Genomic DNA, 71,524 nt, shown 5'->3' on the forward strand with positions numbered 1-71,524 from the left:
ATTACGACATATGGAGGAAACAACGGGTAAATAGTCAGCAAATCTCATCAACAAACTACACTATCCAGAATCCTTTCTCGGAGGAAACGCCGTCTGAGCTAGAAATGGCAAGACAAGAATTCGAACGAGAAAAGGCTAAGATGTCTCGGGACCTTAGTGCCCTTCAAGAAGAAAACTATCAACTGAAGATTGAAGTTCAGGTTGAAAGGTCCAGGACTGAAAAAGTACAAAGAGAAGCCGAGATTGTGAGAAACGACTTAAGGGACCTTCATTTGGAAAACAAGAAATTAAGAAACACTATAAAGAATAGCGGGTTGGGCAAGTCGACAGCAGAATGGAAGGAAGAAATTAGCAATATCAAGGGAGGAATGGAGTTTTGGAAGGGAAAAGCAAAGAAAGAGGAGGAAAAGGCTGCGCGTGCTGTGATAGAGTTAAGAAGGAAGAACGCCAAGTATGAAATAGTGACTGCAAAATTGGCGAATAGTCAGTCTGAACATCAAGAATTAAAAAGGAAAACACGAGATCTAGAAAATATGCTGCAATCTCGTCAACAACAATTAGATAACCTCTTGAAGGCTCTAGAAGAAAAGAGTGAGCAGTACGATAGGGACATTCACGCGTATGAAGGAACTCTCAAAGAAAAAGAAATGCAACATGACTTCTTGATCAATGAAATTCGTAAAGCGGCTATGCAAGTTGTTCAATTATCAGATGAAGCCGAAGTTCTCAGTTGCCAATTCTCTCCGAGCCAAAGATCGAGCATATCAGAGTTTTTAGAGCAAGTGAAGAAACAAGGCAATGTGGCTAGGAAATTTGTGTAACTGTTGGAAAAATGAGAACTTTGTGTAATAAACTATGTTGATAAATGAAATGCCTAAATATGGGGCTATCTTGAAATCAACACCTATTTCTTGCATTTCATTCATAACTTACATTCATTTGACATTCATGCATTCATTCATGCATCAATTCATTCATTGCATATCCCATACTCGTTCGCTGAGATTAAAGCGTACAATTCGCAGTTGCCAGACTTCAAGACTGGAACCACGTCATCCGTATAAAACGCGCCGACAAGCTAGAGTAATGGAGAATGAATTCAATGAGAGAATTGAAAGGATGGAAAGGGCTCAAAAGGAATTACAAGAGCAACTGGCCAAATCGCAACAAGAGACGAGAGACCTAATGGTGAGATCTCGAGAGGAATTACTCGAGCAAAGAGATCAGATGGCTAAAATGATGGAGATCATGACAACTTTGGTCAAAGGAAAGGGACCCATGCAGAACTCCGATGTTATGGAACCTCGGTCAAGAATTCACCATGATCATGATCCATTCTATCCCCCGGGATTCACTCCACCGCCTGCATATACAATACAAAGAGGGTATACTCAAGAGGAACCCACTGGCTTGGAACATCGACCTATGCCACCTGCTCCACCCACTAATTTGGGGCAAGGAATGTTAGCGTTGAACCCAGGGGCTAGTCCTGCTAATCCACTAGTTCCAGATCTGGATGACCCAGCAGAGGTAGCCAAGTTGAAATTGGATAACCATGACGCAAAATATAGGAGTCTAGAAGAAAGACTCAAAGCAATAGAAGGCACTGAAGTCTTCTCCGCACTAGGTGCCAAGGAACTCAGTTTGGTACCTGATCTAATTTTGCCTCCGAAGTTCAAAGTGCCTGACTTTGAGAAGTATGATGGGACAAGGTGCCCAAAAGCACATCTCATTATGTTCTGTCGAAAGATGACCGGTTATGTGAACGAGGATAAACTACTCATACATTGCTTTCAAGATAGTCTAACAGGGTCAGTTCTTCGGTGGTACAATCAATTTAGTAGAGAAAAGATTCGATCTTGGAAGGACTTGGCGTCAGCATTTTGCGAGCAGTACAAGCATGTATCGGATATAGTGCCAGACCGTATGACCTTGAAAATGATGGAGAAAAAGCCATCAGAGACCTTTAGACAGTATGCGCAGAGATGGAGAGACGTCTCAACTCAAGTGGAACCCCCACTAACAAAAACGGAGATAACCGTTCTCTTTATCAATACTTTAAAGGCACCGTTTTATGACAAATTAGTGGGAAGTGCCACGAAAGATTTCGCGGATATTGTAATATCCGGTGAACTCATAGAGAATGCCGTCAAGAGCGGTAGAATGGAAGGATTAGAAGGCTCAAGAAAAGCAGCACCCTTAAGGAAGAAAGAGCCAGAAGCCCTCATGGTGGGAACTGGGAGTCATTACATTCCCAATTCGTATCCTAATCAACCCCGACCTCAAGATTATCCACCCTCGAATTTCCATTATCCCCCTCAAACCCCTTACTACCAAGCACCACATCCGTCCTGCCCCGTATACGCAACGAACAACCAAAGACCCGTCACCACTTTCCCACAAAACACGGTACCCGCCCAAAGCCAACCCAGAAACGAACCAAGACCATCAAGTCCTAATCCCGAGAGACCACAATTTACCCCTATCCCTGTGTCGTATGGGGAATTGTACCCAAAACTTTTAGAAAAATAGCTAATTTCTCCCCATTACATGGCACCCCTTAAACCTCCATACCCAAAGTGGTACGATCCAAATGCTAGTTGTGCATACCATGCAGGGAACCAAGGGCACTCTACTAAGAACTGTCTCGCTTTCAAAAGGAGAGTTCAAGGACTCATTGACGCGGGTATCCTACGATTCAATAGTGCTAGAAACGCCACGGGGAACCCGTTCCCTAACCATACCGAAGGGAATGTGAGCACAGTGGGGAAAGAGGATGAATGGAAGGTCAGAAGATGTGTGGCAGAAATAAGGACGCATCTGCAGAAAATCTGGGAGGTATTAGTTAAGAAAGGATTGCTCTGTCACTCTGATAGAGTTTTTGGAGAAGAAGGTCAAAGTTTTTGCAATTTTCATGGGATTGTTGGGCACGACATTCAGTCGTGCGAGGACTTTAAAAGGTTACTTCAAGACTGGATGAATAATAAGGAGATCAAGGTCCTTAACAAGAGTGAAGATGCCAACGAAAGAGAAGTATGCGTCTCTGATAGCCAATCATCAGGGCCCCCTTATAGTGCTGATCGACCGTTGGTAATTTATTACGACGCGATGAGAGAGCCATTGAAACCACAGATGGTAATTGAAGTACCATCTCCTTTCCCGTATAAGGACAACAAAACAGTACCGTGGAGATATGATGTTAATATCGTTACACCGGAAGTTGAAAAGTCCAAAGCCATAATTGAAGATGTTGGGGAGGTAGGTCATTTTACTCGAAGTGGACGATGCTATTCTAAAGAAGTTGAACCGGTAAAGAAAAGTAGCGACTCGAAGCAAAAAGGGAAAGCAGTGATGCACGAGGTCGAAGTCGAGCAAGAAATTCCACCCGTGCAAGAAACTAAAAAGCCTGTGAATGAGGAAGAAGCTCAAGAATTCTTGAAATTTATTAAGCACGGCGAATATAGTGTGGTGGAACAACTGAGCAAGCAGCCAGCACGAATCTCAGTTCTATCTCTACTGTTAAATTCAGAGCCACACCGGAACGCTTTATTGAATGTGTTAAATCAAGCTTACGTGGCCAACAACATATCTGTCGAAAAGCTTGATAGGTGGGTAAACAATCTGAATGCGGACAACTTCATCTCTTTTAGTGATGATGAGATACCGTTAAATGGTAGAGGTTCGGTGAAAGCGCTGCATATCACGACCCGCTGCAAGGGCTACATAATACCGAACGTACTCATCGATAATGGGTCAGCATTAAATGTTATGCCATTGGCTATACTTTCCAGAATACCGATAGATTTGTCCTACTTAAAGCCCTGTCATTCCACGGTAAGGGCCTTCGACGGGACGAGGCGTGAAGTCATGGGAAAGGTCGAAATCCCTTTGGAAGTGGGCCCCTACATATATGAGGTCGAATTCCAAGTCATGGACATTACACCCTCTTATAACTGCCTTTTGGGAAGACCTTGGATTCATTCTGCTGGAGCAGTCCCATCATCCCTCCATCAAAAAGTGAAATTCATCATGGATGGCTGTTTGATCACAGTCGAGAGTGAAGAAGACATCATCGCATCTATCTCTGCTGATGCGCCATACCTGGAAGTAAGCAAGGATGCAGTGGAATGTTCTTTTCGATCCCTTGAATTCATCAATGCCACTTTCGTCGCTGAGGGAAATAGAATTCTGATGCCAAAACTGTCGAGAAATACCAGAATGGGTGTCAAGTTGACCATAGGAAGGGGAGCTCGTGCGAGAAGAGGTTTAGGGAGACATCTGCAAGGAATAGTGATGGCTTTAAAGCCAGTGCACCACAAGGCCCGATACGGTTTGGGGTTCCGGATTGACATGCGCCAAAGAAGAAGACAGTGGAAAAAGGATCAAGAGAGAAGAATTACAAGAATTTTGGGCCGAGAACCAGAATGGGAACCAATAGAGTACCCTCCTTTGACAAAAACATTTACATCTGCGGGAATGATGTACCCTGGACAAGAGGATCCACGAAACATGCTGGGATTAATTGAAAAGGATTTTCAGAATGCTAGTATAAATGTCATTGACAAAGAAGCTGGTGCAAGTAAAGATGTCTCGAGGATACGCCCTTGCCCTCCTGGTTTCATGTTGAACAATTGGATTGCTGAGGAGCTTCTTGTAGTTTATAAGCCTTCAGAGTAATGCCAAACATCAACCTTCTATTGTGTCCTTAGATATAATAGAGTTCTTTTGTAAGAGTTTGCATTCACTCTTTATCATTTAAATGAATTTCAATGAAGATGTATTTTGTCATGATTTTTCGCATTATCACTAATTTCATAATCATTTTCTCATTTCATAGCCTATCCTTACATTTGCCTCATTGCCATGACATAACATTTTGTTTGTTGTTTCCAATACTTGGATGTCCCTCGATAGCTTCCTTTTCCATTCAACTTTCAGGTGCTCAGATATTGACGACATGAATAAGCCCGTTACGAATCTTGAAATTGATGTTGAGAAGGCTGTTTGCTTAGGAGAATTTGAAGCCGAAGAAAATGCCGAAGATTATGTCTCGTCTCCTGAATTGTTAAGAATGGTGGAACAAGAGGATAAACAGGTTCTGCCTCATGAAGAATCTGTAGAAACAATAAATTTGAGCACTGAAGAAAGGAAACAAGAAGTGAAGATTGGGACTTCTATTTCAGAAAGTACCAGGCGTAGTTTGATCACTTTACTCCGCGAATACAAAGATGTTTTCGCGTGGTCATACCAGGACATGCCAGGGCTAGATGAAGATTTAGTGGTCCATAAGCTCTCATTAAAGCCAGAATGCAAGCTCATCCAGCAAAAATTAAGACGGATGAGGCCCGAAATACTGTTGAAAATAAAAGAGGAAATCAAGAAGCAATTTGACGCTGGCTTCCTACAAGCCTCCAAATATCCAGAATGGGTGGCTAACATAGTTCCGGTACCAAAGAAAGATGGAAATGTACGAATGTGCATGGATTATCGTGACCTGAATCGAGCAAGCCCAAAAGATAATTTTCCCTTGCCACATATTGACACGTTGGTGGACAACACAGCAAAACATTCATTGTTTTCTTTCATGGATGGATTCTCGGGGTATAATCAGATCAAGATGGCTTCTGAGGATATGGAGAAAACTACCTTCATAATAATGTGGGGAACGTTCTGCTACAAGGTGATGCCATTCGGGTTAAAGAATGCTGGGGCAACATATCAGAGGGCTATGGTGATGTTATTCCATGACATGATGCATAAAGAAATAGAGGTCTACGTCGACGATATGATTGCTAAATCTCGAGGAGAAGAAGAGCATGTAATGAACCTCAAGAAGTTGTTCGAAAGGCTGAGAAAGTTTCAGCTAAAGCTTAATCCAGCCAAATGTACATTCGGGGCTACATCGGGAAAGTTGCTAGGCTTCATTGTCAGTGAAAGAGGTATCGAAGTTGATCCAGATAAAATAAAAGCCATCCAAGAATTACCACCTCCGCGCACGCGAAAGGAAGTTAGAGGATTTTTAGGGAGATTAAATTACATCACCCGATTTATCGCTCAACTTACCAACCAATGCGACCCAATCTTTCGGCTTCTTCGAAAACATAACTCGGGAGAATGGAACGAGGAATGCCAAGTGACCTTTGATAAGATAAAACAATATTTGTCCAGTCCTCCAGTGCTAGTACCGCCAACTCTGGGAAGACCATTAATTTTGTATCTGACAGTGTTCGAAAGTTCAATGGGTTGCGTACTGGGACAACATGACGAGTCAGGAAAGAAAGAAAAGGCGATCTACTACCTCAGCAAAAAGTTCACTGAATATGAGGCAAAATATTCGTCCGTTGAGAAATATTGTTGCGCTCTGGTTTGGGTAGCTCGGAGACTCAGACAATATATGTTGTATCACACGACATGGCTAATTTCAAAGCTGGACCCAATAAAATACATGATGGAATCGCCGGCACTATCAGGAAGAATGGCACGATGGCAGCTCCTCCTTTCGGAATATGACATTGCCTATGTAAGTCAGAAGTCAATAAAAGGGAGCGCAATAGCTGACTTCTTAGCAACTCGAACGACAGAGGAATATGAGCCTTTAAGATTCGATTTTCCAGACGAAGACTTAATGTGAATCACAGAAATAGAATCCGAGTCATCAAAAGAGAAGTCATGGAAGATGTGCTTTGATGGTGCGTCAAATGCTTTAGGGCATGGAATTGGAGCAATCCTGGTATCACCAGACGGGAATCATTATCCGTTCACTGCAAGACTGAACTTCTTCTGTACCAATAATATCGCAGAATATGAGGCCTGTATCATGGGGCTTCGTGCAGCTATCGAACGAAACATCGAGATCTTGGAGGTGTACGGGGACTCAGCCCTAGTGATTTACCAAATCCGTGGAGAATGAGAAGTGAGAGACTCAAAATTGATTAAGTACAGCGATTTAGTGGCTGGATTGATCAAGGAATTCAAAGAAATAACTTTTCATTACTTCCCACGAGAAGAGAACCAACTGGCTGATGCCTTAGCCACTTTGGCTTCAATGTTCAAAGCAAGTAGAGAAGCAGAAATAATGCCCCTCAAAATGAGCATATACGAGGTCCCTGCACACTGTTGTAGCATTAAAAAAGAAGTAGACGGACGGCCTTGGTTCCATGATATCTTAGAATATATCAAGAATCAAAGGTATCCCGAACAAGTGAATGAGAACGATAAAAGAACAATTAGAAGAATGGCAGCGGGATTTGTTCTTGGTGGGGATATCCTGTATAAAAGAGGAAAGGATCAGATGCTTTTGAGATGTGTGGATGATGTTGAAACCAGAAAAATACTTGAAGAGGTCCATGAGGGAATTTGCGGAACGCATGCCAATGGTTTCAATATGGCCAGAAAGATCATGAGACTCGGTTATTATTGGCTGACAATGGAAAGTGACTGCATCAATTTTGCCAGAAAATGCCACAAATGTCAAATCTACGGCGATAAAATTCATGTAGCCCCTTCACCCCTTCATGTCATGACTTCTCCGTGGCCTTTTTCTATGTGGGGCATGGATGTCATAGGGCCAATTTCTCTAAAAGCTTCAAATGGATATCGATTCATTTTTGTGGTTATCGATTACTTCACAAAATGGATTGAAGCCGATTCATTTGCCAATGTGACGAAGACTGCAGTGTGCAAGTTTTTGAAAAAGGAAATCATTTGCCGATATGGTTTGCCTGAAAGAATCATCTCAGATAATGCCACGAATCTGAACAATAAGATGATGAAAGAAGTGTGCGAGCATTTCCAAATAAAGCATCATAATTCCTCGCCCTATCGCCCAAAGATGAACGGGGCTGTTGAAGCAGCTAACAAGAACATTAAGAGGATCATTGGGAAAATGACTGAGACATATAAAGATTGGCACGAGAAACTTCCATTTGCTTTGTTTGCATATCGCACATCTGTGCGAACATCTACGGGAGCAACTCCTTTCTCTCTAGTCTATGGAATGGAAGCTATGCTACCTATCGAGGTTGAGATCCCCTCTCTGCGAGTATTGATGGAATCAAAGTTAGAAGAAGCAGAATGGGTTCGAGCTCGATATGATCAGTTGAACCTCATTGAAAAAAAACGTCTAAGGGCAATTTGTCATGGGCAAATGTACCAAAAGAGAATGATCGCAGCCCATGACAAGAAGGTACGACCAAGAGAGTTCCATGAAGGAGAATTCGTTCTGAGAAAGATTCTCCCAATACAAAAAGACCTGCGAGGAAAATGGGCACCAAATTAGGAAGGACCATACGTTGTAAAAAATGCATTCTCAGGAGGAGCTTTAATCCTTACCGAGATGGATGGGAAGGAGTTACCGAATCCGATGAATTCGGATGCGGTGAAGAAATATTATGCTTAAGATGAAAACCCGAAAAGGGCATCTAAAAAAAGGGCGAAAACTCGAAAAGGGCGTCTTGATTAGTACAAAAAGATTAGGATGAAAACCCGAGAGGGCGTCCTAATGAAACAAACCTGACGGTCGAACGATAGGTCAAGTAGTGAGACTATAGTATTTGAAGCATTTCTGAAAGCTCGAAATCTTCTACGCAAGAAGCCGCGCTCGAAAAGATTTTTGATTGTGGAACGAGGAAGAGTTCATGTGTTGAATATCTAGAGCATTTGTATCCGTTGAATACGATCCTTTCTTTCTTTTTGACATTTTTTACTCTCATTGTTTAACTTGCTTTGTTTGCCACATTTGGAATAGATGAATATGAAATATCATTTTTGTCCCTATCTGACCTTTTTCATGCATCTCATTATGTGTTTATTTACATGATAAATGGTGAAATGACATACTCTAAACAAAAGAAATGTTAAGCATTACCTGGATGAAAATTTGATAAGCACAAGAGTCTCAAAGTAAGAACAAAGTTCAATCGGGGGCAGAAGAGTGATATCTGAGAAACGTCGATTACTCGTGAAGCTTGAAGACAGGTATAAGGACTAAAGAGAAAGTCGAGAATCAAAGCAATGAATACAGATCCTCAACAATCGTGGCTAAATAGACATACGACAAACATGCTTAAGGAGCACTGCATAATCGTGTAGGCATAAAAGCATTTAAGACAAACATGTGCATATCATGATAACATCATACATGGCATATACAGGTACTCCAGTAGAGCAAGAAATCTTGAATAAGAGTCGCACTGAATCAAAGGAAAAGACATCTGAGTTCCACCAGTTGACATCTTTTGGTATTTTGATGTTTTTATTTCTGTTTCAAAAAAAAATCAACTCATACTGCGAGAGGTGAGTTGAGCCTCAGAACACGCTGAGGTAATTTCAATTTCTGTTGTCAAAAAAATCAACTCATATTGCGAGAGGTGAGTTGAGCCTCGGGAGACGCTGAGGTAATTTCAATTTCTGTTTTAAAAAATCAACTCATATTGTGAGAGGTGAGTTGAGCCTCGGGACACGCTGAGGTAATTTCAATTTCTGTTTTCAAAATTCAACTCCTATTGCGAGAAATGAGTTGAGCCTCAAGACACGTTGAGGTATTTTTAATTTTTGTCTTTCAAAAAAATCAACTCATACTGCGAGAGGTGAGTTGAGCCTCAGGACACGCTGAGGTAATTTCAATTTCTGTTGTTAAAAAAATCAACTCATATTGCGAGAAATGAGTTGAGCCTCAGGACACGCTGAGGTAATTTCAATTTCTGTTTTCAAAATTCAACTCATATTGCGAGAAATGAGTTGAGCCTCAAGACATGCTGAGGTATTTTCAATTTTTTGTTTTTCAAAAAAATCAACTCATATTGCGAGAGGTGAGTTGAGCCTCGGGACACGCTGAGGTAATTTCAATTTCTGTTTTCAAAAATCAACTCATATTGCGAGAGGTGAGTTGAGCTTCAAATCACACATGTAGTATTTTTTCAATTTATATTGCGAAAGGTGAGTTAAGCCTCGAGTCACATGTCGAGGTATTTTCAAAATCTGCTTTTCAAGATAAGTTTCAAAAATCAACTCATATTGCGAGAGGTGAGTTGAGCCTTGGCTCACACGCTGAGCTATTTTCAATTTCTGTTTTTAATGTCTGTTTTTAGAGAGTCAATTCATATTGCGAAAAATGAGTTGAGCTCAGGATCACATACCGAGTAAAGAATAAAGACTGGAATTAATCGAAGACATAGATTTTATATCCCTGAAGTTACAGTGAAGCTAATTGAAGTTACAGTGGAGCTGATCGAGGATATCAGATCTTGCCTTTCTAAAGTGGCAGAAGAGAAGACCAAAACCTTATTCATTGAAGCGATAGAAGAGCTTATTGAAGTTGTAGATCTTATCTTTCTGAAGTTACAGTGAAGTGGATCGAAGCCACAAATCTCATATCCTTGAAGTTACATTGGAACAGATTGAAGCTACAAGGCATATCTCCGAATTTGCAGTGGATTGAACCAAAGCTACAAGATGCGGTGGACTGAAAAGGGACTAACTAAACAAGAAGAGTTCCAAAGCAAGTCAAGACCTAGCAAGACCGGGCAAGTTTGGTCTTCCTTGAAAGTCTTTGCTCTATTATCGTTGCACGACAATGAGCAAAGAGGGGCAGCTGTAGAAGCCCAAATTGCCCGGGCCCGATTATATCAAAACCCAACCAAACCTCTAAACTCACTAAAACCCTTAACCCATGACCCATTTACATCTATCCAAACCCATTACAAAGCCCAAATATTAAACCCAATTCAAAAGCCCATTAAGCCCTCCAAAAAAAACCTAACCCCCAAAAAAAAAGAAAAAACCTAACCCCCCCAAAAAAAAGAAAAACCTAACCCCAAAAAAAAACCAAGAAACTTTAGCCACCTAGCCACTTTCCCACTTGCCCCATTTTTCCTCCCATTTTTGATATCCATTGTCTACCACCACCACCTACAAAATAGAAAAAGAAATAATAGAAAATCATGTAAAAGATGGCTATAAAAAGCCATTCAAAAATCATGTAAGAAGGGGGAATTTTGATCAATACAAAGAATTTATCTTCAAAAAATACCTAAAGGTGATTTTATCTTCTTTATTTTACTCTTTTTTATTTTTATTTTTTATTTTTTTCCTTTTTTTGAATCTATTAATCTATATATATACATCATAATAAAAGATATAATAAAAATATATATACAAAACAAATATTAAAAAAATTACCTTTTCCGGCCACCACGTGCGGTGGCTGGCGCTGGTGACGGACGGCGGCCGACGGTCGGCCGGTGACCGGCCCCTGGCCGGATTTACCTTCCCCCTCCCTTCTCTCTTCCCTCTCTCTTCTTTTTCATTTATTTTTCGTATTTACCTTGGATTTCATATTATTTTGCTATTTAATTTAGCTTTAAATATTAATCATGTTATATATGTAATATTGTTATCACTATTATTTTTATATATTGTTATTATTATATTATATTTAGCTATATATATTTTCTTTATGTTCCGTTTCTTACTATTATATGCATATATATCTATTATTATATTTATTATTAATATTGTTAGCACTAGTACTTTTACTTAATGTGTATGTAGATATACATGTACATATTAATAGTTTTTTTATCATATGTATATATTGTATATATTATATTTATATTATATATATTCTTAATGTTATTAGTTGTATACTTCTTGTATATTTCTATGTATATACTTTATATTGTCTCATGTACATACTCCGAAATACTATTATACATATACGTATTTTTAATACCATATTGAGTATATATTATTGTATTTATTTTTATTCCGATTATACTTATTATTAATGTTAGTACATATATTTCACCATAAGTGTATATATACCTTTTTGTGTATATAATATTATTTTCGTATATTTAATTATTATTCTAAAAAAGGGTTATAATATGTACATATTTATGAAGTATTATTAATAGTATTATTTTTAAACATCATTGTTATTTCTAATATATATATTATGTACATTTTTTATTTCTATTTTGTTTTTTTATTTGTCAATATTAATTATTATTATTCTAATATTTTGATATTTTAATATTTTATATTATTCACATCACTATTCGCATTTTTTACAATAATATTCTTACATTTTTTACTATCATTTTAGAAACTTTTTACATTTTAATTTTAAGAATAAGGCAATGTACCGATTTTAACATTAAGTCATCGATTTCATCGCTATGTTGGGTGAAATTCGTCGGCTTGTGTTAAAAAACGGGACACCCTTTCTAAAAAAATCGAAAACTAAAAATTCTCATTTTTCAATCGGATCACGATTAAATATTATATTGAACTCGTATTTTTGAAAATCAAGTCAACACATGTTTATGAGATACCAATTTTGGACGTCGCGAGGGTGCTAATACCTTCCTCGCGCGTAACTGACTCCCGAACCCCAATTTTTCTCTGGACTTTCACGTAGACCTAAATTCGGCCTTCTTTTTGTTTTAAAATAATTTTATTAGGTATCCGATCACACCTATAAAAAAGGATCGGTGGCGACTCCCTTTGTTAATAAAATCGAAAGTTGGTTTTCAAATGTTTAATAAATCGCCACAATTAGCGACCAAGCGAAACTAAATTTTTTTTACGTCGCTACAATTCTATATTTAGAAAATTCGAGAAATCGTGCCCTAACTTACTGGGCTTCGATTTTTCTCGTGATCCTAAATAACCGAATATCCTTTTAAAATTGAAATAAATGAGGTTTAAATAAAAAAATAAAAGGCAAGCTTAATTCAAAATACGAGATGTCGGGTCCTAACTTACTGCATGTGACATCTTGTTACTTCGAGATAAGGAAGCATTTTCCATATTTATTTATTCGAGTAATTTTAAAATAACACAATAAAGAGGGATCGTATTTTTAAATTCTTTTCGAGTTTTTAATCTTCGACGCTGAGACATTAATTAATCAACTAGGTACCAATTTTAGGCGTATCGAGGGTGCTAATCCTTTCTCGCGCGTAATCGACTCTCGAACCCGTTTTTCTGAATTTCGTAGATCGAAATTATTGTTTTAATAAATCAAATAATTTATTAAAATAATAACTTTTCGAGGTGATCCGATCACACCTCATCAAAAAGGATTGGTGGCGACTCCCGTTTTCGTTTTCGTTTTCAACAACCAAGTCGACCCCGTTTTATATCAAAAAAATGGTGTCAACAAATTAAATTTCTAACCTTATGTAATTTTCAACTTAAATGTTATCAGTCCAATCAGCAAAAAATTAATGACGTCAAGGAGAAATTATTTTATGAACCATTGTCACCACATCATCCATGGTCCCTTTCCAATTATATAATGACATTTCAACAATTTTTTTACATCTCATTGACACATAATTTTGGTAATTTTTTTACCTTAAACCTCAAATCTCGAACCCTGAAACTTGAACCCCAAAGCTCGAACTCAAACCCTAAACTCCAAGCCAAACTTGAACCTTAAACCATGAACCTTAAACCCAAATATTAAATCTCAAACCTTAAACATCAAACTCGAACCTTGAACCCCAAACTCGAACCTTAAACTTTGAACATGGGTTCAGGGTTTAGGATTTGAGGCTCAAAGTTTAGGGTTCTAGATTTAAGGTTAGGATTCAAGGTTCATGGTTTAGCGTTCAGGGTAAAAAAATTGCCAAAATTATGTGTAAATAATATAGAAAAAAACTAAAATATCATTAAATAATTAAAAAATGACCATAAATAATGTGAGTGAAAAAATCTATAAAATAAATTTTAAACTTCAAAATTTTGAGTGAAAAACATAAATTGGAAGGTTAAAAAAAAGTGTTAATGTTGAATTAATTACTTGGTTGGGTAATATCTTTTTATTAAAGACTGAATTGATTAGAATTTTTTCTTTCCATCCAAGCCTTTATTTAGATCCATCATAACTAGTCTAATTTTGAGTCATTAAATTAGATGCTTTTCCCACACGGCTAAAGCCCCACTCTTGCATTTATAACATATGGAAAACTTTTACTACACTCACGAAATCGATACCACCATATTCAATTCCTCACGAACTTCATAATTTTCTACCTACAAAAAGCTTAGAACTCATAGAGGCTGCCTATCATATATGCACTGTTAAGGTAAATAATGACACAATAATTTATATCAACCGAAGAAGCAATAATGTGAGAGAGAGAGAGAATCACCTCCCAACTCAAAACATTTTGTTGAGGTGTTTATCCCCAACACCTCAACATTGTTCCTATGATAGATTAAATTGTTTGCATATCATCTAACTCCAGCAGCTATGGAAGTATACAAATCAATTTTTCTATAGTAGGAGTTAGATTACATTTGGTCTTTTTTATTGAAAGATGAACAAATTATTTTTTGTACTTTAGATCAAAAAGCAAATTGATCCTTTTTATTAAAAATTTCAACAATTTCTATTATTAAAAACTGACATGGCTGGTAAAATAATCAAAAAATTGCACGTGGCATATAAGGATCAGTTTTTAACAGTAGAAATGGATGAATTTTTTAACAGGATGACCAATTTACTCTTTAATGTAACGTATAGGGATTAATTTACCTTTTTTAATATAAAAAATAAATGTAATCTAACCCTTAATACAAAAATCTCTATAATCCTTTCACCGCTTTTCCTAAAAAAAAATATGTAAAATTTACTTCATTAATTCTTTAGGCTAGTGTACATCGGGCCATCTATAAACTTATAAATTAAGACTCTAAAACTCATTTTACTATTTAAAATATATTAAAATTATTATTGTATGATTCAATTTTAATAAATATTTTTATTTATTAAATAATACCTCAAATCAAGATAATAAAAATATTTTTATAATTAAATTTAAATAATTTTATTTATTTGAGTTTCAAACAAAATTTTATAATATATTACCGGATTAATATAACATTTGTTGCTTGAACTTGACATGTTTTCCTATTTTGATACCTAAATTTTTTGGCCCAATTTGTTACTTGAACTTGAATTTTTTTTCCTAATTTAGTACTTAAACTAGCAGTGTTAAATAAGTCATGTTATGCTACAAAAATATATTAGTATTAGAGGAAATTCATGTTAAAAAAAATTATGCATTGAGTTTAAAAACCCAAAATAAAAAAAAAATCATTATTTTAAATTAATAAAATAAAATTAATTAATTAAACTAAAAGTAATTGAACATTTAAAATAAATAAAAATACTATGTCATCTATCACATGCCGATCATACATTGATTATTTTCTATACCTCATAAAAGATAATATTGTTAACATATTGAAGTAATTTTTATAATGTTTGACAACCAAATCTCGCAAAAAAAATAATACCAAATTAGAAAAAGAGTCAAGTTCAGGTATCAAATTAGAATAAAAAAATATAAAGTATCAAATTAAGAAATTGTGTTAAGTTCATGTACCAAATTAAGAAAACATGTCAAGTCTAAGTATCAAATTGAACAAAAAAATTCAAATACCAAATTAAGAAAAAAATATTAAGTTCAAGTACCAAATATTATTTAAGTCTATATTATACTAGATACAATAATACTCAAGACTTTTCTCCATCCCTATAACATACCTAAAATATATACTTATGTTTTTTCCTTTTGATAAGAAAATATATCAAGTTGATGTACTAAATTAAAAAAAACGTGTCAAATTTAAATATTAAATTAAGAAAAAAATATTAAATTTAAGTATGAAATATTATTTAAGCATATATTATATGAGATCTAACAAAAATACTCGAGCCTTTTCCCATCCCTATAACACACCTAACGAAAATTCATATATAAATTTGAAATAAAAACCTTAATAAATAGTATTGGTACACTTATTAACAAACACCTATAATAAAAAGAAAAGTCTTGCAAAATACAATAAATGTTTAAGAGTATTTGAGTTTGATAATTTTTTTAATGTGGTATCTGATTTGATAAAAGTTATATCTTTTAATATTTGAAGGTAACAGTGTCAACATTTTATCATTCAATTTAAATTTTAATGTTGATTTGATAAAAATTCATAATTAATTAATAATATTATCTATTAACTTTTTCGAACCGACCCAAAGTTGAAAAAGAAAATTACAACCATGAGATTGTGTGTAATAAATTGAATATAAAATTAAACAAATATGCAACTACCGCTAAATTTATTTTACTAATAAAATCATGAAAATTTGAATTAACCCTTAAATACTAATTAAAACCTTTTTTATGTCACTATCCGACCTAACCCACAAGATTTACGAGCCTTTTAAGGTGTTGTCACGTTTAAAAACATTTCTAAATATTTGAATCCACATCACAATACACATATAAATATGCTCTTATTAACTGTGAGAAAATGCATTTATATATGTGTTGGGAGATCATTTACAAGACTCAACGAGAATATATTTAATTTGATAATTTTATAAGAGGATTCATAGCGAGATAAAGTCAGGGAAGCTGGTTAATATATTATTTAGAATAAGTTTATTAATGATTTAGAATGTGTTGGTGGAAGTGATTAATATATATAATCTCAGGGCATTGACTAGGAAAATTCATAAAAGAAAACAAAATCATCTCACCTTTCCAATGTTTGGGAATTTATACTTATGTGGTAGATTTATATTTCACTATTTATTCATCATTTGAATGCCCACCTTCCCACTTTTACTAGGAAACCAACCCCCATAATTCCCTCCCACTTTCACTTTCTCATCTTAAATTCAAAATCTACCGCTTTACAACTTTTTTTCCCACCTTCCAAGCACTTCCTGCTACTGTCAAATTTATTTTCAAATCACCCACCAAAAAGAATCTGCCATCAAAGTCTATTTTATGTTAACCATTAACCCTACTTTTTATTTGAAAAGATTAAATGGTTAAGGGATTATTTGATGATCAAAATAGATGTTGTTAATAGGTAGAAAATCTGAATGAACAATATACATTCTTTTTTCTACTCAAGGAGTAGGGTTTAGCTTTTAGAATAAGGAAAAGAGGGTTTCAAGAATTACACATTGTTGTTGTTGTTGGAAATGAAAGGCATTTAGCTAAATCATAAATCATAATGATTTATTAGGCTCCTCTTACTAGCTATTACTTGGATGGTTATACATACCTTCCACTAGTAGTCTTCTCGACCCACACACACATCAAAAGCTCCTCTTTCGAACATTTCTTGTTGAGTATTAAAATTTTAGCTTTCTTCTTCACCCAAATAGAAGAGTGTTAGGATCGACCCAATTAAGTAACAAGTACAAAAAAATAATAGAATAAATTGAGAAATTGAACACACAAATTTAACATGAAAAAACTCCTCCAAAGAGGATAAAAAATCACGGGCAAAGATAATTTTACTATAATGGCAAAAGAACGAAGAGTACAAAAGATGGAGATAAAAACTAAATCCCAAAAACAAAGAACCCTCAAAACGTAAACACAAAATTCTCTAAATGTGTTATGAGTTCTAATCTCTAATGGGTGTCTTTTTTAAGGTTGTAAAAGAACCTATTTATAGGCTAAATTAGTAAGTCAAATAAACTATGCTAATAAATGATAAATATATTATACTAATAAATACTAAATCTTCTAGAAAGAAAATATATTTTGTTTAACTTGACTTGCAAACAATCTCTTAGAATTTGGGTCACACAACTCTAACAAAGAGCTTGTTGAATTCTAAAGATACATTGTAAATAGGTAATTATTCAATCAGATAACTAAGAAGTTGTGAAAGCCATTCAAAGAAGCTTTGCTATTCCTTCAAATTATGCTATGATAAGAAGATATATCACATTTTATCCCAAGAAGATTAATGGATTCTACATTACATTCCCAGAGAGCAAAATCAGGTCACAGATTGCTTAGCAAAGTTGGCTTTAGTCAATAAAGAGGAGTTGCGAATTTTTTACTCTCCCCCAATGGAGAGTTCAGAATTTTTTTTATTCGGACAGGTTAAGGGGATTGATCCATTCTCAGAATACTCTCGTCTAATTTAAGCTAGCCTTTTTTTTTAAACATTGTAAACAAATTATCTATGGTGTATACATCTAAAATTGATTTTAAAATTTTTACTTTCAATTTGTGATACAACATTCAATATCTAAAAAAGTTTTAGTGAAATCACAATATGAACATAGATTAAAAGGATCGAACTACATTAACTAATGTTTATTGTCACTTTAATTAAAATTTTGTCGATCTCGAATTCACTCACAAATTCATACTCAACACAATATATGTGTTATACTATTGATGGAAATTTAAAAAAAAAACATAAAGCTAAAAAATATTTCCTAAAAAAGTAAAAAGAGGAAAAAGAACTTAAAAAGCATATATGATTATTTGTGTATTCAATATTATTTTTAAATTAAATTGTCACTTTATGTGAATCTCTCCGACAAATAGTCATGAAGAGAAAGATAGGAGAGGCTCAGGCTGAATTAAGAGTGGACAATTTTCATTACGGTGTCAACCACTGTTAAACCCCACCTTGTTTAGACTCCACAAGGTTACCAAAGTAAAACAAAATATGAGGTTGTGTTTTATAATAAAAATAAAAATGAGTTATAATAAAACAAATTGTAAATGATGATGTATTTAGAACATATCTTAGTGCTAACTATGATTTGATTAATTAATCTTAATAATGTACTGCCATCTTACTTGTTCTTCTACTTTTCCTGCCAATTTGTTAACTAGATTAGAATCAATGAGCACAAATCATTGTTATTCAAGAAATGCTTTTAAAATTTTGGGTAAATATCAATTTTGATTTATTGTAATTATACACATGAAATTTGAATTTATATGTTTATATGAAACATCGATTTTAATTCACTTATATACATTTAAAGAAAGGTCATATTGGATTAATATAATTGTTTGTGAATGCAATATATCAATGTAAGTCTGTGTTAATTTAATAATGTTGTTCGTGATTTGTGAAAATTAAATCAAAATCATGTATAGTTTTTAAACTTAACGGCCGGAATGACAATCCATGTTTTTTTTTTGAATTTTTGTGGGATTTTTTCATTTATTTTTAATTTTTAATTATTTTTAAAATTTTTAAAATATTATTAAAGTGACATAAAATAAATAATGTCATATCAATATGAAATACGTATAACTGTGACATAAGTTGCACAGCTAACATTACTAAAAATTAATTTTTTTATTTAATATATAATATATTAATGTAAAATACCAGTAATTAGATAATATTATTAGTAATTTATGAAAATGAAACTTTATATAAATCAACATAAAATCAATACCCCAGTTAATTGGTTTTGTTAAAATGGAAAAGTGAAAATAAACAAATAAACAACTATAAATAACCAACAATTCAATACTACATAGAAATAAAATAAAGAAAACAGAGTTTCAGTGAGAGAGCTAAAGAAAAGGAAAATCACACACAACACTTTGTCTGCTATTAAGACACAAACAAGATAGAAGAGAGAGAAACTGTAAAGAAAGAAAACCCAAGAAGAAGAAGAAGAGGGTTTCAAGATCTGGTCAGATCAAGTCAAGCTACATAAACATGTAAGATACATACATACATATATATATTGTTTGTATCAAAGTTTCTTTGTCTTTTTGTTTTTGTTTTGGGTTTTTGGTTTTAAAATGAGCAATGTGGTTCATATGTTTAACTGGTTTTTCTTGTTGCTGTCTTTTGTGAGGTTTTATGTGAGTGTTTTGCTAAAGAAATGAAGAGTTTTTGGTGAATTTCTGCTTTTCTATTTATCCATCTGGGATACTTATATTCTGGGTTTTCTCAGTTTTGTCTTAATGTGTTGGATTTGTTGGAAATCATTTTTTTTTACTCTCTTAAGTTAAATCTGAAGTTTTTTTTTTCTTTATTGTGTTAATTTTGCTAATAAATGAGAAGCCTTTCTAAAGCTTTTTTTTTTTCTAATACAAGTTTATAAATATTTGGGTCATGCAAGATTCTTCTTTAAATTTTTGGGTTATTTGATTTATTGTTTCTAAATTAAATGAACGTTTTTTTTTCTTTTTTAGTCCTCTGCTTATCCAATCATTTATTGTGTTCTATTTACTTAATACTATTTTTTATTTATAAGCTAACTAAACATCTTCATTTTCTGATTTCTTTCAAAAGGAGAGTTTTTGTTTCTTTTTCTTAGATATGTTTTACTTTTTTTTTACTTGTTACAATTAGATTCTTAAATTGCCTAACATTTATATTTGAAGGTACCATTTCATTGGAAATTCCATAAATCCTTTTCTAGATTCTTCTTTGGGGTCATACCCTAGTCACCTTTTTGTCTTCCAAGGTTGAAATAAAGTGAAAGCATTGCTTGGAAATAGATTTTAATCACTTGATGTGCACGGTGTACTCCACCTATTAAGAGGAGACTTAGTTGGATAACACTGAATGTAATGCAATTCTTATTTAATCTTAGCTAGGATTGCATGTTTTTGCTTAGATTTGGAATTCAGAGTGCAGATCATTCACGGATCTGCTTGAAAAAATCAGTTTTATTTGAAAAAAGCCATGAATTATATATGAAACTTGTTTCAGATCTTTTATTATCGTATAGTACTTGTCATTCTCAGTGTACTTGTTAAGCCTAATATGTTCAGCAATGGTTTCTTTGTTTAAGATCTTATGCATATATCGACATAGATTTTTTCTCTTTATGCAGCGGAATGGGGAGGGAACTCACGGATGTGGACATGGACGGTAAGCCAAATGGTGTGGTGAATTCAAATGGCAACCTAACAGTTTCAGAAGGCTCCGAGTCTAATAATTATGAGGTCAAGGAATGCACTGCAAAAAACTCGGTCGTGGACAATGGTCATGAGAAGCAAGAAGCGCTGGGTGTTAAAAGCATAAATTTTGGTACTGACATCCCTGAAGATCAGAAGTGCATGGACAATGACGAGCTTAGCGCGACTGCATCGAAACCCATTGGTGCTGGACAAGCTCACCATGCTACCTCTAAAACTGGTGCAAATGGCACCGCAAATGTCAACTCTGCACTCTCCCCTGCTACCACAAAGGGATCAGAGGTAACTCCAACTCTAAATTAGTAAAATTGTTTGGTTTTAATATCAGTGATGTTGCTTATTTGCTCATACATGCAAGGTGCTAATCTTTTAGATTTTACCATTATTTTCAGCCAAACTCTCCAATAACTCCTTTGATCTTGAGGAAGCCATTGCAACCTTATGACCGGAAGCATCCTGATGACGAAGATAACTGGTCCCTCACTTCCTCATATCCTTCTCTTTGGTGTTAAGAAGTTAATATGTAATGCTATGAGCTTGTCGGTTTTTTTTCTCTTCTTTTAATTATATTGTGGAACTTCCCTACCCGAACTCTATACCATATTTCTTCCTTAGCGGTATCTTGTACAGCTGCGTCTGTTCGAACTGCTAGATCGAGGGTAACTATTGGAAGTGCTCCTACTTTTAGAAGTGCTGAACGTGCTGAGAAACGGAGGGAGGTACATTCTTAGTCCAAACAGTTTTGATGCTTTTTTCAGTCATTGATGTTTTCTTCATTTCATTTTCAAACTACCCAAATTATAATGTTGTTTTTTTCAATCCAGTTTTACCAAAAGTTGGAGGAAAAACACCGAGCTTTGGAGGCGGAGAGAAGCCAGTTTGAGGCCCGGACCAAGGTCCATGGCACTTAAAATTTCTCATCCTTATATTTATGCTAGACTTGGTTAGTTTTAACAAAATCAGGCCTCCTTGCTTTTTTGCAGGAAGAGCAAGAAGCAGCACTTAAGCAGCTTAGAAAGAACATGGTTGTCAAAGCAAATCCAGTACCAGATTTCTACTATGAAGGACCTCCACGAAAGGTTGAACTGAAGAAGGTATTCTTTCTAATCTTTTCTCGTTTGTTTCGAGTCCTCGAAGTCGTTATCCGGGAAAATATTTACCTATTTTATCTCCTTCATAGTACAGATCAAATATACCCTTTTGGCTATATATGTTTCATGCAGCTTTGGTGGATAATTGAACATTTCATTCTTGCTTTTATTTCATTTCAGCTGCCATTGACTCGGCCAAAGTCACCAAATTTTACCCGGAGAAAGAGCTGCAGTGATGCAGTCCGCTCATCTCAAGACGAAAAGGCAAAAGCTTGCTGTCAGACTCACCGCCGCAGCCTAGGTAACCATACCGAACGATCCACTACTGCAAATGAGTTCAAAAGTAAAGGTCGGGTCAGTGGACAGACCAGTAATGGAGCTGGCAAGGCAAAAGAGCGAGCAAAACAGGTAAAAGAGGCAACGAAAGCTGCACCTACTAAAATCATTGAGCCGAGTAACGCTAACATCACTGTTCAATCATGAACATCTAGTTTTTTTTTTTTACTAACTATTAAGCTGGGAAATAGTCTTGAATTCCCGCACTGCCATGCCATATGGATGTCCTGAAACTGAGTATAACTAGGTGGTTTCATTTTTAGTAGGGACTTGTTTGTTAAGTGGTTTGCATTAATGTGAAATGTATATGTTTTGTAAGTTTACGTTGTTACGTATCTTTATATGTAGTATGAGTTGTTGATGCTAATGCATCCAATAACTTGTTTTCATCTGATATTCTCTTCTTTATATCATGAAACATAATTCGAATCATGGCATGAATTTTGATTAAGATTAAAAAGAAGGGGACGATTATGATAAGAAAATAATCTAATACTAAACAATGCCCGCCGTGGAGCAGCTTGGTCCCTTCAAATAATTACACACAAAATGATAGCTGAAAATATACAGAAAGATATAAGATAAATCCCTCAAAAATCTCTTTTAGGCCCCTAGAAGTTGGCAGTGGTGTCAACAACCAAAATAAGCGACCAAATGGAGTATGATGCAGTGGTTTGGTTTGGTAAGTAAATCAACCACTTGATCTGTTGAATAGACCTTGTTTTGCACCTAAAAATATCAACCAAATGGAGCAATATGTTTCATCCTACTATGGAACACCGGATTCTCACACAGGTATGTAGTGCCAACATTATCAGAAAGAATCCAAGAACAAAAACAAAGCGGAAAGTGATGTTCTCTTAGTAGATAAGTGACCAATTGGTTTCAGCAAGGGAATAGCAACCGTTCTATATTTCGTTTCAGTAGAGGAGTGAGAGACAGCGCTGTTTCTTGGAAAACCATGAGATGGGCGTGTTGCTAAGCTAAACATTGTAGCTAATGGTGGAGGCATAGTCAAGAGGATCACCACCCCAACCTGAGTTAGAATAAACAAGAAGTCGTGGATCATCTTCTGATGTGATATGAAGGCCATGGGTGGAAATTCCATTGAAATAGCGCAACAAAAGTTTGATAGCTTTCCAATGACTGCCACGCAGGCTGTGCATAAATTGAGAGAGCTTGTTAATTGTAAAGGCGATGTCAAGAAGAGTAAATGATGGACACTACAATTATCCAATAACTTGCCAGTAGTAAAAGGCATCAATTATAGGACTAGTAGGTTAGAGTCTGAGAAGTGCAGCGGAGGATATGAATGGGAACACATTCACTATCTTGCATATTGACAGTATGAAGAAGACCTTCAATACATTTTTGTTGGGACAGTAGAAGGCCACCTGAATAAGGGAAAACCTCAACACCTAGAAAATCATGGAGGGAACCGAATTCCTTCAAAGAAAACCGATTAGTTATTCTTGAATGATATGACCAACATAAGGTTCAAAATTGCTATTGGCAATAATATCATCTACATATATTAGATACACACAAATTTGCCAAAACTACCTAGAATGAACAACGACGCATCAGAGTAAGAGTGTCTAAAACCTTTAGTAACCAATTAGTTTTATAGCTTGATTTACCAAACACAGAGTGCTTGTTTGATACCGTAAATGGCTTTTTGGAGTTTGCATACATGTGTGGGCAGGGAATGATGCTCAAAACTTGGCATGTAACCATTATACACCCGGTTCGAAAGACGATCGAATGTAAAGTGTCGCATTCATTACTGAAACAATGTAAATAAACGATCGTACCAACATTTCTCACAATATTTTAAGGTAAAAATATGCTAATCATTGTAGACGAAAAACAAATTCAGATGTGCTCACATGCGATGTTCCGAGGTCAAATAGTAAAAAACGTGACCAAGTTATGAATCTTGGGTTAAACTAACAAAATGCAATGCTATGTCTCGAGATACGTATCTTCTATTTTCAAATTTCAGCTTTCAAATTCTGTCTCAAGACATCACAACCTATGTTTTTAATTTTAGCTACGAAATTTTAAGTTTCTAGATAATAGAACCATGTCTCGAGACAATACACCTCATGTCTTGTGACAACTATGAAATGTCTTAAGACATACACCTGAGAATGCTTTTAGATATCAAACGGTCCCTAAACAAAATGGACATGCTACCAAAAGTAAAAGAACAAGTTTGACATGAACCTTCACAATAAGCACACTAAATCAAATTTTGATCATGAAAGTAAATCATAAGCATGAAAATCAAGGTACAAATTCATAATAAAAATCTAATAAACACCAAAATATCAAAGTAAAAGTGTCATCATACCAATATGTCTCAGAACTAATATAAGTAATGAACCAAAAATATTATGGTAATCTAATAATGTACGCTATAAGGAATTTCTAGTGTGTATATAATATGACCTATCTAATCTTTTTTCTAAAAATGTACAAAGAACTACAAAACGAATCGAGTTAACCCGTAATGTACGCTATGGCATGCTACAAAACCAAAGGATCGTGGTGTTGATATCCAGCAAAGGTGGAACGCGTCTAAAAGTGGATCTGAGATTGAGATTTGCAGACTGGCTTTTTGATCAGGATGGTCACAGATTTTGATTTCTTCTTCAACGATATTAATTGTTATCAATAACTCTCACAATAAATCCAATTGTTGCTACTTCGTCTACAACATGACCACCACTTCAATCTTTTTTATATACACATGTCAGTCTAAGCAACATAATATTTAGATTTCTGTCAAAACGCTTTCGTTGGAAACAGATAAATAATATGTGATACGATCAAAACGATTAATCTATATTGAGATTTATTCCGTCATTTATTTTGATTTACTCAATCAAAGGGTAACATTCTAAATCTTACATTTATAAAAATATTAAACTTTTATTAAATAAAACATATAAATAAATATCCAACCACGATTGAAACCTGAATACTGAGTTTTTCATAAAACAGAGTAACATAGGATAAATTAATAAAACCGTAACCTGCTTTATATAATCAATACATACTACATATATCGATCTAAATTCCACGACTACCCCTAGCTCGCCATCAAATTTACACCATCTGCAAAGGGAAGGAAAAAAAAAAAAGAACAACCTCCTACAAACAAATACTGCTTTCTCTTCACTTCTTTGCCTTCTTTGGCGCCGCTTTCTTAGCCGGAGATTTAACACTCTTCGGCTTCTTGACAGCGACTGTCTTCTTTGCTGGATCCTTTACTTTCTTCCCTGGCGAACTCTTCTTCGCCGTCTTCGCTACCTTAGTTGGCTTAGCCGCTGGTTTAGCTTTGGCCTTAGTTGTAGTAGCCTTCGGTTTCGCCGCAACTTTAGCCTTTGCCTTCACAGGCGTTCCAACTTTGGCTTTGGCTTTCGGTTTCGACGCGGTTTTAGTCGCCTTCGGCTTGGACTTTGAGGCGGCAGTGGTAGCTGCAGATTTAGGCTTCGCGGCGGCAGGCTTCTTAGCTACGGCGGCCGGTTTCTTAGCTGCGGCAGAAGCCGAAGGCAGCTTAAAAGAGGCTTTTACTTTGACAAGCTTTCCAGAAGCAACAAACTTCTTCGTCTGAACAAGTAAGACTTTGCGGAAATTCGCCGGTAATTGCTTATACTTCTCTTCGATGAATTTCGCGATCGCATATTGGCTCGACCCTGTCCTCTCTTTCAACGAAACGATTGCATCTGAAATCATCTGCAAAAAGCATTTAAAAATGATTTAAAATCAAATAAAATATCTTAAGAGAAAGAAACTAAAGGTTTTTAGAGAGAGAGAGAGAGAGAGAGAGAGAGATTTACCTCAAGAAATGGAGGATGTGAAGGAGCTGATTTAGACTTCTTAGAGCCAGCAGTTTTCTTCTTCGCAACGGAAGCAACGGCGGAAGCCATGAGTCAATTCAACTATTTTACGAGTCGTAAAAGATTCGGAAACTGCTTTTCTTTCTTTCTTTCTTTTGGTAAATGGACAGTTAAGAGGGAGATTTTATAAGGGAGGTGATGAAAGCTTATTGGTTGAGAGGGAAATGACGCGGATCAATAGGGTTTTCGAAATTTTAAATTTTCGTAGTTCGATTGGAACTTCATTGACGGCTGAGATTTAGAGTTTGGATAAGTTGCGGATCGCGGAGAGTCGAAAAGGGATGCATGAGGTTGAAGTTTGAGGTTGTAATTGGAGATTGGGGCTTGTGTTTTTGAGTCTATTTGAAATACAGATAAATTGTGCTTTACTCAATGAAATTTTAAGGGGATTGATTCTATTGCTAGGTTAGGATGTGAGGTTTATAATGATAGTTAAATTGGGAAATTTAATTAACAAATTTGAGAGGATTTTAAGTTTAAATACGAAGTAGTCAGAATTGGTGTGTTTTTAGAGTTTGATGAGATTTTGATAAAATTTAAGAAAATTTTGTTCAATTATTCAGGAATGACTAATCGTGTGTGATTGTAAGATGGTAATGAAGTTATTTGGTTTAAGAATTTTTGAAAAACAATAAAGAAATGAAGTTTTAAATCATGATTGAAACACGAGTTAAGTTGAACAAACATACTTGTGTCACAATAATAGTTGGTAACATAAAGTATTAAACTGGTATTATCATTTAAACTAAGTTAAAATGTCTAATGACTCAAATTAAATGTAAAACAAGATTTTAATGCTTCAAATTGTTATGGGGAAGTACCACATTTTGAGATTGAATTGAAACAAAAACAACATAATGTGAATGGAACTCAAATGTATCCCCCTTACCAACAAAACACACACTTGTTTGGAAGTTTCCACCTTCTGTTCATTGGGCTACTTATAAACATTTGATTCTATGGTGAAAACCATTAAAGTTTCAAAATGTACATCAAGGAGTAAGTAAGAAAATAGGTTTACTATGAACCAAAGAATGACAATAATTAGCCTAGCTAGAACTTAACAAAACAAACTATTTCTTGTCTTTTTGTCACTTGTTCATATCAAAACTTGGTTGACAACTCAAACTCATATATTTGATATTGAAATTTATGATATTTGTTGAGGATTTTTAACTCTTTTAGAAAAAATTTGTGAAATATCATTCGTTCCAAATTGGCATACTTCTCTATCTATGGGGAGTTTGTCTCTCAATTCTATTAAAAGTTTGGATTCTTGAAGAGATGATTCGAAGATACGATGAGTTCACTGAATTAGAGCACCTCGTTGGGTGCTTGAGAAGGCAAACCATATACAATTAGAAGTTATAAGGCATGGGTTTTAGTCCAACCATGTACATCATGTATGGTTCACCTTTTTAGACACCCATCAAGATGCTCCCGTCCTATGAACTCATCATCTTTTCAAACACTTGGGTTCTCAGTAGAGTTGCGAGATAAAACACTTCACCGGAGAATGTTGAACTTGTTGAGGAAATTACACAAATTCCAAACAACGCTTCATAAACTTCTTCTAAAAGAATCGAAAATCCCTCAATAGTACTATTTAGAAGTTCTTATTTATTGCTTTAGCATCTATATTTTGAGAGTAATATTCGCGAAATTACTTATCTTCGGATTGAATGTTTATTATAGTGAACTTAACTTTTTTTTTTCAAGTTTTTCATTTAAAAGATTATAGTCTATGCTCATTTTCAAACATGCACATTGATTCTTTATAAAAAAAATGAGAAATTCAAACAAACAAATAAATAAAACCCTTATTACTGATTAAGATAATTAAATAGACATGTTGAGAAGTTTGAGCATATATGGTTGGCTGTTATTTAGTTGAAATATGTGAAGCTGCCTTAAGGCTCCAAAGGGAATGTTCAAAACCATAGAATACATTAGCAGTGTTTAATCCAAGGAGTGTGGCACAAGTAAAGAGAATTTGGTTTGCAATTATTAATGATTGCTTGCTTGAAATCCTAGCTCATAGCAGCAAAGATGGGTTGTCACCAAGCTCCTCCTTGGAATACAGAAAGTGCATGGTGTGTTTTTGATCAACTTTTCTTCATGATTGTCATGTAAATGTAAACTATCAATCTTCCTTTTAATTATTTGTACAAATCAATTTTTGAGATGTAAATATACCACAGAAGAGGTAAATATTTTTATACAAATAATACAAAAAAAATTAGAGGGTTTAAAAACGTTTTCCTTTTCCCTCATTTTATTTATTTTTGAAGTTTTAATCTATTTTTTTAAATAATTTCAAATTATTATTATTTTATATTTAATCAGGGTTAAATTGAAAAACAATTACAAAAATTGATAATTAAAATTGTAATCATGCCAAATAAAAAATGCCACTTTACAGTCGAGTGACAAAAAAATATTTAAACATAAAATTGTCAAATTGTAACTTTTTTTATTTAAGTGACAAAAACAAAAACATACCTATAATTTAGTGACTAATGATTAGAGGTGATAATAGGTCGGGCCAGGTCAAGTTCGGGCCGGGCCCAGAAAAATTTCGACCCTCGTCTTAGGCCCGGGCCCGGCCTGGCCCGGCCTATTTTTTTAATAAACACCAAAATTTTATTTTAAAAATAAAAAAATTAAAAAAATATATTTTAAAAATATTTTAAAATTAAAAAATAAATAATAAATAATTATTATATATTCGGGCCGGCCCAGGCCCGGGCCAAAAAAGTGGTGCCCGAGGCCCGGCCCGTTTTCTAAACGGGCCTCGTTTTTTGCCCAAACCCATATTTCAGGCCTATATTTTTACCCGAACCCTCCCATATTTCGAGCGGGCCGTCGGGGCGGGCCGGGCATGATCACCTCTACTAATGATGCAATTTATCCTATTTAAACTTATCCAAAAGCGATTCCAGCATCACTTCAATTAAAATTAGGGCAAACTACCCATTCCTAATTTTTCGGGTACTTTCATTTTAGTCAACCAAAAAGAAATCCTAGCAATTTCATTACTGTCATTAGAGAAGCTTTCATTTTAGTCACCCAAGTGTTAAATCTCTAACAACAGTTGACTGTGTACACCAAATCATGTCTACATCATGTTTACACTTCCATTTTGGTCACCCAAAAAATATCATTTTCTTAAAGTATTGATTTGGGTAAAAAAACATTAAGGATTAAAATGAAAAAGGGGTGAAAAATAAAATAATGCATTAAAATTGTTAAATTGTACTTATTTATCCCGTTGCCAAAAATTCTAAATTTCTTTTTTTTCCCAAACTTGGGATTTAAATTTTAAAAAATAAGATAATTTGTTCCAAATTTTTTATCTCTTGATAGTGTGAACTAATTTGTTACTATAATATTGAAATTAATCAATTTAATATCCTTCTAAAATTTAAATTTAGAATTTATGTTTCTAAATTATCATTAATAAAATCAACTCAAACAACTATCTTTAATAATTGTCTAGAAACTCAATTATTATTATTATTATATGATATTCAATCTTTCATGCTAAGCTAAAAGTAAATAAAAAGAAATCATTGCAATTAATTTAGAATTCTAGAAATGGGATAAACATGTACGATTTAACATTTTTAATGCATTATTTTAGTTTTTTATTATTTTCCACTTTAATTCTTAATTTTTTTTACTCAAATCAATATTTTTTAGGGTAAGCAAAATGAAAACGACCTAGAAGTTGGGTAACCGAAATGAAAGTATAAATATGATGTGGATATGATCTGGTGTGTATAGTTAATTGTCATTAGAAATTTAATACCAAATCTTTGTTTTCCAAGATCTCTCTTTCCAAATGCTAGGTGTAGTAGCCCGTATTCAGTGGTTTTGAGACCACAATACTAATGAGTGAGTATATAAACATTATTTATTTAATATTGAAGAGGTCATTAGAGTGTCGTATTAAAGTTTGGTTCAGTAATTTTGATGTTTGAATAGTTAATTGAGGTACAACAACTAAATTGTAAAAATTACAAAAGTTAATCGCTATTAGTTTATATGGGCTAAATAAGTATAAAAGTATGAATGAATGGTTTTAAATGGCAATTTTTCCATAGTTTTTATAGTGGACGATTTATAGTCATTTTTATAATGAATTTTTTGTTTAGTTTAATAAAAGTTAAAATAAAGTAAATAAAAACTTAAAACATAAAATAAAACCTCATCTTCTTCATTCTTGTTTCTCTCCCACTGAAAACACCATTTTTGGTAGCCAAGGAAGTTCAACCAAGCTTAGTCCTTGCATTTAAGTGAATTAGAAGCATGATTTTCATAAATTTTATGTTTTGAGACCGTTGTAGCTTAATCTAGCTACCCCAATGACTATTTTGTAATAATGTCAAAGTTTTGAAAAGCTACCATTGTTATTTTTAAAGCTTTTTGGATGTTAATGGTTGGGATTGAAGCTTTGTTATGAAGTGGGACTATTTTTTAATTGAAATTGGTTAGTTTTTATTTTAGGGATAAAAATGATAATATGTTGAAATTGGCATGAAATTTTTATAAATTTAGATGCTTGAGATCTGTAAAGGGATGATTATGAATTATGTTTTAAAATTTTGGGCTTAACTGTGAAACATATGCTTATTTTGATTTTAAGGACTAAATTGAATAAAAAACAAAACTTTAGAAAATTGTAAAAAATGAATAAAAGATGCCATATACATTAAATGAGATGGTTTAAAGTATTTTGATAACTAGAATTAAATTACTGTATAGATCAAGAACCAGTATATAATCATGGAAAAAGAAAAATTACATATTAGTCCTTAACACTCCTGTTGTTGTTGTTTTCCCTTGGTAAGTTCATATGGTATAGTTCTATGTATTCTTGTAATATTTATGTTTGGATTGTATAATTGGAATGTTTGAATGTAAGCTTAAATGTTGTAATTGATACAAATGTGAGAAAAAGGACATAATTGAAAATTGACATACTATTACATGTGTTGAGCCCGGATGAACATGAGATATACAATTGACATGCTAATAGGATTATTTGTGCGTTGTACAATTTTATATGAGATGAGATGATGATAAATGATATGTATATATATCCACTGAATGTATCGGAATCCAGCATTTGTTGTGGATTACCGAGTTATTTTCACAGTGATTTAGGCATGTTTCTAGGGAGGATGTGTAGCCTACGGGCTTGACACTTGGTGCTCAGGCGTGTTTTTGGAGGGATGTTTAGCCTAGAGGCTTGGCACTCAGTGCCTAAGCATGTTCATGGATGGTTTAGCTTGTTTGAGCAATCAGACGTGTTTTGGGTGGATAACTGTGTATCTGTATCTATTCAAAATGGTTCAATGGGCTAAATCAATAAGGTTAATAGTGAATGGTAAATGTGTTATCATATGATAAGGTATACTTTAATGATATATGTATGTTTATATACAATGGCTTGATAATATACCTTCACTTGAGATTGAATTACATCAAATGGAATGTTTATTCATTATATATACAATGAACTCACCTGATGATTTAAATTATGGTAACAGGAAAAATCATTTAGTTAAATATGTTATGTTGTAATTGTGGGATTTAAGGTAAGTTTTATTATTTTTAACCTATGAACTTACTAAGCTCAATTGAAGCTTACTTTGTTTCATTTTCTGTTTCTTGTAGTTATCATTTTGCGAAACTTGGCGATCAGATTAATTTGAAGATCACACCAACCACTTTTTGGTATATCTTGAAAACGCTTTATTTCGGTTATGTGGCATGTAATAGGAGTTGAATTGTATATAAATGTTTTGTAAAAGTAAAGTGTGTTTTGTGTTGTACATGATATGTGGGCTTGTTGGCAAATTAATGTGTTTGATCATGACATGAATTAGTAGCCTTGAATGTGATTATTGAATTTGGTATGTGATGGCATCATATAGGTACTTGGTAAGTTAGATTAAGTTTCATATAGAAATTATTGGAAATATGTGATTTTGTTGATGGCTATTGTATAACATTTTGATGATTGCTTTGGATGTTATAAATATAATATAAGTTTATGCTTGTTGTCAAATGATAGGTTAATAGGTTGGCATTATGGCCAACCTTGATATGATAGAAATTGGTACTTGGATTGCATATTAGGCACATGTATGGCTAAGTTCTAGTTTGGTAGTAAATGGGGTTGAATTTTGGTATTGACTTATTGTAATGACCCAAAATTCACGGGCATCGAAAAAGTATATTATCGGACCTCCGTCTTAGTAAACTGAGTCCGTAAATAATTATTATGAGTAATTGTGAGTTTAGTAGTATGTTTAAATAGGCTTTAATTAAGTGAAGTTAGCTCAACTTAGAGAAAATAGTAAAAATGACTAAATTGAATTAGGGGTAAAAGTTTAATTATAGGTTAAAATAAAATAAAGGGGATTAAATAGGAAATTATGCCTAATTCATTAGGTGAGGCGGCAAATGGGAAGATTATTTATTTATTTATTATGTATTATATATATATAAATATTATTATGGTTTTATATTAAAATAGTGACAAATGTATGGTAGTGATAATAAACATGTGTAAAATACATGAAAAATATACTTGTAATATATTTGTATATTTTCTTAAATAATAAGCAAAAGATATTTATTAGTTATTATTATATTATAAAATAAAATAAATAAAGACAAGTGTAAGGTGATGATAAAATACAAGTGTGTTAATTAAAATATCTACATTTGTAATATATGTATTAAATTTACTTATTATTTAAGTAATAGATATTTGTTATAATTATATATTATATTATTGTTAAATTAATAAACAAATATAATACAAAGAAAGTAAAAAGGACTAAAAGGACAATTAAACCAAAAGCATAAGTTGAGATTTTTAAGTTTAATAAATATATTATATTATTAAATAATAAAGATATTTATTATGTTTTATTATATATTATATTATTATATTATATATAAAGTAAAGTAAAGAAAGAAAACAGAGGAAATAGAAACAGAATAGGGGACGAAACAGAAACCAAAGAAAAAGAGAAAAGAAAGGAAGTTTAGGTTTTCAAGGTTCAATTCCAAATTGGTAAGTTAAATTAAGTTTTTTTCTTGTAATTTTTAAGTTTTTATGAATCTAGAACAAAATATTATTAAGTATATGCTGAAAATTTTGGAAGTTATTAGGTTTTTAGACATTAATTTTGCTAGGTAAAAGTGTGAATTAGAAATTGAATTAATAAAATTTCTAATTAGAATTGGGAGATGTATTAAATTGTAAAATAAGTTATAAATTTTATATAATAAGGACCAAAATTGCAAGAATTTTGAAATTAGGAATTTATGATAAAAATTAGATCGTTAAGTTTAAGTTTAGTTGAAATTGAGTAGAAATGACGTATGAATTGAGATAGAAAAATAAATGAACCTATTTAGGGATTAAATTGAAATTGGGATGAAAGTAAAATAGAAATTCAGTTATTAGATGAAAAATTTATATTGTATTAATGATTATGGAAATTATCTTAATTTTTCGTAGCTAATATCGCACCCAAGGCATCTACGAAGAAAGGAAACGAAAAAGTGGACGAGGAGTAGACACGAAAAGTACGATTTGTATTACTATAATTCAAATTATTTATTATTAAATGCTATATTTAAATTTATATGTATGGTAAGTGAAATATAAGGTAAGTATTATTATTAAGTTGAAAGAAATTCAATTGAATGAAGAATATGTGTGTGGAATTGAAATGAATATTGACTTGAAAATGAAAAAGTGAATTTTGAATTGAATTGTGGTTGAAAGTGAAAAAGTGAAATTGGAGACCCTATTAACTAATCGGGCTGAGTCAAATATAGTTGGCATGCCATAGGATTGGAAGAGTTCAGGGATACTTCAACCTCGAGTCGATGAGACATTGGGTGTCACTATATTTCTTCGGATAGATTCGATGAGGTACTGGGTACCAACTTTCTTCGGCTTTGCCGATGAGACACTGAGTGTCAACTATAGCTTCGAACTATCCGATGAGGCACTGGTGCCATACTGGAGTGTTTGGTTAGATCCTTGTATCCGTCAAAGTCTGAGCTTTGTAAATAGGGTAAATAATGAAATGATAAACCGAATGAGTTGATCAATAAAGCTACTGAAATGAGAAGAAAAAGTTAAATTGTGAATTGAAATGTGATATGAGATTGAAGAATGAACCTAAGGTTCATGATGTGTCCAAGTTCAAATTGTGGATATATGATATTAATTGATGAATTGTTATTGTTGAAATATGAAATATGAAATATGAAATTTGAATTTGAATTTATATGTATGACTTTTGCATTACATACTTATTATTGTTATAATTTGAATTATGGTAATACCACTGAGTATAAAATACTTAGCGTACGGTTGTTTCCGTGCGCAGGTTGGTAGAAGTCAAGAGTCCCGGTCCAGCATCCGAACGATCCCGACTCCAGCATAAAGATTTTGGTGGTGTTTTCTTCCTTTAAATGAAAGTGGCATGTACATAGGGATTATAATGGTTATTTTGGTATGTTATATAATTTTGTTGTAAAGAAAGATATTTGGTGTTTTGATGATTAAATTAGTAAAATGGTAGAAATTGTTTATGGCATTGGTATTGAATTGGAATGGCTTGAATAGTTTATGAACTAATTAGAAATGATAATGGGGTTTTCATTAATTAAGTTGTTAAGTCAATATGTCAAGTATGATTTAAGTATATTTGAGTATATAAATGCATTGGTTGAAATACTGGAATTGGTTTGGTTGCGATTTGAAATTTGCAAGGAAGGTTCAATATTTATAAAAAGGTTATATTGAATTTAAAAAAAATGAATGAAGCCAGTTAATATAAATTTATATAAATTTATGATTCTTTTATATATGTTTGTTATTTATCTAAGAATTATTTGTAAATTGTCCGAGATGTCCGATAATGCCTCGTAACCTTGTTCCGGTGACAGTTTGGGGTTTGGGGGCGTTACACTTATGTTTGTGATGGTGCCTTATGACATATTTTGGCATGCTTTGGTGCATTTTCAACAAATTCAAGGATTGGTTAAGTGCATATTTATTGTGTATGTGAGAATTTGGTTTTGTAACTTGAATTATAAGGTACCTTTTGGCACATACAGGCTAATGCATGACTGTGTGTCACTCATGGGCATGTGACACAACCGTGTGCTCTGTTTTGATTCAGAAGTTTTAGGCCAACACAATTATAGAAAGATACACGGGCTAGCCACATGCTCGTGTGGTACTGTTCATTTGGTCATTAAATTTTTGTACATGGTTCAGAAACACAGCTGTGTGACTTTAAGTTGAAAATTTTGCATCTAGGTCCACATTGCTTCAGTTTGTTACACAGCTTGGTGACACGACTGTGTGACTCTAGGTTTACACTATTACAATTAGTTACAAGGCTTGGTGACGTGGTTGTGTGACTCAGGCACACACGGTTACAGTCTATCATATGACTTGGACACACGACTGTGTGATCCTTAATTTCTGATAAAGTCCTACTATTTGTTAAGTTTTCAATTAAGATCCTATTTGATTCCAGATTAATTTGAGAGCTTTCGTAAGCTTGATTAAAGCTCGAAATTGTATGAAAAGCATGTTTTTTTTGAATGGTTGAGATATGATGAATGAATTGTTGAATTTTTTAATTAAGTTCACATGTTCTTGTTCTGTTTATTCTATAGCATTCTGTAATCCGATTTCGGCAACGAAGATGGGTGAAGGGTGTTACATTAGAGTTTCATCTAGCTTCTTATTGATAGAGTTGAACTTCTTAACAAGGATTGAGTTGATGCAAGAACTTTTAAGGTAGGCTCCAATCTTGTAGTCTTATCCCCTAAGAGAGAATATTCAAGCGTTATCTATCTTTCAGTTTTTTATTCTAAAATTTGAGGAATGACTTTTCATCAGTTAGACTAGCATTAATCTTGTATATATGCTTCCATTTATCCAACATAGTCTTATAGGTCTCCATAAAATTCTATTGAAATCAATGTCTAAACCATTGACATCTTTTGAGTCAGTTACATATGAAGAACTAACTTGAATGGTAAATGCCACATATTTTCTAAGATGCTCATCTTCCTCTTTCTCCATCACTACAAGTAACACATAAAGGCTTCTTATTCTTTTTCAAGGTATTAACCCACTTAACTTGAATGTGATCAAAACATCAAACTTAAAAATGATACCGATACAAAAATAATGTATCGATACTTTGACAAAGGTATCGATACTTTTATGCCTAGTATCAATACATTCATTTTAATTTAAATTATTTTGAAACACCGAAGGCCTAAATAGTATTGTTACCTTTATGGGGTATCGATACCTATTCTGAAATTTTTGAAAACATTGCAATTTGGTCTTTTTTAATGCTCGGGTTTATAAAAGAGCTTTCATAAGCTTAATTAAGGCTCGAGTTTAATTGTGTAAAGCTCGAGTTTAATTATGTATCATAATATCTAGGTGCTTATGACATGATTGAATATTGGAATGATTTATTTATGACATACTTGATTTGAAATTTTAAGAATGTTGCAAGAAGGTCCCTATTCGATCTTGGGTTGACTTCAAAGCATTCGTATGCTCGTATAAGACCTGAGAAAGAATGTTCATGATATTCAATATTGTATTGTTGTTGATTGCAAGAATGTTGATGTGAAATGATGATTTTATTGTGAATTTGTTAGTAGTTGCTCTAGCAACGACTGTAGCATCTCGTAACTCGGACCTGACGATTGGATTGGGCGAGGGGTGTTACATTATCCAATTTCCAACTACGCCTCAAGTTACAAAAGGAAGGAAATTTTTTTTTCTTCCTTCCATGATATTCACCAATAGATATTTATTACAATGAATAACATCAACAGTTGATTTAGCAAAGAATCTTATCACAAGAATGTAGGTAAGCTATCCCCACAAAATTAGTATGGACAGTTACAAATGGATGGTTGAATAACAAAGCTAAATCCCTTTAATGGATGTCAACCCTTTTCTTTCTCCATTAAATTAGCACATCGCATTATCCTTTTTGTGTTGTTTTCTATAAGATATAAAGTTAATCCCAAGGTTACCTCATTAGCCATTCTTCACTTTTTTACAATTGTTTGGCCGTGTCAGCTTTGCATGCTGTCGCGGCCAATTTGGTGTAATAAACCTCTCTCTTTGTTTCATTTTTGTTTCAGGCAAAAGAAAAGAGAGAAGTTTATTATTTTGTTTTTTGTTTTGCTTTTAAGGTATTCTTTTTCCATCTTTTAGGATTTAGATAAGAAATTTTTTGGTGTTTTTTTATAGTAATTATCCAAAAAAAAATGATGAAATACAACGGATTAGAGGCAACAACAAAGGTCGTCACACGTTCACTGTCCTCACCGTTATGTGACTCGAAAACAGAACAGTTGCAACGAATGCGATTAAAGCCACCGCCATTGATGATTGACAAGAAATTTCTATACAAGCAATTGTCCATGTTCGAGACCTCTAGGTTCGTGTTTCGTATCATGTTTTAGCTTTCTTCTTTATTTTTGTACCGTGTAATCGTGTCATGTCTGAGACTTTACATTTAGGGACATTGCTTGGGAAAGAAGGCGACGACAGATTCTTCGTCAAGAGAGAAAAAAAGAAGGGATTATCGTGAGTGAAAATGGGTTGACAGATGAAGATTTGTATGAACTTAAAGGGTGCATAGAACTAGGGTTCGGATTCAATGAAGAAGCAGCTCAAAAGCTATGCAACACATTGCCAGCTCTAGACCTTTATTTTGCTGTAAACCGACAGCTTCCACCACTTCCATCCCCTCAAAGCCAAAGTTGTTCACCATCACCTCCCTCAGTTGGTTACATATCACCATGTGTTGAAAGCCCTAGAAGTGAGCTAGATTGGAAAATTTACATCTCAGGTAATGTTCATTTCAATGCCAAAAACAATGATGTAAATCCATATTTGCAATATTGGTTATAAGGGATTATATATTTTGGTTTAGCAGGAGATAATCCTCAGCAAGTGAAGACTAAGCTAAGGCATTGGGCACAAGCTGTGGCATGTTCTTTGATGCAGTCATGTTGAAGTGTACATGCATGGTTTGGTATAGAGGCAAAGGATCAAAGGGAAAAGAAATTTTAGAGTAAGGAGAAAAAAGATAGTAAGAGAGGGTCTAAGGTTCCCATTTTCTTATTATTATACATCCAATTTTGGCTGAGATCCAATTTTGTTTTGTTTGAGATCACTTAGAGGGATTCAATTTAAATAAACAAATTCCATAAAACTTACCTTAAAAATATTAATGTTTGAAATTTTTATTAATATAATATATATTTCACATATTATTAATAAAATTATTCTTATAATTCCATACTTTTGACATTATTTGTTATTAATTATTATTTTTTAAATCTAGGCTTCCAATCATAGCTTTTTATTCTCAAAAGTCAAAATGAGACTAATTATCAAATGTTAAAAGAATTTAAATTGTAAATACAACATTTAACCTCGTACACTTATAAATATATAGGTTTAAATTTTAGATTTAATCTCTATCATTTCAATTTTGAGAGCTTTCCTATAAGGTAAATATATTTTTTTTTCTAAGGCGACAAATTTGAAGGGGGTAGGCAGGGCCTTGACCCCCTCAAATAGAAATTTATTTATTTTTGTGAAAAGACAAAAAAAAAATTGAAAAGATTACAATAAAATGGAACTAGATCCTTGTCCGGAAAACTTCAAACACTTGAAGACCTTCTATCCTCTCTTGAACTCATTTTGTGATTCCATCAACTTCTCCATTATCCTCTCCAGGGATATGTCGAATGCCCCAATGTCTTGTTTTGGATAAATTTTGGTAAACTCTCCTGATCGAGTTGAGTCTATATCATTACAAGCCTGATTTTGATTTGTTAGAACTGTCTCAATGCTATCAGTTTGAATCATCATGCTGTTGTAGAAAAATTGCTATTTAAGTCTTCTATAAAATGATAAAGTAAAAATTAATTTATGGTAAAATTACACTTTGACCTCAAAAATGAAGAAACTTATATTTAATCGCTTAAAAAATGATGAATAATAAATTAATACATTATGTTTAATCCCTTTAAAAATTTATTATTCAATTTTGGCCCCTCCTAATTTTCTTTTTGGGTTTGCCCCTACTTTTTCTCTCTTTTTTGACATTATAAGAAATGGTTAAATTTCAAATTTGGTCCCTTTACATTTTCTCGAGTTATATAAAAATGGTCAAATTTTATTTTTGGTCCTTCTATATTTTATATTTTAAAAATAAATTTTAAATTCTAATTTTTCTAAATTTTAATAATTATTAGTTTTTTCATTTTAAAATATATTTTTATAGTTTTAAATATTTTTAATATTTTTTGACTCGTCAACGTTGATTCAACGTGCCACATCATCAAACAACTTGCCATGTCATCAATGACACAACACGTTTTGATTGGCTGACTTCTTTTTAAACTCGTTAGCTATTAGGTACCAAAACGGGTAACAACGTAAAGTTCATGTACCAAAATAACGTAAAGTTCATGTACCAAAATGAGACAAAAAAAGTTTAAGTACCAAAGTGAGAAAATAGATATAGTTTAAGGGCTAAATCATGAATAAAACTAAACTTAAAGTATAAATATAATATATTTTGATAAATAGACACTATTAACCTGATACATCTATAAATTCTATATAATAACGGTCAAATTTTAATTTTAGTCCCTATATTATGTTTAAATTTAAAATTTAATCTCTTTATATAATATTTTGACGCTTAGCTATAAGACACATGTCCCTTTCTCTCTCTTTTTTCTTTGACATTATAAAAAGGGGTTAAATTTTAAATTTAATCTCTCTATTTTTTTTTGAATTATATAATAATGGTCAAATTTCAATTATAATTCTTATATTATGTTTAAATTTGAGTTTTGATCTCTATATTTTAATTATCGAAGGCCTTCCTATAAGACACATCGGTTTCTTTTTATTTGACATTATAAGAAGTGGTCAATTTTCAAATTTGATCCTTCTACTTTTTTAAATAATATAAAAATGATTAAATTTTAATTTTGTTCCTTATACTACGTTCAAATTTGAGATTTAATCTTTATATTTTAATTTTTAAGGCCCTTCAATAAGACTTCTGTCCTTTCCTTTTTTTTTGACATTATAAAAGGTTGAATTTCAATTTTGATCCCTCTATTTTTTTCAAGTTATATAACAATGATCAAAATTCAATTTTGATCTCTATACTACATTTAAATTTAAGATTTAAACTTATATTTTAATTTTTGACAAACTCTTTATAAAAGAAAGTTCCTATGACCTTCCTATAAGATAAACGTCCCTTTTTCTTTTTTCCTTTTTACATTATAAGAAATAGTTAAATTTAAAATTTCATCCCTCTATTTTTTGAGTTATATAATGATGGTTAAATTTCAATTTTGATCCCTATATTATGTTTAAATTTGAGATTTAATTTCTATATTTTAATTTTTCAGGGCCTAGACACATGTCCTTTTCCTTTTTTTTTTGACATTATAAATAGTTGAAATTCAAATGTGATCCCTCTATTTTTTTCGAGTTATACAATAATAGTCAAATGTTAAGTTTAATCCTATACTACGTTCAAATTTGAGATTTAATTTTTATATTTTAATTTTTGAAGACCTTATGGCATTCCTATAAGGCACGTGCCCCCCTTTTTTTCTTTTACATGATAAGAAATCATTAAATTTCAACTTTCATCCTCTATGTTTTTGAGTTATAATGGTCAAATTTTAATTTTGGTTCTTAAACTATGTTTAAATATGCAATTTAATCTTTATATTTCAAATTGACATAATTCGAACCTCAACTTTTATAATGTCATTAGTTTAAATACTTTATTTTGATTATACTAACGTGAATTTTAAAAATTGTTAACATCGTTAAATTTTTTGTTAAATTTAAGTTTGTTACAATACCTTTTTTTTAGGACAATTCTACCTAGCGAGTTTTTTCTTTTTAAAGTTCTTGAAAATAAAAATGGACTAAATTTCAAATATACAAAATTTTAACTTTCAAAATTTTAATTAATAATTTAGACAAAAATAATTAACCCACTACTTAGAGGGTGGGAATGGAGATTAGTATATAATTAAACGCGGGTAATACCTATATTAAGAAATTCTTAAATAGGTCCAAAAAAAAAACGAAAAAGAAAATAAAGCTGTTTAGGGTTTTACGAAGGCAATAGTAAGTAACCATGGCTCCAGATGCTTCAGCTGCCCTTGCAGGTTCATACTTTCTTCAACTACGTATATTTTTAATACTGTTTTTCATTGTTGTTTATTTGGCTTTCTCATCTTCTATGTTTAAGTTGGAAAATTGACTTAAAAAATTGTATACTTTAATGGGGATTCTATATTTCTGTCTGTGTAATATTGATGCAAGTTTTCTAATTCTTCGGTTATATGTAGTTTAGCTGAACAAACATTTTATTTTTATTTTTTAAAATTGTACTCTGACTATCAAAATTCAATGCTTGAAGATTTAAATTTTGGGAACTTGTTGATATCTTGATTGCAGTGAGGCAGAAAGTTCAAACCTTTTTGAACGCTGCTTGTACAGGGAACCTTGATCTTCTCAAGAGTAAGACAGCTCATGTTATGTTTTAATTTTACTATTCCGAGAGCTAAATATTATTTTGAAATGCTTTTGTTTTGTTTTGTTTTTTTTTTCTTTTTTCGAACTTTTTGATGTTTCAAGTAGAGATTGCCTCTCAACTTGATGAGGGGAAGGGACTGGCTAAAACGGTGGCAGATATTAAGGATGCGAACAAACGAGGGGCAATTCATTTTGCAGCAAGAGAGGGCAAGACTGAGGTGTGTAAATACTTGTTGGAAGAATTGAAGCTTGATGTGAACACAAAAGATGAAGATGGTATGCATTTGAGTTTTTCGTCTTACATAGTCGAAATTTTCTTAATACTCTGTTCTTTTTATGTGCTAAAAGATTCTTTATGTTATATTCTTGAATTAATTGAAAATGCAGGTGACACTCCTCTCCTTCATGCTGCCCGGCAAGGTCATACTCTCACTGCAAAATACCTTCTAGAGCATGGTGCCGATCCTGCTATACCCAGCAACTTAGATGCCACTGCTTTACATCATGCAGCCGGAATTGGTGCGTGCTCTTTAGCTTGTTTGTTCCTTTTCTAAGGATGGGGCTATTATTCCGATGTGATAGTGCAGTAATCAGAGTTCAGTATGATATTACTATGATCCATTGCTCATTGTTACGTAGTTTACTATAAAACAATTGATCTAGTTGCTACTGTACATGGTCGTTTGAACTCCCTTCATTATATTCTTTTCTTAAAAAATTATTCTTACCTCCAATTTACTACTTCTTGCCTGCAGGGGATGTTGAATTGCTGAAGTATATACTGGACAAAGGCGTCAAGGTTGATTCACAAAGTGATGCTGGTACCCCTTTAGTTTGGGCTGCTGGTCATGGTCAACGTGAAGCTGTGAAAGTATTATTAGATTATCATGCTAATGTATGTTCTCTTTTCATATTGTATATGAAAATAAAATAATTCTAGAGACTAGAAATTTTTTGTGTTTTCTTTAGGGACTCCTTTTTAAAAGTTTCATTGATGTATATTCGTCTTTTACTGCTTATGATGATTACTTTTGCAGCCAAATGCTGAAAACGAGGATAATATCACTCCATTGTTGTCATCAGTGGCAGCAGGTTCACTTGCATGCACGGATTTGTTGATTCAGGTTTGTCCTCTTTAATCTTCTTAGTGCTCCACTATGTCTGACTTTTTGCCGCTTGCTATAAAATGCTCGCTAATGAAAATTTTAGAAGAGAAATTACTAAATCTTTCGTTTTGTTTTTAGTAGCTTTGCTTGACAGGTGACTTCTAGTTAGGAAGCTTGTTAACTCTATAAAAAATTCCAAAAATTCCTCATTTTTCATTTATTATCTTTGTTTCTTGTCCCTGCTAGTTGGATGGATTGCTACTCATTTTAATTTGATTTTAGAACATTTATTATATATATATTTTTCAATTATACCATTTCATTGTTGTCACTGAGTCTTGCATTTTATCATATGCAGGCAGGTGCTAAAGTGAATATTACAGCTGGTGGAGCAACTCCGTTGCATATTGCAGCTGATCATGGAAGCCCTGAACTAATAAACAGCTTACTGAAAGCTGGAGCTGATCCTAATGCCACTGATGAGGTGAGTTTAGTAATACATTCATTTTTCCAAAATAATAAACTTTTGAGCTTTAAAGGTTTTTCTAGTGATCTGTATGCTGTTACCTATTAGATGGTGAAATACCAAAACTGTTACCTAAAGGGATGATTCTTTTGTCTTCTTCAATGCCCTTGTGCTAATTTAAGTGTGCATCCGGGACTTTGAAGTTACGAAGCCTGGCAGCCTTGGAAGGCGGTGCCAGTTGCTTCTATTGATACATTTTGTGCCATATGATGGGTTTCACTTGTGTCGGAGATATATCTGCCTTCTGCATGGTCTTACATTACTCTTGAGCTGTGATCTAATCCATAAAGAAGTATAGTTGATAATTGATGTTTGCTATTTTTAACGGGACCTTGAGCAGGAGTTCGATAGAGAAAAGAAAAGGATTAGTCAAAGAAACTAAAGTATAACTCCTCAAAATGGCCAAAAAGAAAGTATAACTCAAAATTATTTATTTGTTGAGTTAATCCGGCATTTGTTTCTTTGTTCTTCACATCACAGGATGGCCTGAAGCCCGTCCTGGTTGCAGCTGCCAGAGGTCATCGTGGAGCAGTTGAGATACTATTTCCTTTGACGTCAAGAATTGATACCATTCCAGAGTGGACTGTTGAAGGAATTCTCAAATATATGCAGTCTGAAACTGACAAACAATTGGTACTAGTTTTTACTGTGAATCAAATTTGAGCATAATGCTTGATGTCTTATTTTGCTATGAATGCAAATGTTAACAAATATTGTTATCTTTATTTATTTTGAGGTGAATTTTGCAGGAGCAAATGAAAAAACTGACGGAAGCCAAGTCAACAAGGGACACTGCATTGCCGGCAAATGATCTCCCTGAGGTGTCTCCTTTAATCTATTTTGTGATTTTTGCTTGTTGATTCTGTCCCCTTTAATCTAAAGAAATGTGATTCACATGGTTTTTTCTTTGAGGTTAACTGCTGCTTGTAATTTTCATAGAGTTTGAATTAAAGAAAGAGAACATATATTCTCCTCGTTATATGTCTTGAGTTATTTATCTAGGTGACACCCGAAACGAAGAAGAAAGCTGCAGAAGCCAAATCAAGAGGAGACGAGGCTTTCAAAAGAAAAGATTTTCATATGGCTGTAGATGCATATACACAAGTAAGATATTAATCTCATTCGTGAAATTGCGTTAAAGTAGTCATCCTTTTCTAATACAAGGTCGAAATCACCTGTTCCTAGACCCAAATTTCATTTTTGGAACATTTAACCATATCTTTTCCATCAAATCGTGGCAAATCCTGGAAACCGTACTTCTTGGCACTTGATTTCTTAACCTTGCACATCACATGAAGGCAAATGTGTTTGTGGCATTTGGTGAATTGAGTTTCTTTCTGCATTTAAATTCGTTAACTAGTTTTAAGAACACGATCTTGAGAATTTAATCTCATCTGCTGATTAACTTAACAGGCAATTGATTTAGATCCAACGGATGCTGCACTGCATTCAAATAGAAGCCTTTGCTGGATTCGTCTCGGACAAGCTGAGCATGCTTTAGCAGATGCAAGGGCTTGCAGAGCATTAAGACCAGACTGGCCAAAAGCTTGCTATAGAGAAGGTGCTGCATTGCGTTTGTTGCAGGCACGTTACAATCTTTTTACCACAGTTGTCGAAGTTTCATACTGGTTTTATTATTTTTGATATCAGACCATTTTTAGCCGCTCCTTTTATTGCAGAAATATGATGAAGCAGCTAATGCCTTTTACGAGGGTGTGCAGCTTGACCCCGAAAATAAAGAGCTCGTAAATGCTTTTAGGTCAGTAATTTCAGTCTTCATCTTCTCTGCTTAGGTCGTCGTTTTATGGTGCCTGCAAACTCAATATGCCTATTGTTAACTGAAAAATTAGTATTCTTTCCAAGCAACATCTTGATATTTGATTCCGTGGTTTTAATTTGCAAATTTTGCAGGGAAGCTGTTGAAGCGGGGAGGAAGTTTCATGGTAACGATCAAGAAAAATCTAGTTAGTTTTCTGAGCTGATACACCAAAGGTTTGAGAAGATATGATGGGTAACAAACCGTGCGGATTTTGAAGTTGGGAAGGGAATGTTTATTTGTAGCATGCTTTATCTGCGAAACAACACAACTGAAAGTTAATGAGCATGAGAATGTAAGATTAGCAGAACAAATTGGTGTTGGTATTCACCATGAGAATTGCATGCTTAACATCAAGAAGACACTTCAAATTATCAAAGTAAAAAAATTGAAACCTACCCTCAGCAGTAATTATGTTTTCCACCTCTTTTGTGGAGGGTTGTAAAAAATGGGTTTTAATGTTAGAATCAGATTAATCGACTCTCTAACTAGTAAATTTTTATCATTTAGCCATTTACCACTCAATTTAGTTGAAGCCTACAAATAAAATCTATCAAAACTCCAAATCTGCAAAGATCCCAGTGCTTGTCTTCACTGGAATCTTAACTTTTTATTGATTGAATCAAGAACTAGTAATCTAACTGTTTAATGAAGTAATATTTTTATGTCAAAGAGTTGGAATAATCATGATTTAGATCTCTAATTAAGGCACTTTCACCAATTATCATGTATTACATTTATTAGAAATTTAAATTGCGATTGCAGATACCTTGTAGATTGCATCATATTTAGTAAATTTAGCAACTTGCAAGCAACAAGTGCTGCTAAGTTTTATTCGAGAATGGATTTATTTAGTAGTGATACAAAGCATTTATTTGGTTGAAACTCATTTTAATTACTAGAAAGTGGGTTTAGTCACCACAGTTTACAAATTCATAGTTGACAGTGAGGTGACCTTGAGCATTCCCAATCCCATTTGTGTCAAGTTGGTTAAATACATTAACATCCAAATCCAGCCCTCCATTGCTACATTGATCCACGATTCTCACCGTTGCCTGAGTTCCAGTGGCGGTGTTGGTCACCCTTAAGCATCGGCCACAAGCAGCTTGACCTTGAGGACCAGCAGGACCACAAAAAGCAGTCCATCCATATTTTTGACGCCATGCTAAGGGCTTACTGGCATCCCATGTGGCGCAGAAAGCACTTGCAGCAGTCAAGTCCCAGTTTATGTTCTGCGGATTGTAAAGATGATAAGTAGCTCTCACATTGGAAGCACTTTGGGCTGCCGCCGATACCACCACGCAAGCTAACACCACTATGCAAACTCTCAATTTCTCCATTTTTTTTTGGTTGCCTCTACATGTTTCCCAAGGCTCCTCAATTTATAGGGAATTTATTCCCTCAATTGTTCATGAGATTTCCCAGTGTCGTGTGATGACCGAAAGCTTATAAAATTCCAAGTCCGTAGTGAAAATGAAAATCTCCACTTAATTTTCTTCGGTACACTAATACAGATTCTAGATGATGACTCAACTATTGTGTCTTTCTTTGATTTAATTCATCGTGCTGTTCCGCATTTAACGGATGTCTTCTTTGAAATTTCAATGGCTGCAAATACTATATTTGTAATGAAATTCATTGTATTTATATAATCACCTATGTAGGTGAACATATCATACACAAAATTTGAAATTATATATTTTTAAATGGTATACCATCAGACTTTAAAAATCATTGGATGTAATGGTAAGACATTGCATTTGTAAAGAAAAATACATGTACGAATTTTAGAGACGATACTGTTAAAAAAATAGTCATGAGCTTTAAACATGAATCATAAAATAGACATATAAAACATCAAATAAAATTCAGATTCTAAGATTTTTTTTCTTTTATTATATTTGCAAAGGCTAATGAACATTAAAAAGAAAAAAGGAAAAGAAAAATCAATTTAAATAAAATAAACTATTTGGTCAATACGTTTTATTCATTTATTGATCAAAAAATTAGTCATTGCTTTTTAATCCATATTATATAAGTATTTTATATTTTATTTATATTTTTTAAAGAGAAAAAGTTAATTATATATATGATTTATTTTATATTAAATGGTTCATTTGATGTTTTCAAAAAATAAATTAATTTGATTAATTACTATTATTAACGATAAATAAATTACTTACCCCACTATTGATAGCAAAGTAGGATGCTTTTGGTGATGCGAAGAATCGTAGTGATCTTCCACGCAAACTACTACTTTCAGTAATCTTAAGACTTGTCTTCGGATGAATTTTCTATCAATACGACGTTTCAAATTAGATTTAGGTGATTTACGATAACTTATAAAATATTCCTCAATTATTAGTATTTTTTTATTTAATTATAAAAAGTTATAAAATGATCACTTAATTATTCAATTCTGTCTTTTTTAGTCACTATCTAACTAACAGTAGAAGATTTTAAAATTGGCATAATAACAATTTTATCCCTCAACATTTATACATTGGTAATATTTACACATCATGTAATTTGATTATTTATACATTGATATTATTTACCAAGATAATAATTTTCATATTTTCTCATTAATTTAAAATTAACTCTCAATGTTACAAAGAAAAGTAAATGTGCAAAAAAAAGAGACCAAATTACACAATGTATAAATCTTCATGGTTAATTTTTTTAGAATTAAGACTGAATCGACATAATTTATAAATGTTGAAGGTTAAAAAGGATATTATGTCAATTTTAGAAGCTGTCACCGTTAACCAACCGATGAAAAAAATTATAATTAAATAGTTGGATAACTATTTTATAATTTTCCATAATTAGGTGACTATAATATAGTTTACCCATTAAATTATGACTTGAGCACAATACGATGAATATATGTATATAAAAAGTTTACATTATTATGCAAATCATAAGAAATTATGGAACAACATAAAAATCGTAGGAGCATTTTGATTATTACGATATATATTATATAGATCATAAGAAATTATATAATTCACTTTGCACAATTTATATAATAAAATTTATAATAGAGTGGTGTTTTTTTTCTTTGTAATGACTTGTAATCTGCCAAGTAGGTAAAATCCTATCCTAAGTTTAAGATTAGAACCTTAGCTTAGAATTTTTCGTAAACCATTGTTAGCTGATGCCAAAGAATTCAAAATGACGCTATAATTACTAGATATCAAAGATAGATTATGAAAATTTAAAATATGTTATGAGTCTTAATTTTATTGGTATGGGTATTGTTGTTAATGTAGGAACACGTAGGTTTAAATGCGTTGAAGCGCATTATCCTCTTAATTATGGGTTGGGAGGGGTTATGAATAGTTTTAAACATTGTGTTAGAAAAGAACAAATATGATCTAAAGCTATAATGAGATTGTAAAAAAAGAAGGAAGTTATATTCAGGGATTGAATAAGGCACGAGACTGCTCTTTTGGTCTGCCAATGGTGACTTTAGGCTCAGGCCCTCCACCGAAGTTAACGACTTCCGAAACTATCGAGCCAATGTAAGTTGCCAATTTGTCTACGCAATACATTTTCTCTGAGATACCATCAGCTTCCTTCACCAGCTGGGTGTAGGCTGGCCGTTACCAGAACATCCTAAGCATGAGTTCTCCCTCGCAACCGTTTCAATCATCGTTAACTACAGCATGATTCCGCACATGAGTTCCCCAGTCAATTACATCTAGTTTACTGATACCTAAAACCAGGCCCCTGCTAGTAATGTGTAGACTGCTAGATGTGAATAGATTTTCATGGACTTAGAAACTCACAAGCTAGTAATGTCGCACCTTCCATGTCTCAAAAACTAGAACGACATTCTTAACACACTTTCAACTCCTTTCAAGCACCTTTGCAACATAACAAAAGATCTTGACAAAACCCAAAAACAATTGGAACAAGTCCTTCAAAATCAAAGAGATCAACAGAAGAACACAACCAAGCATACGACACCAGATGAAAGTTTCACTTCATCCACTAGAAAAAAATGTGAAGCAACCACACTACCAGCCAAATTCCACCTATCTTGCTGAGCAGGTGGTCACACTTAAACAGGAATTAAAGAGTTTAAAACAATCCTATAGAGATAAGTTTTGAATGGCTTGGTATTGAACATGATCCTTTTTCATTAGTGATGCATCATGTGCTAGTGCTTGCAAAGATGAGGTTATCTCTAGAAATTTATAATAGATCTAAACCATTTCAGATATTTTTACAATCTCTGCAACGTACCCGATCCAATTCAGTGTTGTTTTCCTATATTATCTACGTCAATAGCACCGTCACCAAGATGTGTTATTCTTTAGCTAAACAACATAGTAGTAGCAAGTATCAATTGTTGCTGTTCAACAGCAGCTCCCCATGGCTGGTTGTTATAATCATTATCAGCAGTTTCAAGTTTCAACCAAATTATCAAGAGAGCAATTGTAAACAACGTATAGAAATGTTTGCTCTATTGAGTCTGGACTGTTAACACTCACCCACCTCAACCATTAGTAACAATCGGTGCACAAGTTGGATCCGTCACGGACAGCCTGAGCATGCTTTAACTGATGCAAAGGCTTGCAGAGCATTAAGACCAGACTGTCCGAAAGCTTGCTATAGAGAAGGTGCTGCGTTGCGTTCGTTGCAGGCATGTTACAATCTTTTAACCGTAGTTGTCGAAGTTTCATACTGGTTTGGTTATTTTCGTCACTCTTCATCTTCTCTAAAGCAAAGTGTTGGTATCAAATATGGCGGAATACTTGGGAAATTTAGCAGCTTGGATGCAGGATTTATTTAGTAGTGATATTTTTTTTCTTTCTAGCAAAGCATTTTAATAATGAGCCAAATGCTGAAACTCATTTAAGTGGTTTAGTGACCACATTTTACAAAGTCATATCTGACAGTGAGGTGACCTCGAGCATTGCCATTCCTATTTTTGTCAAGTTTATTAAACACATTGACATCTAAATCTAGGCCTCCATTGCTGCATTTATCCACGATTCTCACGGTTGCCTGAGTTCCCGAGCCACTGTTGGTCACCTACACAACAAAACAAGAAACCAACTACTGAAATCAAAATTTCTTATTAAATAACTAGAGTTGAACCACAAAATGGCTTACCCTTGAGCACCTGCTGCAAGCAGCTTGATCTTGAGGACTGACTGCACCACAAAAGGCAGTCCAACCATATCTGCGACGCCATGCCAAGGGCCTATTGGCATCCCATGTGGCGCAATAAGCACTTGCAGCATTCAAGTCCCAGCTTATTTTCTGTGGATTATAATAATGATAAGTAGCTGTCACGTTGGAAGCACTTTGGGCTGCGGCCGATACCACCACACAAGCTATCACAACTATGCATACCCTCAATTTCTCCCTTTTTTTTTCGTTGCCTCGAAATGTTTGGACGGGTTCCTCATATTTATAGGGAATTTATTCCCTCAATTGGTCATGAGATTTCCCATTGTCGTGACATGACCGATGTTGAGAATTAATTCAAAGTAGTGGGTTATTTAGTTAACCAAGTATCTCGGTAGAATCTTTGTTAGTTCTAGATTTTCAGTTTAATTAATGAATAAGTTGTTAGCTATTTTTGTGTTAAGGTAGTTTCTTTGTAAGCATATAAATATAGGCATTTATGCTTTGTTTTATTAATTCAGTGTTCATCAATAATAGAATAACTTTTATGCATATTGTAATTGTCTCTTTCACATTTCATTCTTTAACAAATTTGGCATCGGAGCAAGGTTTGATCTTTTAGGCAATTGAGTGAAAGTTAGGTTTGGGTCCACTAGGTATTTGAGAGAAACACCTTTTTGAGTTTTTGGGAAACACGAGAGAAGAGAGTGTGTGTTCTTGGAATGGCATCAACTAGTTTTTCTTCCTCTCAACCATTCATACCCATTATCAATGGTGAGAAATATGAGTGGTGGAGCATCAATGTGAAGGTGTTGCTCAGATCACAAGAGATATGGGACTTGGTCGAGTACAGGTTTGCTGACATACTTGGACTTGATGAAGAAGAAGAAAAGAGATTGAAAGAAACCAAGAAAAATGATGCTAAGGCATTATTCATTATCTAGCAAGCGGTTCATGACTCTATTTTCTCACGAATTACTGCAGCAACCACATCGAATGAAGCATGATCAATTTTGTAGAAAGAGTATCAAGGTGATTCAAAGGTTATAGTGGTGAAATTGCAATCACTATGACGTGATTTTGAAACCTTGATAATGAAGAATGGTGAATCAATTGCTGATTTTTTATCACTAATAATGACAATAGTAGGTCAATTGCGCTCTTACGGCGAACAAATTTCAGATGAGATAATTGTAGCAAAAGTTTTGCGAAGCTTGACGACAAAATTTGATCATGTTGTGGCTGCTATAGAAGAATTCAAAGATCTGTCAGTTCTCTTTGTTGATGAACTGATGGGGTCTCTTCAATCTCATGAGGCGAGGATCAATAGATCAGCAGAAAAGAGCGAAGAACAGGCATTTTAAGTGAAGGAGGCATTCACAAATTAAGGCGACAATAACCGTTCAACAAACAATGCTCGAGGAAGAGGAGGATTTCGTGGTGGTCGTGGCCATGGTTATGGTAGAGGCAGAGGTAGAGGAAGGAATGATGGACAGAGGCAATACAATGAGCAAAGTAACATAAAATATGGCATACAATGTTATCATTGCAACATATAATTAACTTTGCAGTAGAAAGCGATGAGGAAAACAAGCTTCTTATGGCTTGTATTGATGCTAACCATAAGCCAAGTGATTTGTGGTTTGTGGACAATGACTGTTTGAATCATATGACAGGCACCAAATCCTTGTTCAAGGTGCTTGATGAGTCACAAAAGATAAAGGCACAGCTTAGGAACAAAAGGAAGATACAAGTTAAAGGAAAATGCATGATGAAATTTTTTACTAGCCATTAAGAAGGAAAAGTTTTGGACGATGTTCAATTTGTTCCTAATTTAGGATACAATTTATTGAGTGTTGGACAACTAATAGCTGGTGGATATTCTGTCATATTTGTTGATGATGCATGTATCCTAAAAAAAAAAGTCAAGCAAACAAGTCCATGTCCACATGACTCTAAACAAGATGTTTTCGTTGGATGTTTCAAACAGGAGAACTTTGTTCTTGCTGCAAGTGCAAAGGATGACTCGAAGCTATTGCATTTGAGCTATGGACATCTCAATATTAAAGGCCTGAAATTGTTAAGTGATAAAGGTATGGTTCTTGGACTACCAAAAATTGGCTCTCTTGATTTATGTGAGGGGTGCATTTATGGAAAGCAAACTAGGAAGCCATTTCTTGTTGGAAAAGCATGGAGAGCTACTGAATGTTTAGAATTAATTCATGGTAATCTATGTGGTCCTATGTAAACCGAGTCTTTGGGTGAGAGCCGTTACTTCTTGTTGTTCCTTGATGATTATAGCCGCATGAGTTCTTTGCACAGATCGAGGAGGAGAGTTCGTGTCCAAAGAGTTCAATTTGTTTTGTGAAGACAATGGCTTCTGGAGGGGGTTAACAATTCCTTACACTCCAGAGCAGAACGATGTCGCTGAGCGGAAGAACCGAACTGTTGTGGAGATGGCGAGAAACATGTTACAAGCAAGGGGACTCTCAAATCAGTTTTGGGCAGAAGCTGTGGCAACATCAGTTTATCTACTGAATCTCTCGCGAATAAGGGCTGTCATGAATAAAACTCCATATGAAGCTTGGTGTAGTAGGAAACCCAATATAAGTCATTTAAGAATTTTTGGGTGTGTTGCTTATGCTTTGATAAATTCTCATGCTCATAAAAAACTTGATGAAAAATCTGAAAAATGTATTTTTATTAGTTATTATACTCAAATCCAAAGCATATAGATTGTATAACCCTCATAGTGGAAAATTTTCAAGTAGAAGAGATGTAGTGTTAGATGAAAATGCAAGCTAGGAAATGACTGTAGAGCAGGTACAACAGGAGATTTCTTTTCCCATTGAAGATTTTCTAGATGAAAAACAAGAGTCGGCATCAACAACATCTACAACACTTAAAGAGTCTTCTGAATAACCAATTCTACTAAGGAGATCAACAAGCCGAATCTGAAATATACTGATGACACTTATGCATCCTGTCAATTTGCTCTAGTTGTTTCAGATCCTCTGTATTATGAAGAAGCTGCTGATAAGGAAGAATGACAAAAGGCGAAGATGGAGGAGATGAAATCTATCGAAAAGAATGGAACTTAAGAGATTGTTGACTTACCGGAAGACAAAAATGCAATTGGTTTGAAGTGGGTGTTCAAGATAAAATTTGGTGCAGATGGAAACATCCAAAAGCACAAAGCTCGTCTTGTGGCGAAAGGTTATGCACAATAATATGGTGTTGATTTCGAAGAAACCTTCTCTCCGATAGCTCAGTTCGAAACGGTAAGGCTTGTTCTAGTATTGGCTGCACAATTGCAATGGCCTGTTTATCAATTTGATGTCAAATCAACATTCCTCAATAGAGATCTACAAGAGGAGGTTTATGTAGCACAACCAGAAGGTTTCATAGAGGAGGACAACGAAACAAAGGTGTACAGATTGAAAAAGGCATTGTACGAATTAAAGTAGGCCCCTCGAGCATGGTACAGCAAGATCGATGGGTATCTTTAGAAGAAAGGGCACATGAGAAGTAAGAATGAGCCCATCTTGTATGTGAAAAAGGAAGGTAAAAATGATTTCATCATTGTTTGTCTTTACGATGATGATATCATTTATACTAGTTCCTCTAACTTTCTTATTGATGAGTTTAAGTCTCAAATGATGAATGAATTTGAGATGTCGAATATGAGTTTATTGCATTATTTCCTTGGTCTTAAAGTTCATCAAGTTGAAGATGGAATTTTTATCTCACAAAGAAAATATGCCAAGGATCTTCTCAGTAATTCTGGCATGCTTAATTGCAAGCCTGCAGCTACAACCATGAATATCAATGAGAAATTGTAGCTAGAAGATGGAGAAGAAATGGCAGATGCAAGGAGGTTTAGAAGCTTGGTTGGATGTTTAATTTATTTGACTCACGCTAGACTCTTTATTGCATTTCCTATTGGTGTTATTTATAGGTTTATGCAGCAACTTTCAAAGGTTCATTATGGAGTAGCAAAATGGGTCTTGCGGTACATTGCTGTAACTTTGAAGTATGGCATTTGGTACTCAGAAACTTTAAATTTCAGATTGTGTGGGTTCACAGACAGTGATTGGGCAAGTTTTTTAGATGATAAAAGTGTATCAGCAAATGTTTTCACTCTAGGTTTAGGGGTGATCACTTGGAGTTCTAAGAAGCAAGCTATAATAACATTGTCAACCTCAGCGGCTGAGCATGTAGTAGCAACTGCAATAGCTTGTCAAGCTATTTGGCTAAAGAGAGTGTTAGCCGATCTTCAACAAGAGCAGAAATGTGCAACAGAGATATTTTGTGACAACAAATCAACTATCTCCATGATAAAGAATCTAACATTTCATAGTAGAACAAAACACATCGATATTCGTTATCATTTTATTCGTGATTTGGTAGCAAAATAGGAGATATCTTTGGAGTATTGCAGCACCTAAGAGCAGCTAGTAGATGTGTTAACAAAGGCTGTATCAAAGGAGAAGTTCAGCTATTTTAGAAGTGGGTTGTTTAGTTGACCAAGTATATCGGTAGAATCTTTGTTAGTTCCAGATTTTCAGTTTAATTGAATAAGTTGTTAGCTATTTTTGTGTTAATGTAGTTTCTTTGAAAGCCTATAAATATAGGCATTTATGCTTTGTTTTATTAATTCAGTGTTGATCAATAATAGAATAACTTTGATGCATATTGTAATTTTCTCTTTCAAGTTTCCTTCTTCAACAACCGAAAGCTTCAAAATTCCAAGTCCGTACTGTCTCCCCCTATCTTCTTTAGTTGGCTAGTAAGATTTTGGACGAACATGATGTGACTGAACTTTTTTTTTAAGTTTATCAAGTATAATACAACCAACCAAAGAATAGGTTCGAGTAATCACAAATCTTAAATTATTATAAATGGATTATTTGAATAATTACAATGATAAATCAAACTCTTAATAATTACAATGATAAATCAAACTCTTACATCACAAATAGATTAAAAATTGATATGATACAGACTAAAATCAAAAAAAATTGATTGGACTAAAATCCACTCATGACAACCGCATATATGAGATTTGGAGACCTACATATATAATTGCATGTGATAGGGCTTGAACTTAAATACTCAAGACTCAAGACTCAAGACTCAAGACCTTCACTTGTTTCTTTGATTTATTTATTCATAACGTCCTACATTTATCAAATGTTCAAAGAAGTTAATATGAGAAAAAGTTGTATATATGTGATAATTTTCCTAATTTACTCTTAACCCGTTGAACCTCTAACACACTTAAAATACCATGTTTAAATCTACTTAAATTCATTAATTTAATAGACAAATTTATACATTTGTTATTTTAAAACTTTTTAATAAAGTTTTAGGGTTTTTAATTAGGATAATTATTTGATAGTGGAATTTTTATACGTCATAAGTGGGTTAAGAGTGTGACAAGTGTTTCATTGGCTTATGTAATTAAATTTTTTGTAAAATTGTTTGAAATGATGATTTAACGTACCACGTCAGCTTACCGTTTCATTGTTAATGGCAATTAATAGCTTAGTGACTAAAATGACACAACATGATAATGCAAGTGGCTAAAATGTAACATTTCAAACATAAGTGACTAAAATGTAATTTGAGGTAAACAATAGTGACTATTTTAATAGTTTACCCTTAATTTTTGCCTCTTTTAGCCATTCATTTTGGGTGGCAAAGTTAACTCTTATTGCTAACTTTGTTGGCGTGACATCCATGTGACACATGCCTTGTTAGTAATTAATTAATTATTTAAAAAATTAAAATTACCATTATCTTATAATTTTTATAAGTATTTTAGATTTAAAAAAAATAATTAATTACTTACTCAGCATCTACATGAATGTCATGTCAGCAAAGTTAACAAATATTACTTTTCCATTCATTTTAGGGTGATTTGACAGATAGTGCAGTTTAAGAGTTAAAAGAGGTGAAAATTAAATAAAAGGCTAAAATAAATTTTTTTCTTCCTAAAATTGTGGACTAAATAAATTATTGTGCAACAAGTATATAATTTTATTAAATTATGAGGGCACACTTAGAAACTTAAAATTAAAAGAGATTTGAAACAATCACAATTGGTAGGCTGTGATTCTCAACCAATGCCAAGTAATTTAAATTTTACTTTGACTACTCCGAAATTTTCAACCCACTTCAATCAATACAGATTTATACTTATACATATTGATTAATACAAAATTTTAAACCCAATCTAAATTATAATTTTAAAACTTTTAGTTGCATATAAACACTACGGTACTACAACCTTAATTGAAAAACTTTTGTATAAATTAGATTATTTTTTATACAAGTGCAAGGAATCAAAACTCGTGTCTTTTGCATATGAAGTCTGAATTATTGTTTGGTTGGTGGGAAACGTACTAAAGATTCCACATGTTTTGTCTTTTTCCCTCTTTTCTCGACATTAAATTTCAAAGTTACTCTTTTTTCTTTTGACTTTTACAAGGAAAATATCAAACTTTAACTTTTTATCTTTGAGTTAATATTTATATGGTTAGGGTGTTAATTGTCTTAGATATAATTTGGGTTTGCATCACTCTAATTGTATTGTTATTAAGATTTTATTTTTCTCTTATAATTCACCAAAAACACAAAAAAGAAAAATAAAAAAACTAATTTCACTGAATGAAAAAAAAAACTCATGCAGTGAGCCTTCCTTCTGTATTATTAAAGAAAGAAAATGGAATGAAAAGAAAAATGGAAAACAAAAAGAAAGGGAAAAAACAATGAAAAGTGGATAGTAGTCTAAGGGGATTTTCAGTGAATGTATCATCGGCCTAAAATTTTAGTCTAACAAATCACACTCCATATGAGAAATGTGCTTATACAAATTATGAAAGTAAAAAGTAAACATAATGTTTATTTGAATGTAACATTATTCGACAGCTATGTTTTTATTTTTTCTTATTATTTTATTTGGTTCATTTAATTATAATATAAGATTTTATTGTTCAAATGTAAAATTATTGAAAAAAAATTAAAAACAAAACTAGACAAAATGTTGAAATTTTCAACTAATAAATATTAGCGTGGAGGGGATTTCCGACCAAAATTTGCTGAGACAATGGCCACCTGGTTGATTATGGTTTGGAGCTCATTCTTCTAATTTCTGATGTGGAGATGTGAGTCGAAGCAACCCTTGATCAGCTTTTGAATATTTTTGAGTAATCCTCCATCAACATCAATTTCTCCTCATCTAAAGCAGCTCATATCATTGCATCTAAAAGCTTTCAAGATCACGAATTTTCAATGTGAAATAAAAGTGAAGGTTTAATATTTTCTATATAACATTAAATGCTGGTGTTGTAAATTACTTGAATAAGCTCCATTATCTTTAAATTCAAGACTCCAAAGTAAACTGGACCTTAATACATAATTTCATAAAATTTACAGTTCAAATTGAATATTAATTGGAATTGAATTGGTGATAAAAACAACAAGGCTGCCAATTTTCGTTCTATTCAAACAATTTATTAAAAAAACATATTAAAAATTATAAAATCCAAAGTTCTACTATACTTAGCCCGGGTTACGAGTCAATTGATTTTTTACCTTTTTCTGGATCGATATCTCGATTGATTTATCAAATCAACCGACTAGTCAAATTCGATTTAAACAACATTGCATAATAAAATTTTTCATAGCTACTTTTTTTAAAAAATTCCAACCATTGAACAATATATACAATTTACTTTCAATTTCAAGAACTAAATATAAAAATGATAAATTTAATAATGATTTAAATAAATAAATAAAATTTTATAAGCTTCTCTAAAACGTCACAAAGAACTTCTTAAACGTCAGGATAAGTGAATACAAAAAGTCACGAAAACAATGTACATAGTTGATGTTTTTAAGTGTCATGAAAAATTGTTTATTTAACATTGGTGAGATTTCAAAATCTTCAAACGCTCAAACGGAAAATATTTTTATTAAAAATCATTAAAATACAAAAGAAACTTAATTCATTTAAGAGTTGGAGAAAAAAAGAAGTGAAAACAGTCTATGAATCCATAATAGAAAAGAATACAAAAGAGTTTAGAAAGAAAAACAAGAAGGGTAGATCATAATTTTCACCCTTTCGAACGTGTTCTTCTCGTACCAAAATCTCCTTCCTCTTGCTTTGAGTTGTTGTTTGCTCACTCAAACGACTTAAAATGCAATCTTATTATTATTGGTCGGACATCGTTCGCTATGGCAAACATACGAAATCCACTGAGGCAACTGTTAAGTGAAATCATGTGATAGTTGTTACACGTCATGCTTATGCGAATTAGGGTAATGTGTTGAGGCAAATGACTTTTTCCATCTATTCTTGCTCTCAATGCTCCTCATGATGTCTCCACTTATAACATAATTAGGATTTGTGTTCTTACTTCAGCGATTTCGTCATGCTTTTTATATGTAAACCAAAAAATTAATCAAACATTGGCTCACTAATTATATAATGTTTAACTAATATTAAGTTGCATTACAAGGTCATGTAGTAATACAAGAAGATGACTTATATTAATAGGTAATCTAAATTGTCCATTGGGTCAATAATTGTGCAAATGATTCATGTTAGGATTATTATGTTGTCTATATGTCCAATTGAGGAGATAAATTGTCTTGGCTATTAGTGTTGGAAAAAATCTGGTTTGAAAATGGTTTTCACGTAAAAATAAAAAATAAAAATTTTGAAAATCGATCTGATTTGTGATATTTATAGTAATAAACTTGTGGGGCGTGCCTCACATTTATTGAACTCTTTGCAGGCACTTAGAAAGACAATCGACGAGCAACTGAAAAAGGGCAAAACAAGCCCGACGTCATGACGAGGAGCGTTGGGACGACGCAACGGACGACATCACGACGTGGCGACATGTTCCCACATAAATTGGGTCTTTTCTCCTAGTTAAACTCTGCTATCTTTTCCAGTTGAACTCTGATTAATCTTGAAATATTTTAGTCATATTAGGACTTTAATATTAGCCTATTTAAAGGGCCTTTATAAACTTGTTTTAGTGGGTTCATAGAATATCTCTTATGTGAGATTTGATGAAGAGTTTTGGGGAGATATTTTTAGAGAGCTTTGGATTTAGGTTTTGCGTCTTGCTCTTTTAGGTTTATTTCTCTATCTTGTACTCTTTGTTGGTTTGCCGAATTAGTGAAGTTTCCATTGCACGTGGTTTTTTATCCTATTCTTCGGAGGAGTTTTTTCACGTAAATATTTGTGTGCCCAATTTTGTTTTCTCTATTAACTATTTTTCGTTGTTTATACGAGTTGATCCCCAACAAAACCCTAGACTAAATTTGCACATGTGTTTTCGGATAGACGAATCGTTGTCGTTCTCGGCTTTCAACCAAACGATCTTCCTTCACTATTCTTGTACCATGAACTACTTCAAGTGTGGGCTCGAATGAATCAAATTAAACACAAAACTAGAAATAGTTTTCTTTTCTTTAATGTGAAAACGAAAATCTCTTATCAAATATAAACCAACAGAATCGTTATTTTGGAAAATATATTTAATTCTTAGATAATAAAAGCCTCTCTATTTTCGAGTAGAATAACGGTATCTGAAAGTTGTGTGTTAATATCCCTACTTGTGCCATCTATTTATAGGGAGAGAAGGTAAAATCCTTGTTGAATTGTAGAAGTTTATTTCAACTAGAAAAATGAACTCCTAGTCTAATTAGAAGTATAGGTGGCGACAATCCTAATTAATGTTATTAGGATTTTTCATCCACACCCCTTTTAACATAAAGGGCTTTTAGGTCTCTACCATATCGAGTTAAATTACAAGTACTTCCCAGACTTTTAATCCAATAATTTATAATTTGATTCAACCCAATATTTTTTTTCTATTTCCTTAAATAAACTTCTCAATATATTTCCAACTAAATAATCTTCTCAACCCAATTCTAATGTAGCTAAAATTATGAAGACTTTATGTAAAAGAATCCATGAAAAAATATATTTAATATTTCCAAATTCAATAGTTCACTATGACCAAATGGTTTATTTTCATTTTCGAATTTGAAAAACATAAATTCATTTCTAGGTCATTTTCATTTTGGAGAAACTACATTCATTTCCAAATGATTCTATTTCTTCATTTTCACCATTTCTATTCATTTGATTTAATATGCAATTCATTTCTAGTTTCAACGAGTTAGTGGAATGAGCGATTGGACATATGCAATTGAGTCTCAAATGATTTATAATTAAGTTTCAGCTTTTTGCTTATTAATTATAAATTCGTTTAGTCATGAAGTTATTCCACTATATTATCGTGATTGAGCTCTCTCCAACGACATACCATTACAAAAGCAACTCGATCAGTGCTCGTCTAATGACCTTTTCATAAGTGTGTTACCCTCATAGGATATCCTTAATCTATTTGGGATAGTATTTGTTCTCCTAGTATGATCCTATTTTCTCATGGTAACCATTACATCTTCCTTTATGAAAGGTCAATTAATATCAAATAGTAATCAAGTCATTCATCACAAAGACAAACGACCCGTGACCACGTTTGTTTATCATCAACCATGTAATGCCAATGAGAGGATATCATTTATCCATGTCTCAGGTTATGAATTCTACTGTTGTGAATCACACCACATACTGCAGAAGTCGTATACCCAATGCACTAGCTTTCAGTTCCTTATCTATTTGAACTCAAACTTTTACTTACATCAAAGTATACGAGTCATACACACATAGTCTGTCATCCACTCAGGATTTAGGTATGCCACACTATGAACGTTACAAGTGAATAAATATATAAACGGATTCAGGATCTATTCTCCTTAAGTCTAGTTTGATGTACTGTTAGTCCAGGTAGTCACATATATGTCTCTATCTTTTGAGAGTCATCCGCTCCGATACCCAAGACAAAACATCTCCCAATTGGAGTTAATAGATGACATATTAGTCTTTCAATTGGTTTGCTCATTTTCGATTAGACAAAGGACATGTTTAGGTGCATCTACTAATATAAGCTATCTTTCTGTATTACGATCTAACCACGTAATATCGCTTAGTATTAGTTAAACATTAGTCAACTAGTAAGCAACATTTGCTTCTAGTTTGCTTTACTTGCAAAAACCATGTAAGACAATATACAAAGGTTTAATATAATTCATGAATAATTTTATTAACCAATCTATTTAAAAAAATTACAAGTGTACTTTGAAAAAAATACCACTTATGGCACCAGATCCAACAATCAAAACTAGATTAACATCCCCAAAATAGGGACGTAGTGATTGTTTGGGTTGGCAATACATTAGACATGACCAAATTAACGTGTTTATGAATTTATTTACTTGTGACATTTATGGTGGGACTTACCTAAATCTCGAGTAAGCGAATGAGCATGTATTTATGAATCTTATATTTTGATATATTGAAAACCTATACTCTCAAGGTAGTGGGCCTAAAGTTGGTATGTTGGTTACATGATTTATGCATGGCATGACTTTGCTCACAATAGTGGAATCATAATTCAATAAAAAAAACAAATGATATCCTCTCATTGGCATTGTATGAATTACAAAAATGGATCATGGATATGGGTCATTTATCTGGGACAAATGATTTAATCATTATTGATATTAGTAATGGTCATAGTAGTTTTACTCATAATAATGGAATCATAGCTCGATAAAAAAGTAAAGGGTATCATTTCACTAGTATTGTATGGATTACGAAAAAGGAACATAGACAAATGATTTAATCATTACTGGTATAGGTAATGATCATTTTCATCGTTAAAGATAAAATAACGACTATGAGATAGAAATGGATTGAATTAGGTGAACGAATTTAACCTAAAAAGATAATGAACATCTTATAAGGGTAACACACATATGACAAGGTCATTGGATAAAAGCTCAACTTAGTTATCTTTCATAATGGTACATAATGGGAAGTTCAATCATGATACTTTTAGTAGATTGACTCCATGACTAAATAACTTTGTAATTGTTGGGAAGCTGTTGTTGCTAGTTCCATGTTATGTTATAACGAAATTGTTTCTCTACTTGGGGGCCATCGAATTGGGCCTTGAATAGGTTTCATTTGTGTTGAGTTCGGTCCACTTGAATGTGGCATATTTGGCAAAACAAAAACATGGGTCGACTTGGATACTAAGTCTCCCAATCAACTTCCTTCAGTTGTTTGATTAGCATGGAAATCTTATTATATCTTGATGATTAAAGAGATACATTTTAGAAATAAATATCATATTTATTCAATAGAGTCTTTCAAGGATTTATCCGTTGATTTAAAGGAGTTTATCTTGCTGCTATAATAGACTAAATAGGCTTCATTCTCTTTTGGTAAATCATGAGAGAGAGAGAGAGAGAGAGAGAGAGAGAGAGAGAGAGAGAGTAGTTTTTGGAGTGTCTTTGTCGACAACTTTGTTGTGTTTTTATAGTTATATTGTGACACTCTTTTAGGTATTCTTTGGAGAGTTTATTAGTTATTTTGTGAGGTATTTGGGTGAGTGATTTGTAACAATTGATGTTGGTTTTGAGGTTACAATTACTTTTTTTTTGTAAGGGTAGCTTGGGCTTAAACCAATATGTGATCCGAACGATTGATGAATAAAGACATTCACTGGGCGAGGCTCCGCAGACATATGACTGTTGTATTTGAATTGCGCTAACAAAGATCGGTTGTGTAGAATTTTTTCTGCTTTTTTTTTCCTGCTTGTTTTCATTCTAACTATCGTTACAACGGATGTTAAGCAAAATTGATTTATCATATATGCATGCTAATTATTTTTCAGTAATTACTAGATGAAGAGTCGAAATTAATTACAAATTATTTTAGCTCTAACTATATATATTCAATCGTCCATTTGCTAACTCACCATAACTATGAACAGAATATTGCATAGTAAAAACTTTAAATGAATAGACAAAAACCACAAATGAAAAATAAATTGCATGAATTAGTATTTACAGTAAATATTATTATATAATCATATTAATTATTATGGTTTCCGAATTATAAATCCAATTTTTCAAATTTTAGACTAGATCTATCTTAAGCTCAAATCATTGCGGGTGCAGGTTTTTATAATACTCAAATTATGAAATTGCTTATTTAATTACTTCTCCATACTCAAATTTCAATAGTATATCACTGATTGTATGATCATCTTAGTAACAAAATTATCACAAATTATTTTACTCGTAGAGATATTAAAAAAAAAGAACGAATAATTTTTTTTAATATAATAAAATCTTAAACTCACACATCCACACATGCATTCATTTAAACTATCATATAGATACGACTTGTGGATCAATCCCATAATCTTAAAAATATAATGAACACCTTTAATCAAATGACCAAATACTAAAAATCAGAAATCAAGAAAGTTAAATGTATTGCAAAACCTCATATTCATGAGATTATTTTTAACCTATAATAAGTTGGTATCAATATGGCACGAAATGCTTAGGAAATTAAGTTAACAGGTAGCAAGCAGCAGCAACTGCTAATTAATTTATTAAGTGATAGCATTTAGTAAAGAGGATATTAACGGCGGAACTCAATTAATCACCACAGTTGACGAATTCATAGTTGACGGTGAGGTAACCATTAGCAATGCCAACCCCATTAGAGTCAAGCTGTCTAAACACATTAACATCCAAATCTAGCCCATTGTTTTGGCATTGATCCACGATTCTCACTGTTGCTTGATTTCCGGTGCCGGTGTTGGTCACCTACAAAAATTGATTAAATAGATTACAAATATCAGAAATTAAAAATATTTTCTTAAACCAAATGGAGTCTTCAAAATTTGATTTTATTGTTTTACCATATTTTTATTAAACTGTTGGATAGTGGCATAGCTAGAGGGGGCAAGTAGATATGTTTTAGCCCTCCTTGATTAAATAGAATAATAACAATTTTAGTTCCTTTCAATTAAAAATTATTTAATTTAAACCCTTTTAAAATGAAATTGAGTTCATTGCATCAAACATCCTCAAACCATGACCTTCATTTTAAATTGGTCTTCAAACTTCAAAATGTTTAATTACATCCCTAAACTATCAATGTTATATCAATTAAGCCCTTCCATTATTGAAACTCTTACTTTAACCATTAAATGACATGTAAAATCTTATGTGACATAATTTAAAATTTACATTTTAAAACTAAAAACTAAAAATAAAGTAAAATCGAAAAAGAGTATAAGATAGTTTCTGTAAAAATTTCGAAAACCTTAAAATCAAAATTTTTACAACAGTTGTTTTTACAATGTTTATTTTTCTTTAAAATTTTCATTTAAAATTATGTCATATAAGATCTAACGTCTCATTTAACGGTTAAATTAATGATTTTAGTAATGAAAGAACCTTATTGATATAACACTTGTAGTTTGAGGTGTAATTAGAATATTTTAAATTTTGAGGACCAATTTAAAATAAGTGTCATAGTTTAATGATATTTGATTCTCCAAATTTTTATAATTTTATTTCGATCCCAATAGCAAATTCTCGATCCTATCCAAGCTTTTTTTTTTGAGAAAGATGAGATGGAGTAATCTGGGAATAGGGTAAAGCAAGACTTACTCTTAAGCATCGGCCACAAGCAGCTTGACCTTGAGGACCACCTGGTGCACAAAAGGCAGTCCAACCATATCTGCGACGCCATTCCAAAGGCCTATTGGCATCCCATGTGGCGCAGTAAACACTTGCAGCATTCAAGTCCCAGTTTATATTTTGTGGATTATACTCATGATAACTAGCTCTTACGTTCGTACCACTTTGGGCTGCCGCCGATACCACCACGCATGCTAACACCACTATGCATACCCTCATTTTCTCCATTTTTTTTCTTTTTCTTTTATCTGCAGTTTTCGTTGCCTCTCAAGAGTTCCTCAATTTATAGGAAATTTATTCCCTCTATTGTATGACCGAAAGCTTTGAAAATTCCAAGCCGTATTGATTTAATCTTCTTCAGTTTGGATAATACAGATTCTAGATGATGACGATGTGACTGAAAATTTCTTTGCTTCTTTCTTTGACTTAATTCTTCATATTGTTCCCCTTTTATTAGATGTCTTCTTGAAATTTCAAAGGTTGCAGATACTGTATTTGTATCGGGATTAGGTCTAAATTCCCCCCCGGTTCCTATACTCATTGGACTTTTCAAATTTAGTCCTTTAATTATTAAATTTGTGAATTTAATCCAACCACTTGTCTAATTTAAAAAATTAATGTCCAATTGTTTTCTTATACAATATTAGAGATAAAGAATGGGTGCAACATGGTTCAAACGTGCTAAAAGGATATCTAACAAGAAATTTAACGAAAATCCATTACTAGAGTTATCAATTAGACTTTAATATTCAAATTAGATAAATACATATACTAACCTCCTTTAAATAAATAAAATAAAGGGATTAAATTTAAAAAATCTTAAGCTTAGATTTGTTGCATCCCTTTTATTCTCGATTTTTTTAAAGTAATAATTAAGTAGAAATGAAATGAAATGAAATGAACTATAAAACTTAGTGGTATATAGTCCATCGATTCGATTAATAATAAAATAATAATTATAAAGTGATATATATTATTGATATCCCTTTAATAAAAAATCGATTAATTACATATTTTATTTATTTATAATATAATTATGTTAAGTGGGTTAATTAATTATCAACTAAATTAACATATGAAAAAGGGTCTACTTACACCGATATAAAACTTAGGTTATTTTACATTTTTTCATAACTTTTTATACTATTAATATTTTGATAATCCAACCATTTAATTTAATAATGTATTAGTATTTGTTATGCATGTAAGTTTTTGAATGAATCTGATATCTCTATCATATTGATCTAAAATATTGTCCACATGAATATATATTTAACAATTGAATTTTTTTTTACATAAAATGAGTAGCTAGAAATTTTTAATTTATGCCAAAATTGAAATGCATGATCTACATTAATAGAACATAAAATATTACCATTGAATTGTTGAAATATTAATTGTATTAAAAAAATTACGAAAGTGTGTAAAATCACTTATATGTTTTACATTGGTGTAAGTGAATCCCTCCTCATAACATATTACCAACAAATGTTGGGCATAGTGATAAGACAATTTGCATTCCCAAGAAAAAAAACACAATGTCGAACTTTGGAAACAAAATTGCCGGGGAGGGTCGAAGTCAAATTTTTTTTTCGAGGGGTTGAAATTAAGTTGTATATCTTTACAATAATAAAAATGTAATTTTAACACTTTAATAGCTTATATTTTTATAATTTTATTGTTTGTTGTGAGGAGAAGAATTGTTGTCTTCCGCACAAAGTTGAACTTCCAAATCTACTTTTAAGATTTGTCTTCGGATGATTTTTTTTATCAACTTCACCTTCCAAATTAATTTCATATAAGGTTTAAATTAGACGCCAATTTATTTTGAGAGATAAAATTAAATTATAAAATTGTAAAAGGTTAAAGTAGAATTTTTTTTATATTATTTTTAGTTTAGAATTTTAAAGGGATTAAATTAAAATTTTTTATTTTTGGAGAGTCAAAATGATTTTTTACCATTGAATTAATTTATAATTTTAAAATTTTCAACGAGCTAAATTGATAATTTGCCATTTTAGGGGGCCAAGACCCCTGTTTGTCCATTTAGCGCGTAACAGACAATTAGAAAATAGGTAGAATAACTTTTTTAACCCTCAATGTTAATTTTTTTTCAATTTATTCCTTACCTTTTAAAAGTACATAAAAACAATACAAAAATTATAACAAATTATAAAAATATAATTATTGTTTTTCACATTTGAGTTATTAATTTAATAAGAGTTAATACTAATTTATTAAGGTGAGACTAATTATTTGAGAGATAGGTCGTATCTTAATTGCACTATCAACTTGCTTGTGTTCATTCTGATATTTTTTTTGTTCGTATAGTTGTACTAATACTTGTGTTAAACATACTATCAATAGGTATCAGTGTCTATTGTCTAATATAATTGGTGAGATCTTATGTCTGACAATCGACAATAGAGTCTATGAAGAATGACGATTCGATTAACGTCCACTATTTTTGGATGGATCAAATTATGTCTACTAAAAAACTTGAATGAGAACTTTTTAACAAATTAGATTGATAAAAAAACGCATGAAAAATTGTGTTGAATAGATGAGATAGTCCCCATTGCTAGAACTCTAAAACCCAAAGCAAATTGGACTACAATGGGACTTTCCATAACCTTTCCTCCCTCAATTCAATCAGTAATGACTCCCCACCTCTTCACATATCGAAGCAAGTGAATTATCCTCAGTGTCAAACCCAAAACCTGTTTCAATAGTTATATATTTTATTTATATTTCTTTTAATAAAAATCAATTAATCATGTTTTTTATTTATATTTAGTGAGTTAGTTTGATTAATTTAGTTACATAAATCAAATTAACATATTTAAACTGATTAAAGTAAATAACGCCAACTAATTTGATTAAATGAATTTGGACCCTGTCGTTGACAGCAAATTTTGTTGGTTGTTGTGATGCGAACTGCGACTTCCAAATCTACTTCTAACACTTGTCTTCCCATGAATTTTCTACCAACTTCGTGTTTGAAACTAAATTTATACTACAATGGTTGGAACCATGTTTTTGGTACAAAAACATAAGATTAAGGGATTACATTACATAAACAATAATTAAGAAGAAATAGACATGTTGTGATCTTTTTTCAATAAGTTCATGATCGAAGTCAGTGGAACCCTAAATAAACGTATCAAATAACTACTTGTATCATTACATTTAATAATGTGATCAGCAACACTATTAAGAGTTCTCAAGATATGTCGGATACTAATCTCTCATTTCTGACGCAATACTTGATGTAACAGCCTCAGTTCCGCTAAATTATTACTAGTTCCTTTACGAGACAAAAGTAATTCAACCAACAAAGTATTATCATACTCAACTTCAATTTTCCAAATCATAGATTTGGCATTATTGATTTTTTTAATTAAAATATAGACTACAATATACGCCAAATTTCTAAACCTTTTATATTTTTAGAATTTAATTTTCATGATTTTTTTTTGAAAATTTAATATTTATACATTTTAAATTTAAACATTTAAGTTTAATTGTTAACACCATCGCAAATTTTTCATTAAATTCACTTGTGTGACATTCTAAAATTTAAAAAAAAAAAGAAGAATAAGAAAGAATAATTCTCTTGATAGCATGTGACAAGAAAATGGCATTGTAGTCAGGAATAGAGGTGCTCATGGGTCGGGCCGGGCCGCCTGAAATATGGGAGGGTTTGGGTAAAAATATAGGCCCGAAATATGGGCTTGGGCAAAAAATGAGGCCCGTTTAGAAAACGGGCCGGGCCTCGGGCACCACTTTTTTGGCCCGGGCTCGGCCCGGCCCGGCCCGATATAATAAATATATTTATTTTTTTAATTTTAAAATATTTTTTTACATACTTTTTAAAAATTTTTTAATTTTAAAATATTTTTAAAATACTTTTTTTAATTTTTAAAAATTTTTAAAATAAAAATGGGCCGGGCCGGGCCGAGCCCGAGATTATGATTTTTTTCCGGGCCGGGCCTGGGCAAAATCTTAGGCCCATATTTCGGGCCGGGCCTAGGACCTGGGCCGAAATTTTTTATGGGCCCGGCCCGGCCCATGAGCACCTCTAATCAGGAACGGCGCAAAGGGGCAGGCAAGGGCCTAGCTCCCTCCAAATGGAAAATTATCTATTTAGTCCCTTTAAAATTTGAAAGTATAAGTTAATTTAATGGTAAAAATGCATTTTTTCCCCTTGAAAATGAATTTTTTTTCATCTAACCCTTTAAAATTCTAAATTAACAAGCATATACAAAGAAAAACTGTACTTTGATCCCTTATAATTTAATTTTGCCCTTACAAAGATAAACTTTTGATTTCGTCCTTGATTGTAATGATAATAAATTTAATAGAGAATTTTGATAGTGTAAACATTTCTTAAAATTCACGTCAATATTTTAATCAAAATAAAGTATTTATACTAACTAATTTCACTATAAACGTCGAGGTACTAAATTATGTCAAAAAATAAAGTATAAAGATTAAATCTCTAATTTTAGCATAGTATAGGGATTGAAATTGAAATTTGATAGTTTTTATATAATCTAAAAAAATAAAGAGACCAAAATTAAAATTTAACCATTTTTTTAATAGTGTAAAAAATGGACACTTGTCATAAAAAGAAGGCCTATATATAGTTAAAATAATGTATTTAGATTAACTAATGACATTATAAACGTTGGGTACCAAATTATGTCAAAAATTAAAGTACAAAGATTAAAATGTCAAATTTTTTGCGTAGTATAAAGACCAAAATTAATATTTGATAATTTTTATATAATCTAAAAAAGTATAGGGACCGGAATTGAAAATTAACCATTTGTTAATAATGTAAAAAAAAAAGAAAAAAAAAGGCCTTCCTGCTTAAAGAAAAAAGCCTTCTTTTTATATAGATAATCACCTAAATGGCTAAATTTGATTATTTTATTTTGTAAAGGAAATTTGATGATATTAAATTGCGACATGAGAATAATATGTTTAATTTACATATTTATCGTCTGTAAAATGTTTTATAATTTATAATTTTATATTGTAAATTTTTTCACCGTCGAAATTTGAATTCCAATTAAATAATTTTTAATTTTTATTTAAATATATAATATTAATATAAAATTACATTTTTTTTAATATTTTATTGCGTTTAAAATTGTAAAAAAAAATTATTTAAGTGGGCCGAGTCTAAACTTAGAAAATTTTTAAGTTCCCAACGTGATACATGAAGACCTATTCAGGAAAACAGCATTGCAGAAAAAAAATATTTGGGGTAATGATATTGATAAAGAAAAGAAAATCTAATTCTCTAAAATTGATTGTATATAAGCCCAACAATACACCTCTCACATCCTATCTGAATTTATTCGATGCCAAAAGAGATTTATTTTACAATTAGGGCTTTTTGTCTTTGATCATTATAGCGCTAACTCGAATGTTAACAACGCTAATGTGGCGGTCCATGTCATTACCAAGTGTTTGGTTGAAACTTTTATCAAATATTTAAAGCATTTTCAAGTACTTGCAAAATAGTCAATAATATGTTTTGTTAAGTATGACTCCTATTTTCAGTCAAATTTGAGAAATAATCTTTTAGTTAAACTCTGTTTATTTGTTTCAGTCAAACACTGATTAGTTTAGATTATTTTATTATTATTTAACATATGAATTCAGCCTATAAATAGGCTCTTTTACAACCTTAGTAAATACACCCATTAGATATTACAACTCATAACACATTTAGAGAATTTTGTGTTTACGTTTTGAGGGTTCTTTGTTTTCGGGTTTTCAGGGTTTAGTTTTTTATCTCCATTTTTTGTACTCTTCGTTCTTTTGCCATTATAATAAAATTATCTTTGCCCGTGGTTTTTTTATCCTCTTTGGAGGAGTTTTTCCACGTTAAATTTGTGTGTTCAATTTCTCAATTTATTTCGCTATTTTTGTTACTTGTTGCTTAATCGGGACGATCCCTAACAAGTGGTATCAGAGCTAGTTCAAATATCAGCCCATTCAGATATGGCAACAACAAGGTTTGACATTGAGAAGTTCGATGGTGAGACAAATTTCAATCTGTGGCAAGTTCAGATGATGGCAATTCTAGTTCAATCCGGTTTGAAAAAAGTTGTTACCGGGAAAAAGCCTGAGAATCTAAATAAAACAAAATGGGAAGAGCTTGATGAAAAGGCCTTGTCTGCAATCCAGTTGTGCCTCGCGAATACGGTATTGCAGGAGGTATTGATGGAGAAGACCTCATCCGCCTTGTGGAAAAGGTTAGAAACTCTTTATGCGACTAAGTCTTTGGCTAACAGTTTAGTGTTGAAACAACGTTTATTTACGTTTTGCATGAACGAATGTGAGCTTCTTAGAGATCACATCAGTCAATTCATTACTCTTTTAAATGATTTAAAGAACGTTGAGGTTCATATTGATGATGAAGATCAAGCTATGCTATTATTGTGCTCTTTACCCCCTTCATACAAGTCTTTCAAGGAGACCCTGATTTATGG

General features: G+C 32.7%; 7 protein-coding genes across 13 annotated transcripts; 3 read left to right on the plus strand and 4 right to left on the minus strand.

Moving 5' to 3' along the window:
• Window positions 1–19,265: 19,265 nt before the first annotated feature.
• On the plus strand, window positions 19,266–22,557 carry LOC107920818 (protein WVD2-like 1). Of its 2 annotated transcripts, none has more exons than XM_016850682.2 (7): window positions 19,266–19,529; window positions 20,657–21,023; window positions 21,134–21,231; window positions 21,370–21,460; window positions 21,566–21,637; window positions 21,725–21,835; window positions 22,013–22,557. In XM_016850682.2, the coding sequence occupies exons 2-7, from the start codon at window positions 20,661–20,663 to the stop codon at window positions 22,313–22,315; spliced, it is 1,038 nt and encodes a 345-aa protein (XP_016706171.1). In that variant the 5' UTR covers window positions 19,266–19,529; window positions 20,657–20,660; the 3' UTR covers window positions 22,316–22,557. The 2 variants fall into 2 exon arrangements, with proteins under 2 accessions (XP_016706171.1, XP_040965184.1); XM_041109250.1 differs by lacking the exon at window positions 19,266–19,529 and adding an exon at window positions 20,337–20,387.
• A 2,586-nt stretch (window positions 22,558–25,143) lies between these two features.
• Window positions 25,144–26,240, minus strand: LOC107920561 (histone H1). Its single transcript, XM_016850317.2, has 2 exons — window positions 26,017–26,240; window positions 25,144–25,912 (listed from the first exon to the last, which is right to left on the minus strand). Exons 1-2 carry the CDS (start codon window positions 26,104–26,106, stop codon window positions 25,352–25,354), a joined length of 651 nt encoding a protein of 216 aa, XP_016705806.1. The 5' UTR covers window positions 26,107–26,240; the 3' UTR covers window positions 25,144–25,351.
• A 10,964-nt stretch (window positions 26,241–37,204) lies between these two features.
• On the plus strand, window positions 37,205–38,400 carry LOC107920490 (uncharacterized). Of its 3 annotated transcripts, none has more exons than XM_016850229.2 (3): window positions 37,205–37,607; window positions 37,690–38,021; window positions 38,109–38,400. In XM_016850229.2, the coding sequence occupies exons 1-3, from the start codon at window positions 37,435–37,437 to the stop codon at window positions 38,186–38,188; spliced, it is 585 nt and encodes a 194-aa protein (XP_016705718.1). In that variant the 5' UTR covers window positions 37,205–37,434; the 3' UTR covers window positions 38,189–38,400. The 3 variants fall into 3 exon arrangements, with proteins under 3 accessions (XP_016705718.1, XP_016705719.1, XP_016705720.1); XM_016850230.2 differs by having other exon boundaries at window positions 37,214–37,607; window positions 37,708–38,021; XM_016850231.2 differs by having other exon boundaries at window positions 37,214–37,607; window positions 37,711–38,021.
• Window positions 38,401–41,265: 2,865 nt separating this feature from the next.
• LOC107920489 (ankyrin-1) lies at window positions 41,266–45,610 on the plus strand. 4 transcript variants are annotated; one of them, XM_041109251.1, is made up of 13 exons: window positions 41,266–41,394; window positions 41,687–41,749; window positions 41,867–42,040; window positions 42,152–42,283; window positions 42,520–42,659; window positions 42,802–42,888; window positions 43,229–43,354; window positions 43,877–44,029; window positions 44,146–44,217; window positions 44,399–44,500; window positions 44,810–44,980; window positions 45,058–45,155; window positions 45,308–45,610. In XM_041109251.1, exons 1-13 carry the CDS (start codon window positions 41,364–41,366, stop codon window positions 45,363–45,365), a joined length of 1,407 nt encoding a protein of 468 aa, XP_040965185.1. In that variant the 5' UTR covers window positions 41,266–41,363; the 3' UTR covers window positions 45,366–45,610. The 4 variants fall into 4 exon arrangements, with proteins under 4 accessions (XP_040965185.1, XP_016705716.1, XP_040965186.1 ...); XM_016850227.2 differs by having other exon boundaries at window positions 45,076–45,155; XM_041109252.1 differs by having other exon boundaries at window positions 41,283–41,394; window positions 41,870–42,040.
• Window positions 45,611–45,999: 389 nt separating this feature from the next.
• Window positions 46,000–46,629, minus strand: LOC107920491 (pathogenesis-related protein PR-4A). Its single transcript, XM_016850232.2, has one exon. It carries the CDS (start codon window positions 46,550–46,552, stop codon window positions 46,124–46,126), a length of 429 nt encoding a protein of 142 aa, XP_016705721.1. The 5' UTR covers window positions 46,553–46,629; the 3' UTR covers window positions 46,000–46,123.
• A 1,873-nt stretch (window positions 46,630–48,502) lies between these two features.
• LOC107919240 (pathogenesis-related protein PR-4) lies at window positions 48,503–50,642 on the minus strand (the record flags this gene model as incomplete). The annotated part of the gene is made up of 2 exons (XM_016848740.2): window positions 48,503–50,258; window positions 50,340–50,642. Coding segments are annotated over 2 exons (474 nt in total), but the record flags the coding sequence as incomplete, so codon positions are not given.
• A 13,134-nt stretch (window positions 50,643–63,776) lies between these two features.
• LOC107919510 (pathogenesis-related protein PR-4A) lies at window positions 63,777–65,482 on the minus strand. The gene is made up of 2 exons (XM_016848958.2): window positions 64,986–65,482; window positions 63,777–64,133 (listed from the first exon to the last, which is right to left on the minus strand). Exons 1-2 carry the CDS (start codon window positions 65,241–65,243, stop codon window positions 63,963–63,965), a joined length of 429 nt encoding a protein of 142 aa, XP_016704447.1. The 5' UTR covers window positions 65,244–65,482; the 3' UTR covers window positions 63,777–63,962.
• Between the last annotated feature and the right edge of the window lie 6,042 nt (window positions 65,483–71,524).

The sequence above is a fragment of the Gossypium hirsutum genome, chromosome D13, assembly GCF_007990345.1.
Source record: "Gossypium hirsutum isolate 1008001.06 chromosome D13, Gossypium_hirsutum_v2.1, whole genome shotgun sequence".
Classification (NCBI taxonomy): domain Eukaryota; kingdom Viridiplantae; phylum Streptophyta; class Magnoliopsida; order Malvales; family Malvaceae; genus Gossypium; species Gossypium hirsutum.

What these genes read in the sequence shown, in the direction of transcription:
- LOC107920818 (XM_016850682.2), top strand. Translation starts at nt 20,661, where the DNA reads ATGGGGAGGGAACTCACGGATGTGGACATGGACGGTAAGCCAAATGGT. An exon ending in GTGCTGAGAAACGGAGGGAG is followed by an intron (nt 21,461 to 21,565) that starts GTACATTCTTAG and finishes TTTTCAATCCAG; the next exon opens with TTTTACCAAAAGTTGGAGGA. An exon ending in GAAAGGTTGAACTGAAGAAG is followed by an intron (nt 21,836 to 22,012) that starts GTATTCTTTCTA and finishes ATTTCATTTCAG; the next exon opens with CTGCCATTGACTCGGCCAAA.
- LOC107920561 (XM_016850317.2), bottom strand. Translation starts at nt 26,106, where the DNA reads ATGGCTTCCGCCGTTGCTTCCGTTGCGAAGAAGAAAACTGCTGGCTCT. An exon ending in CACATCCTCCATTTCTTGAG is followed by an intron (nt 25,913 to 26,016) that starts GTAAATCTCTCT and finishes TGCTTTTTGCAG; the next exon opens with ATGATTTCAGATGCAATCGT.
- LOC107920490 (XM_016850229.2), top strand. Translation starts at nt 37,435, where the DNA reads ATGATGAAATACAACGGATTAGAGGCAACAACAAAGGTCGTCACACGT. An exon ending in TCCATGTTCGAGACCTCTAG is followed by an intron (nt 37,608 to 37,689) that starts GTTCGTGTTTCG and finishes CTTTACATTTAG; the next exon opens with GGACATTGCTTGGGAAAGAA. An exon ending in TTGGAAAATTTACATCTCAG is followed by an intron (nt 38,022 to 38,108) that starts GTAATGTTCATT and finishes TTGGTTTAGCAG; the next exon opens with GAGATAATCCTCAGCAAGTG.
- LOC107920489 (XM_041109251.1), top strand. Translation starts at nt 41,364, where the DNA reads ATGGCTCCAGATGCTTCAGCTGCCCTTGCAG. An exon ending in CTGAAACTGACAAACAATTG is followed by an intron (nt 44,030 to 44,145) that starts GTACTAGTTTTT and finishes TGAATTTTGCAG; the next exon opens with GAGCAAATGAAAAAACTGAC. An exon ending in CTGTAGATGCATATACACAA is followed by an intron (nt 44,501 to 44,809) that starts GTAAGATATTAA and finishes TTAACTTAACAG; the next exon opens with GCAATTGATTTAGATCCAAC.
- LOC107920491 (XM_016850232.2), bottom strand. Translation starts at nt 46,552, where the DNA reads ATGGAGAAATTGAGAGTTTGCATAGTGGTGTTAGCTTGCGTGGTGGTA.
- LOC107919510 (XM_016848958.2), bottom strand. Translation starts at nt 65,243, where the DNA reads ATGGAGAAAATGAGGGTATGCATAGTGGTGTTAGCATGCGTGGTGGTA. An exon ending in CTTGTGGCCGATGCTTAAGA is followed by an intron (nt 64,134 to 64,985) that starts GTAAGTCTTGCT and finishes CAATTTTTGTAG; the next exon opens with GTGACCAACACCGGCACCGG.